At 29.5% G+C, this 72089-nt stretch overlaps 4 protein-coding genes, 1 long non-coding RNA gene and 2 other non-coding genes across 10 annotated transcripts in view; 5 read left to right on the top strand and 2 right to left on the bottom strand.

Moving 5' to 3' along the window:
• LOC132949899 (uncharacterized) overlaps positions 1 to 2124 on the top strand; it is a 2356-nt gene extending 232 nt beyond the window's left edge. Inside the window, exons 2-3 of the long non-coding RNA XR_009665151.1 lie at positions 1880 to 2023; positions 2106 to 2124. This is a non-coding gene — a long non-coding RNA (uncharacterized LOC132949899). The remainder of the gene's footprint in view (positions 1 to 1879; positions 2024 to 2105) is intronic.
• Positions 2125 to 13164: 11040 nt separating this feature from the next.
• LOC132951165 (filaggrin-2-like) lies at positions 13165 to 25489 on the top strand. The gene is made up of 3 exons (XM_061022912.1): positions 13165 to 13544; positions 20995 to 21362; positions 23676 to 25489. The coding sequence occupies exons 1-3, from the start codon at positions 13322 to 13324 to the stop codon at positions 24348 to 24350; spliced, it is 1266 nt and encodes a 421-aa protein (XP_060878895.1). The 5' UTR covers positions 13165 to 13321; the 3' UTR covers positions 24351 to 25489.
• A 2607-nt stretch (positions 25490 to 28096) lies between these two features.
• Positions 28097 to 28170, top strand: Trnai-aau (transfer RNA isoleucine (anticodon AAU)). The gene has a single exon. It is a non-coding gene; the product is annotated as a tRNA-Ile (tRNA).
• Positions 28171 to 29403: 1233 nt separating this feature from the next.
• On the bottom strand, positions 29404 to 29477 carry Trnai-aau (transfer RNA isoleucine (anticodon AAU)). The gene has a single exon. It is a non-coding gene; the product is annotated as a tRNA-Ile (tRNA).
• A 10744-nt stretch (positions 29478 to 40221) lies between these two features.
• Positions 40222 to 43917, top strand: LOC132950159 (uncharacterized). Of its 3 annotated transcripts, none has more exons than XM_061021409.1 (8): positions 40222 to 40702; positions 40812 to 40978; positions 41070 to 41093; positions 41282 to 41350; positions 41439 to 41540; positions 41629 to 41730; positions 41819 to 41908; positions 41996 to 43917. In XM_061021409.1, the coding sequence occupies exons 1-8, from the start codon at positions 40638 to 40640 to the stop codon at positions 42481 to 42483; spliced, it is 1107 nt and encodes a 368-aa protein (XP_060877392.1). In that variant the 5' UTR covers positions 40222 to 40637; the 3' UTR covers positions 42484 to 43917. The 3 variants fall into 3 exon arrangements, with proteins under 3 accessions (XP_060877392.1, XP_060877393.1, XP_060877391.1); XM_061021408.1 differs by having other exon boundaries at positions 40224 to 40702; positions 41070 to 41153; positions 41261 to 41350; XM_061021410.1 differs by lacking the exon at positions 41282 to 41350 and having other exon boundaries at positions 40223 to 40702; positions 41070 to 41153.
• Positions 43918 to 44524: 607 nt separating this feature from the next.
• On the top strand, positions 44525 to 47609 carry LOC132950160 (nuclear speckle splicing regulatory protein 1). Of its 2 annotated transcripts, none has more exons than XM_061021412.1 (4): positions 44525 to 44849; positions 45264 to 45372; positions 46549 to 46701; positions 46780 to 47609. In XM_061021412.1, exons 1-4 carry the CDS (start codon positions 44827 to 44829, stop codon positions 47530 to 47532), a joined length of 1038 nt encoding a protein of 345 aa, XP_060877395.1. In that variant the 5' UTR covers positions 44525 to 44826; the 3' UTR covers positions 47533 to 47609. The 2 variants fall into 2 exon arrangements, with proteins under 2 accessions (XP_060877395.1, XP_060877394.1); XM_061021411.1 differs by lacking the exon at positions 44525 to 44849 and adding an exon at positions 44914 to 45060.
• Positions 47593 to 52167, bottom strand: LOC132950158 (testin). The gene is made up of 6 exons (XM_061021407.1): positions 51348 to 52167; positions 50045 to 50255; positions 49053 to 49975; positions 48884 to 48988; positions 48656 to 48814; positions 47593 to 48577 (listed from the first exon to the last, which is right to left on the bottom strand). The coding sequence occupies exons 1-6, from the start codon at positions 51423 to 51425 to the stop codon at positions 48371 to 48373; spliced, it is 1683 nt and encodes a 560-aa protein (XP_060877390.1). The 5' UTR covers positions 51426 to 52167; the 3' UTR covers positions 47593 to 48370.
• Positions 52168 to 72089: the final 19922 nt, after the last annotated feature.

Genomic DNA, 72089 nt, shown 5'->3' with positions numbered 1-72089 from the left:
ACTATACTATAACAGTAGATGAGGTACATCACGATGAGTTTAATAAGTCAACTCGAATCGCGTACATATTTAAACGTACTTTTAACGCGAATTCGTTTCGAATATTCCAAAACTATTGCACGTGTTTACCTCACATTATTTTAATGTATTTCAGTCATATACTGTATAATATAATATGTACTTAGTTTCGTATTTATAATTATTATTATTATTATTAATACCCGTGCATTTGGATTCGTCAAATTCTATAAACTGATGAAACTGATTTCTTTTTTATTACATCCCTATATTCCATATAATATAAAATCGTTTTCAATAACCCCGGTAGGTATTTCGTTTGTAGTTCGGTACTTTATTTTATACACGAAATCGATAATTTTCTGTTTACGTTTCACCTTTCAAGTAAATTAATTGAAAACGAAATCTCAATAGGTATATCTAAGTGTATTATACATTTTAATATTTCAATTATTGAGTTTCATTTTTTTTTATACCAATATAAGGCCCATGTTTAATAATGTATAAGTAGGTATCTGCTTATTTCAATATAATTTCGTTAAAATTAAAAAAAAAAATACAAAAAAACTACCTAGGTACAAAGATATATTCCATGTATACACTATATATAAACATAGGTACTGAGAAGAAGTGAAGATATAAAAACTTATCAATTGATAAAACTATAACCTTAGGTATACTTAGTACTCTAACTTCTATGAAACGCATCCTCAGAATCTCAAGCTTCTAACAAAAATAGATACTTTTATTAATAACCTATAGGCTATAATAATATTATGAATTTCTTTTTTAATTAAATTCAATAGAAAGAATAATAATAATTGATTTTTAAATATATTACCTGTTAAATTATTTTCAATTATAAAACAGCGGGTAAATGGATGTCTCTCTGCTGTACAGTATGTTACAAGTGGGTCACTGTAATGAAATTTTATCGTTATTCTTGATTGTTTAATATGTAATTTCGTCCAAATTTTAACGTAAAATAACTATAAAAATTTTTTTAGATTTTTTGGTTATAGTATATTATCTTAAATCGTGGATTAAATGCACGACGGCCCATATTGGATCACAGCGCTGAGCGGCGCCGAATGTTCTTATCAATTCTGACAAAAAGTCGCGTTTTACTAGCGCCCTCTACAACCACTACTAGGATACGTGAACCAAACCTGGTTACCTAGCCACTGTGGAGCGCTAGTATGACTCGACTTTTTTTGTATTAATATAATATTATGTAACTTGATTAGAACATTTGGCGCCGTTATATTATTGCTCGTTGTGCAACCGTTGTAGTATCTATATCCGTGGTAATAGCTGCTTGCTAACTAATAACATTATTAGTTATTGTTCTGTGGCTCTCTGCTGATAGTTAATATTTTGATTTTGTTATTCCCCTTTTACTGTATTAAAAATGATCTTATTGATTTTAATTGTAGTTTTAAACATCATGTCAATATGTCGTACAAACATTTTATGAAACTATGGTGGATTTCAGACCGATAATACAACTAATAAAACCAAAGACAACATCTGGAAACAAATAACAAACTGTTACAATATAGAACAGACAACTGGTATTAGGACTACGACTCAATTAAAAACTGTATATGATACCGTAAAATGATTAACTAGAAAGAACAAAACTGATAGAAACGTAATTATAAAGGTCAAAACATATATATGGATTTCCAAAAGCTAAGTTTGGGAACTCTTTCTCTCAGGGTGATAAAAATGTTTTGGTTGACAAAATTATGTCATATAAGTCCACTTAAGATGATAAAGAATGAATACACATTTCATATTACTGACTATTTGATTATATTTATCAAGAATAACTTTCCGTTACCTACTATTTCTTCAGATAAATGCAGAATTAAGAAAACTCGCATGGCAGGAGATATGCGTTTTTTATAGTTCCCAAATTACAAATCCAAAAACTACCAAAGAGATATGCAAATGAGATATAATAATTGGGAAACTATTATCAAAAGTTTTGGTGATAGTGGTAAGTATAAAATATTTGAATTAGCAATTAAAATTTTTTAAATATTTTGTTATATTGTCTTATAAAAAATTATATTTTTCAGTTGTAGAATTAGGAATAGAACAAGTAAATATGAATCAGAAATACTAATTTGTAAGATTCAAAGTCATAAAATATGAATAGATGATTTTTTTAGTTGATTCAAAAGAACCTATTATACCTGGATACATAAATTCATATGATAATAAAATAAGTGAGTTATTTAATTTTGTTATTAACCTATTTAACCTCAGTTAACCTATTGTTGCTGATGTTCTGAATGATTATTTTGCAAATTACAGTAATAATATGTCTAGTCAAATAAATTCTGAAATATATGTTAAATTAAACTGGATAAGTAAACCAATTTTTATTAAACCTATACCCTGTTCAAAAAGAGACGACACCAGGCAGAAAAAGACCCTGGTTTCTTCTCATACAGTAGTATGATTAAGAAAGGTTAAACTTTGGTTGGACTATTCTGGTTTAATGGTAAACTTTAAAAATCAAAATGTATTCATTAACAAAACCACTACTGTTGATGATGTAAGCATGGTACATTTGAATAAATGTTATTATACTACTAACCATTTGTAGTGTGATGTTGAGTGATTATTCATAAAACAGCTAGTATTATGTTTTGATGAACATTTGAAATGGAATAATCATATTGATTATTCTTCCTCATTTACTCGATTGATTTTTAAAATTTAAATCATTAAGATATATTTTGGATATTAACAATCTTAAGAAGGTTTACTTTGTGTTAGCACAATCCGTTTTATCTTAATATCCAATTTTTGTATGGAATGAAATGAACAAAACTGATTTGCATAAATTAGAAATTGTGATGAACACTTCAATTAAAATCATATTTAGTAAAGATCAATTTCACTGAACATTAACTGTATAACAATTTTGATGTTCTAAAGATTAATGTACTTTATTTAAAAAATATTTTATTCCTATTACTAAAAATGGACATCAGCGTCTATACTATACAGCATTTACACAATATTAGATCTAAAATTCTAAACAATTATTATCCAATTTAAATTAAAATAAGTTTAAACTGGCTTTGATCAGAACAGTGTAATTTTTGTTGTTACAGCTGTGTACAACAAATTTAACATAATTTTGAGTTTTAACACTAAAAATAAAACAATTAAATATTTACATACACTCTTTAGATCCAAATAATATATTGTGCATCTGATAATCTTTATACTTATATTATATTGTATTGTTTTTATCTGTTTAGTTGATTCGTTTATTTAAGTAGACATTATATAATGTTTATGCATGCTAATGCATTAATTCTGCTGTAGTTTTTAGTTACTATATTATATTATAGATTATGAACTCACTATCCACTATCACAAGCTTTTTTTTTTGTAGTATTAATGTACCTATATATTTTACTGTTGTTATTGACGAATGAAAATTATTATATTGATATATTTATAAACATAATACCTAAATGTTTTTTATTGAACATTATTCTTCAAATGCAATTGCTTTCCCAAAACAAAACAAAAAAACTAAAGTCTAATAATCCAGTTGCAGTTCCTAAAAGCAATGTCCATGAAGGTTTAAATTAATTAATTAGAAAACGCTCATCGATGAAAGACAGTAAAGTACAAGAATACAATATATGATTTACAAATAAAAAAGGTAGAATTAAAAACTGCTATAATTGATAAAGAAGTGGCTGAGAATAAGCGTTTGAGTTCAATTTCTGAAGAGCAACAAAACAATTATAAGGGAGAAAATTTTAAAATGGAACTAGAACTACAAAAAAAGTTATTACAAAAGTAAAATGTAAATATTATAACAAAAATAATAAAAATTCTTAATTTAGTCATTATTGGAAAATATAGTATTAATTAAATGTGTCCTGAATACATTTCCAGTATGTCTTGCTGGTAAAACAGGTTATTTTATAGCCATAGTGGTTGTCAATTTCGTCCTTATACCCAAGCAGGGAATCGTCTTTTTAAAATACCAAAAACTCTTTTAATTATATTTCTTGTGCACATTTGAAATTTCTAAAAAAAAATGTAATATTTGTATTTTTAAATTAATTATAAAACAATTTTCTATACATTTTTTTAAAATTTACTTGGTATTTTTTTTCTGATGCTGTTACATGATTTAATAGAGAGGTCTTAAATATCTCCTGCATGGGTAACCTACATCATCTCCAAGAATATAACAATCCCCAAACTCATTGTTTTCTAATTTGGCACGAAACAAACTGTTATCAAAAATAGTGCTATCGTGCAATGAACCAGGCCATCTAAATCAGATATAAAACCAATCATGTTGTTACATTATATTATTTATTATTTTAATAGAACCCAAAAATACTTGGTACAATTGTATCATAATATTATTACCTTACAACAAAATTGGTTATTTCTAGATTACTGTTACATACAGCCGGCACATTAAAGCTAAAGTAACCCTTTCTATTACGGTATTGTTCTCCAATATCTCGACAAGAAGACTGAATTCTTATACGGGTACAATCTATAACTCCAATCACTTGAGGAAATTTGCACATTTTATAAAACTTTCGTTTGTTGTATTTCTTCAATGGTTGATGGCATTTTAATATAATTTCTTCAAAGTTTAGCAATTTTATTACACGCTAGTTTAATGACGATTTATAAACGTTTACCAAGTCACCTATTACTGCCTAAAAATAATTAAATTATAATTGCCATTAATTTATATTATTGTAATAACTACCTAATAAGTTTTTACATAACTATTTATATACCTGCCTAAAATTTGTGACTTTTTCATGGTGTATTTATAATGGCACTTGTAATTTTTGGTATTAGGGGTTAAGTTTGGTTAACATAGGCAGAGCTTGATAAATTTAGTTGGTGGGTGGAGGCTCAAGCCCCATATCACTATATGAAAATAACTATGATACATAAATGTTTTCTTAAACTATACATGTACTTATACAATTTAAAAAAAAGCGGGTAGGTGGATATCGAAATATGAATACATATTAATAATACAAAAATATAATCTATACTATTACTTTATTATATAAATAAATATTATTTTAAAAAAGAGGGGGAATTAATCAAACACTGTATAAATATTATTTTATTTAAAACTTAAAACGGTCAACCATTTGAAGTGGCACTGAGATCTAAAGAACATATCCAACTGGTCGGTATATGGCCACCTTGTGAGGTGAAAAACACTATCCCCCAGCAAATTCTAAATTTTATTTATCTACTGTATAAATGAGACGAGATCTTAAATAAATCTAAGCTTCAATCAAAGTAGCTCTCAATTATTATTATTTTAGCTATATGTATAATGCCAATGACTTTGTATAAAGTGCTCTCAAATTGAATTATGTGAATGTATTTATTTTGAAAACTTGTGAACGTTAACATTTGAATAACTGCTGGCTAATTTAAAATGTTGTTGGAGTTCAAATAACCATTTCATGTGTTTATTTAAACTACGGCTAAGCACTCACTTTTAAACTTTTACGAGAAATGAACTTAGTCGGGGAGCTACTACTAGAGTGGACATTATTGCAGAATTTCTCAACCTCCCCGATTTCTATCTACGACTATAATTGTCAAATGTTGATAAATTCTAATTGTTTTCACTTGGATTTCATGAATAGTGAAAAAGTCACTAATAATAGTTAGACCAGAAAAACATTGTAGTAGGTATTTTTTTTTTAATTATAACATTATTCCATATGATTCTACATATAATTAATATGTTTAATATATATCACTAATATATGTAATGAAATATTATAAATTATAATGTATAATACATAAAAAAAACCATAACTGATTAGTGGTGTTTAATACAATGTTTAAACATTTGTATGTAGAATATCTGACATTAAATACTGCACGGTAGTTGTAACAAGATCCACAAAATAAAAATTAATTAATAATAAAATAATATACTTATTACTATAGGGTTCGGGACTTCTTGCATTTGCATGGTTTTTTATAGTACTCCTAGATTATTCCAATAATTTGTTCTTAATATTACCTACCTATACAGTTTTTCTGCAGACTTCCCTAATTCTTTCCCTATTTGTCAAAACATTATTAGTTATAAATACAATTATAGTGTATTGCTTTGTTTTAAAATTTAAATTACGTTTAGAAACCAATAATTTAGCACTCTTACTAAATGAGCTTTCCTAACTTGGTTTTTAATACGCATTTTAAGTCGACATTTGAAAGAAATTAGATATTCAAACGGAGAATACAAACTTTAGTTATTTTGTTGTAAATTATTTTAAAATACTGTTCATACTGTAACCAAAAAATCTAAAAAATATAAGCTATAGCATTAATAACATAATATTATTAATCTGTACTGGGAATGCTTGTATCATCACTGCATTGGTACTGGGTCACTGAGATTGAAAAAATCAGTATATGAGTCTATTCAAATGTCCCGCCACCATTTCGTTCCATCACGTTGGAGCCGCCGTCGTTGCAACCGACTCGCCATCTGCTGGTGATCGTTTTGTTCGTCGTACGCCACGGCCACGACCTACCCACACCACACGCGGCGTCTACAGTGATCGCCCCTGTCGGCCGACCTGATTGCGACTCGTCAGAAAATCGGTTGCGATCGGTCGGTGATCGGTGGGACCTACTCGCGCGTCACTTTAATGGACGTGCCGTTTATCGGACCATCCACCAACACCCAGCTTGGTGACTTGGGTCACCTACAGGTCACGGGACTGACGTTGGGCCGAAATCTTCTCGCTTGTAACGTTCACTCTCCGAGTGCTATGTATATATACCGCCGACGGACCAGACATCGATGGGAGTGGTGTGTCCAGTGATGGCATGCTGAACATCGATCCCTGAGTGAAGTTAGGCCGATCTGCTCATGCGTGTTCATCACGTGTCCCGGTGTATCACGGTTGGAGGACACTCCTGATGCCCTAGTGTCGCCCGGTCGCAGTGTCCCGTCACAATCCTATGACGCGCAATGGGATTCTTCCGTACAGAGAGGCACTTGTTGTTCCCGTATGCATTCCGAACCCGCGCGTGAGTCCCACATGTCCCATAAACGGCCCTGCTGTCGCAGGTTGCCATTTTTTTTGTGTTTTTTTTTTTTGAAAAATTATAAATTAAGTTTCCATGATAATTTATTGTCAATATTTTTTATCATATTCGAGCGAGCAAATTGCCAAAAAATTCTACCTCGGTTCACTTAATGCACTCGTTGGCCGTTGTATTTTATCATGATCATATTAATTGTACAAAGTGTATTATATAATATATTATACGGACAAAATAATTTATATACCAATCGGACCATGGCCGTTGTTGAGTTTGTCCGAGTTTGCATGTTATGAACCGTGGGTGAATGAATTATTATTATTTACTCACGAAAAAAAAATTAATCTTAAGCACACCTGCTATACACACCATATACTTCAAATTGCAATTTGCTTTAATACTGTAGATATAAACAATTTTGTAAACTTTTCACGAGTATTTTTTTATTCACTAATCGCTTTGTCATAAAAATGTGTTATTTGGGACCTTAATTTTGATTATGGTGTGCAAGGTTTTTTTCGATGTGTTGTCAATATTATTACTGTTTATTGAGTTTAATATTTATTGAATATTTAATATTAAATTGAGTTTATCACGCGAATTTTCGAAAACAATATGCCTAACGCCCATGTGCTAATTCTTTCAAAGAGGAAGGTCTGCAACAGGTTATTATCATTTTTTTTATGTTGATTTTTCATTTCAGGAGCGTATGTTTTCTAAACTAATGTGTATCAAATTGCAATTGTTCGTGATAAACCGAAAAATATATTATATCATATAAACAAACATCAAGGATCTATTTACGTTGGAAGGACGAGTACTATAATGTAGTAGGTATGTAGTAATAACGGAGTATCTAGAATACTCCTTTGTCAACGTGTAGGTACCGTTTAGCGACGTCATGTGGACCGTGCATAATGGGACGTCTTAAATAACAATTTAAAATTCGAACTAGACGGTTTCTTCTTAAAACCTTGAGGTAATAATAATTCTTTTGTACTTTATTAAAACACACAAACCCTTAGTGAATCATTGTTAGCCGTTAAGTACCATTTCAAACGACGTATGTTATGTATACATATGTATATATATAAATGATATACACTTCACCTACCTACCTCTAGTCTCTACCTAAATAAAAAAAATTATATTTGTAACGTGTACCAGTCATAAAGTTCACATAAACGGTGTACCAATATATGATAGCATATTATTTATCCGCACACGCCATGAATATAGGTACCATAATTGACGGTTTCTTGGTTTTGAAACCTAAATGACGATTGTTCGTTATTAAGGAGTTTCCATGACTTAAGTTCCACCTGCAATAGGTTAACGTTACATGATATCCTGGCACGAGGCCAGATGAAAACGTTCATCAAAGAAATCGCCAACCGGTGGCCAACGAATGAGGGTGTATGTGTCTGTGTGTAGGGAGGAGAGTAAGTTCATTTTTCGACACTATGCGAGCCAAATTTTACGCATCGCCTAACTCGTCATCATTTCCTTCGGTTAATGGTTTCGTCTTTTATATTTTTTCTCGCACATTCACATTAAATAATGTTACTATATGTCTATATGTGACATTTATTTTGACATCCCACCATCATCGTCAAAATTATTTCTGATTTTATTACTTTATAGTTTATACTCAACCGTCAGGGACCAACTAATATAACTAGTCAAATGTATACTTATTTCCAATACCCTATTTTTTTTATAATTTAATTTCCGAATTTTACATCGTGACCCATCAACCCATGCATATAATTTAATATAATACTAAGTAAGTACAGTATTATAAATACTATAATATTAAGTGGACAATGGACATAGTATGATTTTTAATTTTTAACATTTCTGCGATTTCTGCAAGATATTTAGATAATATTAAATGTTTTTTTTTATTACTATGTAGGTACCTACTCGCGTAATATTTGTTGGAAAAAATTTTAGTTATTTTAATGAATATACTTTATAATAATTATTTAATTCGATTCTTTTATACTTTATAATCATTTTATTTAAAAGCACGATTAAACTTGTATCATTAAACTCTGCAACAAAGTTATTTTTAATTTTATTTTTTCACTTAAATTTAGTAATATTTCAACACTGAATAGGATTGCCTATATACCTCTAAATGTATTTCATTTTATACCATAACACAACAACAAACAAAAACCCATCATATTGATTAATTATAAATACCTTGTACCTACACAAACATTATAATGATTTTTAAAATTAAACGTAAAACTAAGTGTCCAATTTAAAATTCGCTTATTGAATATTATCTGTCTCATGGGTTCCGAGGTTTTGACTGTTGTTAATACATAAGCTATGTAAGTGCCTGCCCACCCTTGATGTAATCATAAATATAATGGAAATGGGAATTATCATAATATATTAAATTACTATCATCATGTTTTAACTTAAAAGTGAACATTTTCTGAAAATTATGTTCAATTTTAGTTTTTTATTTATTTTAGGAGTATATACTAGTATTCTATAGTTTTAATACAATAAATATTAATTGAAAGTCGACAGTCGTTTATTGGGTTTAAAAACAATATATTTAAAAAAAAAACTGTTTCGTTGATTAATTAAATGATGCCATAAACATAAATTTCAAGAGGAAAATCGAAAATGATGCATTGAACAAACATTAGTTGCAAATAATTGCCTATATAAATTTAAAATTACGTTACATCCAAAAACGTTTAATATTCATGCCGTATTTGTTGATTATGGAGTTAATATTAAGTATTAAATAATTTTCACTGTGAGATATATTTATCGAGTTCACCAAGACACAAAATCATACGATAGAGAAAATAAATTCGTATGATAATACACAACACTTGCAACAGGTTTTAAAATTTAAAGTGACCAAAATAAAAATGCCCATAAACATTTTTTTGTTCATTACTATTACTACATTTTGTAAAATAAAAGTGCACAGCTTATATTTTTTATAAATATTAAATTTAGTGTGCCAGTTTAAACTTTTATAAATTAGATAACATATTGATTTAAAATTTTTTTTAACTAATTTCATATAATACTTATTTACAAATCAATATTAGAACAATTATTATTTAACCTATTAGTATTTTTTTAAAACCACTTATTAAAAAAATAAAAAATATATTGACCAAATTATTTATTATAAAACCAAAATTACTAATAAATATTATTTGAAATAACAAACTGTAAGCCAATTTGTTGACGAAATCTAAACGATCGGATGATTATATTACACAACAAAATTAGTAGTGATCGATAACGTATAATATTGTACACCCTGCAGGGAGTGAACGTTATATTTTATTCGTTGTTGGGTATTAAGTCGGATGGTGCGGTGTATGTTCGACGTTATATTATATACTATATAGATACATTATTTTACTCGTAACTCGTATATGGCGTATCCGACGGTAATAAGTTGATTGAACACATTATAAAGTGTATAATATAAAATATTATATATCTATACATAGTACCTATGTATACCTAACATAATAATAATAATATAATGAATAACAATCGCGAAGAAAACAATTTATGCTATACGAATGTGTTGAAAATGTATGACAATATTAACCAATTTGGTATGAAAAAAAAGAGAGACCATTATTATTTGTTAATCTGGTGTTGGCATTGGTAATAAATAATTGGTAAATAATACGCAAGGCGACGTGTAATACATATAGCGGCGAGTGTTTCGTATTATATATTGAAAATGTGTGTACACTATATGTATATACATTTATAAATATCAATCAATGTGTCCGATACTTATCAACGCGATATACTCGAACATTTTACTAAGGTGCCGTTTCTATGGGCCTCGTACCATTTCATTATTGTATATAGGTAATAGGTATACCGCGGTAATGCCGTCTCAAAGACTCTATAACAGATATTTTACTACATTTGACCTGGGGTTGGTGACTGCTTTAATGGATTTGCAGTGAGATCGACCTCCGAGTTTTCGGCGATTTAATAAATTACCAAAATAAAAAAAAGATAATCATTTATTTGTTTATTAAAAATTATTATTAAAGACGAAAGGGAGTCGAATAGACCTGCTGAGGCCACCACTAATATTTACCTATAGTAATTTTAGATCTGGTATGAATGTTTTGGCTTTACATTATAATGATGTGTTTGTTTGGTTTTTTTTTGTGTGTCTTTAATCTCATTTTGGAGCCGCAAAAATAGCTCAAGCTTTAACTTTTGAGAGTGTGGTTCCTGGTATTAAATTGGATCTAGTTGGTACTTTGGAGGGGGGAAATTCGCAGAACTTTTCAAATAATGGGGAAAAAAAACTATAACAACACCAGTTTTTGACAAATTGATTTTTTCTTTCGTTATAAGTCAAAAACAAATATAGCCGTAGGATCTTGATATTTTTACTAAATATATTTTGTATAAGTAATAATTATTTCATATTTAAATTTATTTATTTATTTAATTTTAATTCTTTTTGTGCTATTTAACATAGATTTTTGATATGTTCGAATTTATTAGATAAACGATGATAAAAAATTACACGCTTAGTAAAAATGTTTGAAATTTAATACATGTAAATGGGTTTCACAAAAATTGTACTTCTAACAGAAATTAAAAAAATATATTAAAAATACATGTCTACAATTTTTTTTTATTAACATTTGAAGTTCTAATTCTGACAAAATTGGATGTACAAATGATGATAGTTATTTCAGTTAATACCTATTGTGTAATTTCATCATGGAGTTTTATTATTATTTTCTATGCACAGTGAAATTTTCAAAATAATTTTGACTACTTTTAAGCCACTTATAATACCACGAACCTTTTCAAACCGTTCTACGGTACGGGGTATTTACTATTTACCTATACATTATAGTAACAGTATAATATATGTTATGTTTTTGACCCACATATTTTGATCAACATGCCTAATCGAAAAATAAATATTACGGATAGTTATATTATACTAAATAAAATAATAAGTTATAAAATAATAAATATCCTTCCGAAGCGGAGGCTGTGGTCACCGTCTCCGCTCAGAATCGTTTTTCGTATTCATCAATATTTATCATTGAATTCTAGTTCTAACACGACCATTAAAACAGTAACCTATTTTCAGTTACGAGGTACACTCGAGCGATTTGCCAGGTTTTCAACCGAACTCGTATAAAATATAAATATTATCAACAGTCATAATATAGTTGACAATAATTTTTTGACCGAAATTAAACTTGTGAAAATTATATAAGTACCTCTAATCTCTATATATGGCTCTATAATATGATAGAAAAAATTCATTAGTTTCCCACGCTTGATCTGAATTTGAATATACAGAATTTACGCTGTTATTAGCATTTATTATTCTTGTTATTATTCATCTATTTGCAATAATAATATGTAATTGGTTTAATTTCTGTGTACGCCGTTCGCGTTTCTCAAGATAATGACGTATTCATGTATTATTGAACTATCAAACTGGAGTTAGATATACTTGCAAATGCGATTAGAAACTAAATCGGTAACCGAACAACACGTCAACACATATAGGTACCTATACGTAACACTTGAAGCATACGTTCCTGTGGTATGCGTATAACACGTCATAACCAATATATTAACCTATCGGACTAGATAGATAATACCAATAACGTTCGGATTTTTGGACCGTTGCAAATTCAAGGACTCGTTGTCACTATCGTCGCCGCGGTCCAATTTATAGTTCGTACCTATACAATGTTATAGTAAATGGAATCTTCGGATTACGAAAGAACAACGAAAACCCTCATTGTGTTTACATATTGTTATTTTTTTTCTACCACACCCACGCACACACACACACACACACGCGCGGTGGCCATCCGTTTCAGTGGTCCTCAAGTAGGTATCTGTACTTACCTGTTGATCTGTCAGTCATAACTCCAAGGACTATCACGGCACGCCCCACCCTCGTAGTCCGTAACCAGAAAAGAGGAGAGAGGGTTGGATGTCGATCGCTTTATATATGCTCGCCCGGTCCACCATCAGCAACACATGGATAATATTGTTGTCATATCGCTGAACATCGATAAATAACAATAATTTATAAAACATAATAATTAATATTAAAACAAAAAAAACTGTTAACGGTTTGAAAGTTTATAAACACGTATAGAACGTCTGCTTATTTCGTATTAAAATGAATCTTTTTGTTGTACCGGTCGTGTATGCGACTGCGGTGTTTTTAACAGTGATGGTGTGCGGTGAACAAACTAGAGAAGTGTACATGGAGAAACACGGTAAAGTTCAAGACCTAGAAACCTCAGCTTCCGGATACATATACAGGACAGATGGGCAGAACCCTCCGATATTCATTAAACTCGGAGAAGGCAACAATGAAAACTTCAATGCCATATTGGAAGGTAAGGAAAAACTTTGAAGCTTTTACACGAATTAAAACATTATGATAAATATAAACAATTTAATACCTATAGGTATGTAGTATTAAACGACATTGAATTGAATTACTCAAACAAAATACAAAAACATTTTTTTTCATTTGAAACGTCTCAGATTTTCTTTAACAAATTATTCGTGGAGTTGTTTTTATATGGACTACTGGGTAGTATGTATAATATTATATTATAATCTATTGTTATATCTATAGGTAATAAAATAATAATGTAATTATTTTAAAAGATACGACTTCATGTTATTGATGAAACGTTATTATAACAACTGTTGTATTTTGGAAAACATGAATAATGTGATGGACAATCTCATCAATCGACAAAATAAAAAGATTTGAATATATATACACGTGAAATGCATGCATTAAATTTACCAGGTTCCACATACAAATTCAAAGTTTAATAGACACTTTTCAAGTAATATATTCAAAATCAAAAACACCAAAACTTTCAATAATCATTTGCCTTTTTGCTACAATATTATGCAAGCCGTTCCCCGTGTACCGAAAATTGTATCAAATACACCTACTGAACACCATACTTTTATCGTCGGTTATATGAGGATTTTATTGCACAAGTTTTAGTTGAATCAGAAATAATTTGAAAACTTTGTGTTGTAAGCCCTTCAAGTAAAAAATTCAAATCACAGACCACCGCGTGCAAAACTTCAGGAAACCTAATCATTAATAGTCATACGCATTACGCCTGTTACCAAAATCTCAAGTAAATGTGTCTAAATATTTCTCCTCAAAATGCGAGGGGAAAGAATAACAACGTATTAACACCAACCTGCAGTAGGTATTTCTAACGCATTTTATAACGACATAATCGTGTTCAGAATTGATTGATTATATATACGAACTCGACAAAAAAGATGTTTTAGTTTATTGTTTTATTTAATGCGTTTCAATATTGTAATTCTATAATACGTATTATAAACGTAAAATATTATAGCGCTCAACATTAATACAAATTAAAAAATGCAATTCGCTGATTCTTACCAAAAGCTCGACAAGACGATATTTTTATCAACAATTCGTCATTATTGTGTGTTAAATGAAAAACAAATTTTTACTTTGAATTTTGAAATATTAAATGTAATGAGTAAAATGTAGGTATGCACACAGGCGGAATTAAATTTAGTTTCACTGAAAGTATTCGAGCATTTATGTAAATATAGCTAAAGGTCTTTATAATTTAAAAACTATATTGCAGATTAAATTCAAGGAATAAAAAGTTAAATTTTTTATTGAATACCATTCATTGTATAGTACATTTCTATTGAAATATTTTTAGTTTAAAATTAAAAATTATCTTATTATTTGAAGTTGTTATTTTGAACCTTACTATTACCTCATTTTTATTACTACAAATATTGAAATTTTAAAGTCGTACGTATTTTGGCAATAATAATCATTCAACAATGTTTTAAATCTGTACATAGAACGATGTCAAGATTGAAAAATGTAAGATTTAAAATTATTTATTTAAACTGCGACAAGAATACATTCTCTAAGAAATATGCCTCGTGAATAATGCATATCATTTATTACACAACTTAAAGTATTATTTCCAAATTTTTTTTTAAAAAAACGTAAACAGTAATAACGTAAATATATTATATAGTTTTATTTTATTTATTTTTTCCATGGGCCCAAAAAATATAATTTGTTACGTTAGATATTACTCGGTTAATTGGCTCGCATTTTATCCATTCGCTGCGATTTCTGTGAAATATTAAAATTATTACGAAAATGACCATCAATAACAATGTCAATAGTCACATCTGAGACTACTTTGGAGTTTAGATAAATTATCATTAATTCCATCGATTAAAACTGATTGGTATGAAAATGATTATTTTACTGGCGAACTTCTATGATTTATTGCTCGGTTGTTTTAAAATAACATAAATCGGTGCGATTTTCCAAACGGCATAAAGTTAATCATAATATTTGTTTGGTTAAAATACCAGCAGGTATACAACAACGACCTACATTATCGTATTAGCATTCGAGCTTAGAATATCTGGTTACAATTTTGTATTATTATTTATTAAAAATATAACAACGTAATGTGTAACACGGTATTGATTATGTAATAAATAATTATTGGTCCACGTCAAGGATTATAATTTTCGAAAAAAAAACCAACTGTTCGTAATTTTTATTTTATGATGTAAATTATTTTGGATGTAACATTATTCTCATTATTGTATATTATAACATTTATGACCTACATACATGTACCCAAATCCATCGGTATAGTCCAGTAGCGTGGATGGATATAAACAATAGATGCGTCCTAAAAATATAACAAATTTTGATCAGGTTATATTAATATTTGTCACGCAGGTAATTCGCGACTCGGGATTTCGAACGAATTATTAGTTACTTACCTACTGATATAATTTTTATGGAATATAATATTATAATCGAATAAAAAAAATTAATATTTCATCATTTTAAATATTAGTCGAGATAAATAACTATTTGCTGTAAACTTTCAATATGCATATTTTGTGGCGTCAAAATAATGATTTATTTATAATAATAATTTATACGATAGGCGGTGTAATAACAATATGAAACAATAACTAATCATACAATATAACTAATAACAAATTGTCCATGTAATAAGTACGGAAAAATTGAGTTCTTGTGTAAAATTCAACCGAATAAGTAATAATATTGGTAAGTCGTGCTACAATATTTAAATTTAAATTTAAAATAACGTATGTTATTTCAAGTATACCTATATTTGTGAGGACAAATAAACAGATAAATAATAATAACAATTCGATTTTTAATGATAATTGTGATGAATTATTTTTAATGCGGAACGCAAGTGAGTACTTAAATATGCAGCCATGTTGGACGCAACTATAGTCTACACCTATTTTGGAGACGAAACTCATCAATAAAAAGTAATACGGGACACAATGGTAGTATAATATTTCGCATTGTTATGGGTGCCGTGTTAATCGTTATAACATTTTGTTTGCAATAAATATTAATTGTTGTTGTTGTTGTTGTTGTTATACTATGCAGCAATTTAAAATATTGTAATAGGTATGTTCCTTATAAGTAACTGTTTAGCAGGCTTGTCTTATTTTTGAACTGTAGGTACTTACTTTTGGTTCCATAAAATATATCAAATACCTATTGCTCTTTTATTATATTTTTATTCCTGATAACAATTTTTGGAGCAGTATAAACAGAAAAGCATTCAAAAGGAATTATCGTCTAGGTATAAAAATATATGTAACACAACCCTCTTGACATGATCCCAATTAATTAGTAGTTATGAGTATATGAGACGATCATTCCAAACAGGAAATGCGAAATAAATGTTCGTATGCTAACGCCTGTTTTTACCAAAATTTTTTTTTTAGTTAAGAATTTAAATTATTTATTGTACTATCCAATCCGTTAATCATTATACATTGTATTTATAATTAGTTTAATATTTGACAAGGCTGGGCATTAATGAGTTAAAAATTAAATTTTATTTTAACTTTATAACTTTACTAGTTACTTTTGGATTTTTATTAACCTACCCATTAACTTACTACATTTCTTTTTTAATTAACGTGAAATTAACGAATTAATTTTTCATTTTAATAATTAAGTTAAGTTAATTTATTTTGTTTTTGTTTTTATTACATTTCACTATCTCAATCTATTTTTTCATGCCAAAAAATATTTACCGTGAATATTGTTTAAAGTTGAAAAATATTAATTTTTCCATGTAACCATTATTCTGTTTTTAGAAACGAAAAACTTCAATAAAATATAGTATTATGTATGAAAATACTGTGTAAAGTAAACATTATATAGTCTACAATTTAGTTTTGGGATGATAAAAAATTAAGTAGGTAGGCTAGCGTTGTATAAAAAAAAATGTGTCATTAATTAGCTTGATAAAAGATTTTAAAAAAGTGTGTACTAACTTTTAACTAAACTTTGTTAACCAAAAATGAAATTGGCTTTTATAACTTTTAACTTTTTTTTTTTGATTCATATTAACTTAACTGTGTTAAAAGAAAAATCATTAACTTGCCCAGCCCTAATATTGGGTAGATCAGTTAACTATTCCCTTCATAATTATATAATGTTACCGCTATATATACGTCGTGTATTATGAATTAATCTTAACGGGTAGGTACGCATCATTTTCTTGTATAAGGTAGACGAGGTCGTTTTTTTTCCACCCCACTCTGAAAACTATCTTATGTTAGCTTTTCGGTGTACGCATAATATACCGTAGCATCCCTGGAAAATGGAACTATCCGATCTTGTTTAAGACAAAGTCGTGTTAACCGATATTACTGGCGATGATTATAGTCACCGACGCGTAGATGAGTCGTCCGGACCTTAATTAATGAGTCGTAAGGGAGAGAGAAGGGATCGGCGAAATGAATGCGTAATGATAATACATGGCATGTATCGTTGATTTCATGTCAACGCGGTGATGATAATTAGCCGCCAGTTGACGTGTTTTTCCGGAAGATCGTCGCCGCCGATATAGGGTTTTCTTCGTGTCACGGTTTTACATATTATGTATTATACTATTACATTTCCGGTGTCGCGTGTTTTATTATTCGACCGACTGGCGGGCCACCTGCAGGGTGCAGTAAAGGGTTACTCCACCTCGACGAGAGTTAAACGCGTTAAAATAAAAAAAGTACCTGTTGGCGAACTGGTGATAATAATATTATATAATAGTTACATAAATTATTATATTTTTTTTTTTTGTTGAATGTCGTTCGCGTGCCTCGTTTGTCGTTCGCTCGTGCGGGGTAGCACGCGGCGCCACTTTTCATTATCGTGTATTATTATTTATTTATTATATACATATTATATTATATACCTATATAGTATAGGTAATAAGTCATCGTCGTCACTCTGTGTAGTAGCCGGTTGAACTTGAATACTTCGCAGTTCGCGGATCGACAATCGTCGTGCCCTTGACGAAATAAATGACGACGATATTTTGTCGGCTCACGAGTTTCGCCGCGGTACAGGTGACCCGAATCGATTATTATAAATTGTCGTCGAAACAACCGCGCACAAGGGGCCCTTTTGTGTTCGTTTTTTTCCCATTTCCATTGTAGGTATTTTTTCGTTCTGTTTTCATTGATATAATTGTTTATTTTTTTTTTCAATTAGGTACATTTTAATTAATTACCTACGCGATGCCGCAATGAAATCTGCGACAAAGGTCACTCGCAACTCGCGCTGTAGTGTCGTAGGTCCTACGCAGTTATTGTCGCAACGACAACGCTTAGTCCTCTGCAGTTTTACGAGTACCACGTGTTTGTTGCAAACCATTTGAATTCGCAGTAAAATAGTATAAAATTACTTTTTGATGCGGCGGGTCAATACTATATTAATAATAGAAAATAAATTAAATATATTTTCCTGGCTCGTCGCCTCATAAAATACTGCAGTCGCCGAACAACGTTTAAATTTCAACTAAAACGGATCATATAATGATGTAATTCGAAACGTCCTATTAGGCATATGCTGTACCTATAACTCTAATCCCGACTTATTATATTACGCGTAATACGTATATTGTAACTATATTATGATGACGTAACGAAAATTATACTAAACACATATTAGTACAATATTATGAAGACTTCGACACTGTATAATGTGTCACACTTTTAGGTATATTAGTCGTGTCAGTATTTAGCGGTGTACAAATTGATAGTCGTGAATATCGGCTATTGCAGAATAAATTGCCATTATACGAGTCACGCAGTCGATATTTATATCGATTCCGTATTATTGCAATAAGCATAAAGAGATATATCCGTAGTCTGGTCCGTGTCGCAAATGTTCGATTTTCGTAAATTATTTTGTCTCGCTTTACACCAATCAATCTCGTCTTATTAGCACCTGTCTGTCGGCGATTCGTGATAGTAATTTTTGTTAAAGCGTTAAATTATCGTCCGAATAAAACTGATCGAAATGTAATTGAAAGATTATGCGTACAACATTGTATCCGGAAAACCCCAGCTCGTACCTATGCATTTTCAAGAAAATATTGATTTTCAACCTTTACAATCGCTGCAAACCTAATCCAATGGAATTTCAATGCCGCCTCAAAATATATCCAACTTTATAGTATATCATTGTTTATACATATATATATATATATAATATATTTATCTCATATATTATATTGTTAGTCTACTGTTACAGTTTGTTGTGTAACTGTTCCTACTGAATTAAACTTCAAATAAAATTATTCTTTCCTGACAATCTTTAGTGTTCATAATACTATATATAATATAATAGTGGCGTGCGAAGACAGTAACGTCAAAATTGAAAATTTCTTAGCATCGTAAATAAAGTCTTACGGTTTGTTTGAACGTTGGTTTAAGTCGGTTTTCAAGACAAAAAAGTCGTATAACAAACTTTTATGCTGCTACCGTGAAGATAACAGCGCAAAAATTAAAAAAATTCTTGCGTCAGAAGTAAAATCTAACAAACTTTGAAAGTTGTCTAACAATGTCGTGAAAAGCGTGGTTTGAGTCCAAAAAAAGTTCTGATAAAATGTTGTGATGCTTTATATATATAATTGCTACCGTGTAATTCGTGTAAATAGCGACGCAACATTTTCAAAAATGTTCAATCGTCGAATATTATATTATAATAAAGTTGTCAAACAATTTGCTAACAAATTAGTCCGATTGTTGTAAAATATATTGACTGCTATTAAAATAATAATATATATTAAAATAAATAATATATTATAAGTCTTCGAGGGTCTTAATACATAAATGCAGGGTTATTCACCAAGCATGATAAACCTATTTTTTCTTTAATAATCAATTATTCAAAATCTGATTTTTGTAAATTTTAAATATACTTTAAGACCATATTTTTAAATTCTTGAGATTTGTTGTATTATTAAAAATATAAGTGTCCTGTGGGGATACAAACTTCTGTTTTTCAAATGAGAACACCCCTTTTTAACTTCAAGCTATACAGTGGATAATTAATAATAACAAGGGGGGTTCTCGTTTGAAAAACAGAACTCAGAACGTATCACCACAGGACACTCCTTAGTCCTTCAGCAGTACAAAAAATTTCAATAATTTAAAAATACAGTCTTTGAGTTTATTTAAAAAATCGAAAAATCAGAATTTGATCAATTGCATTAATAACAAGGAAAACACGGGGGTGAGCATGGTCGGTGAATCATCATGCTGTATGTGCTCGTACACTTCAATATTATTTTTAACGTTTAAAGAATACTCGTCGCCTTCAAAATTATTATTAATCTGTATAGGTCTATAATTTTATTATTGTATATCAATATCGTCAACTCAGCGTAATTCGGTGGTTGTCACTGTCGATAATTATATTATATTATTATTATATAGATTTCAAAAAGGAAAATGGCTTTCACGGGATGCCTGTGGTCAGTGGTAAGCGCACGTCGCCATACCACATACCGGTCGTCGGCGAGGAGAGGGATGTGCACTACAACAGCGGTCGCAGCATCGACGGCGGTGGTTACAACCAACCGAGTTCTCGTTTCGGAGACCCGACGGCGGACGACTTTTACGGAGGAAAGTACGGGCTGGACTACGCGGACGACTCGGCGGCGCCAATTTCGGACGTCGGCGGCTATAATTTCGATCACGACGATCTCGGCGACGCATTCGACTTCGGCCCGTCCCCTTTCAAGTACCATCGTGACGTGTCCACCGACGGCCTAAAAGGCGACGCGCACGGACTCGACGATCAGGTCAGTGTGCGCATCATAATGATATTATTATTTATTTATTTCTCAAGCAATAATCTATTCACAAATACCTAAAAATACCTACACTTAATCAACTAGCAAAATTATATATTACTTTAAATTTCATACTAACTTAAACTCTCCCAGTAACACGTATTACCTAATCAAACAACTATATCCTACATTTCACTTTCCGGTAAAGTACGCGTAGAAGACTCAAAATACGGTGGCCTAGAGACCTACCTACTAAACTAAAAGTAAAAAACAATAGGTAATACCATCGACCCTTAAACTTACTATAGCTTATAGGTCTATGGCAATACCTAAAAAGTGCCTGGCCGGGTGGCACTTCTGAGTGCCTGCCCAAAAAAGCAAACTCCTTTTAAACCTAACCATTTATCAAATTTATATTGTATGGACTGTAAATAATTTTTAATAAAATTAAAAAAAAAATACAATTATATTTTTAATCTTTGCCCGTTTTCAAACTAAAAAAAAATATATTATACAAATTAAATACCAATAGCCAACATGCATAATTGAACATTTTCCGATTTGGAGTTTGGGCACATTAATTTTTCAGTATTCGTTTTATACTTTTTGTTATTTCTAATATTACATATTTAATTATTCAATAAATATAATATAATTTCAATTGTATACTATTTATACAGACTAAAAACCGGACAGGATCTTATCATTATTATTTTTGAAACATACTTATAATATTGTATTGCATACGTAATATACTTTTTAGAGCTCATATTTGCTAAGTAAATAGTAAATAATATTTGAAAGCACTTCATTAGATTAGGCTTTTAAAAAATAATATTAATTCGCGCTGGATAAAAAATAAATCGATATTTAATAACACTATGCCTTTTGAATGAATACAAAACGGTGAACGAATGAAAGATTTCAAAGTGATTACATTTGAATGCAATTCGAAACCGTCTCACATGTTAACCCGGACAGACATTTTAAACATTGTTATGATTTATGACTTCTATTTTTCTTCGTCTTATACATATTTTAACGCTTTTGCATTTTTATCCCATTTGTTTTTCCTCCGCCCATAGTTTCGTTTTTCCAAAGGTTCGAAGGCCAAAAGTTTACCTAACGAAATGTATATGCAAACAGCTGTGATTTATGCACGTCGACCATTCTTCATATATAGGTACCTAAAACATGAATTCCAGGTGCTGGAATTTTGTTTTTTACAACACCTAGATGAATAAATTGGTGAAATATATAATATGATGCGTACGATCGTTTAAACTAAGTAGTTTTATTGAAATCCATTGTTTAAGAACCGAACGTTATGTAGCCGTGTGATTAAATATAATTATGACGAAAATAATATAATATCTATATACTCTATAATATTATTTGCATACTAATGTATAATTCGTTTCAATTCCTTTTAAACTAAATTTAATTTTAACATTTTACCCAAGCTTTATATAGGTAGGTAGGCACTTAATTAATATTAAAATTCATAATCTAATATTTATCTTATTCCGAAATTCCGATGGCTCTAGAAATTGATAGAAATATTGAAATCTGTATGAATAGATTTTAATATAACTATACGTAGTATAAAAGTAAGTTAATAGAAAATGTTCAGTGTTGATTATTCCTTATATACGTTTGAAAAAAATTAACTAAAATATTCATTATCACCAAACTGCAAAATGTCGGTACTTGAGGATTTTTTAAACTCTTTTATATAATAAATTAATATATTATTTATTACAATGGAATAGAACATATTATATTGGATAAATAATACATTCATATAATATAACAATAATTGTACAGGGTAACGTCGAAGGTGATAAATTCCTGAGACGTAATAATAAAATATTTGTGTTTAATGTTTACTTAGGAAAAATCATATCGCAAAGTAATTCAAAATCAATAAATTTGACGCATCTCTGTATTAATTATAACACTCATATAGTCATATGTACAACCAAAACGTACTACACTTGTACCAGTTGTGCATTATCACATTATACATTCAGTCTCAATGGCCGATCCAGTGCTTAATAATTTGAGGGGGGCGCAAAGTGCAAAACAATTTACTACATCAATGCTACAGACATAAACTACAACTGCACTACAGTGGAAAACACGGGCTAAGACATAGGGAAACTGCGGTACTTGGGAGGCGGGAAAATACCACTTTCCCCTCCCCCGGATCCACCCCTGTATACAATATTACACTAAGTACCTACCTCCATAACAAATTCTGCGGTAGCGACTGTGACATCATATTGTTTTCGTCTGACGATTTTATGCGGACCTTTTCAGAATTATTTCGGTTCGCCTTACACCCACAACGAGTACAAGTCGCCGAGCAAACACTCAAAGGCTGGCGGTTCGTACCAAAAGGCCGGCCATTACTTCTCGCAGGGCACGCTGGGCGACAGCGGCTACAAGAACCAGCATGACTTTGACAAGGGCCACGCCGGCAAGTACGGCAAGGACGACCTGAAGAGCCACTACAAGAAGGCGTCCGGCCACAGCAACGGTCACAAGAACGAAGCAGATCACTACGGCAAGCACAAGAGCGGCACTCACGGCGTCAAGGGCCACAAGTTCGGCGAAACCGAGCACCACAAGAAGGGGCACAAGACGACCGGGTTCCACAACGTGTACCACAAGGACGAGTACAACAAGGAACAGAAGTTCTACGACGACGCGCACAAGCACGGTAAGTTCGACAAGTACGGTGGCAAGCACAAGGACTTCTCGCAGAAGAACGGCGGCCACAAGCACGGCTCGCACCACGAGTCAGGCTACGACGAGGCGCACAAGGGCGCGGCTGGCCAGTTCGAGAAGGGCAGCTACCACGACGGCCACAAGGGTCACAGTGGCGAGTCCGGCCACAAGTCGCACCACGACCACAAGGCTGAGTACGACACCCTGTCCGACAACAAGAAGTACGGTGAACACGAGGCTGCGGGTGGCGACGACTTCTATTGAGCGATGACGATACTTCCAAGTCTATAATATTATATTCGCGCGTGTATCGTAATGCGCACGTATACTTGACGGAAGCGACCGCTTCGACAGACTTCAGTGACTTGCCTAGGAGGGGGAGGGGGAGGTATATCTTATATTCCCTCCCTCCATCGTCCCACAAATCCTCTTAGATTTTTTTTGTCTTTGATATTACCACCACGATTCATTTAAATGTATTATTACTTATAACTCCCCCCTCCCGTTCATTGAAAATTCCAGGGCACTTCACTGACAGACTTACTATTATATATTATTATTTACCTCTAAGTATGTTATTTATATATCTATATAATATAATCATGTTCAGTATGATCATGTTTCAGGTTAACACTACATTTCTAGGACGGATTACGTTGAATTGAATCGGTACTTTTTTCAAAACCTATAATGGAGACGTACCTAAACGCACATTAATATTGTAGCTTGAACGTTTCAAGTTTATTGATTCTCTCCCACTCGTATTTTTATAATTACCAATATCTATATATTTTTGAAATCATATTTAGGTAGGTCTTAGTTATAGGTTAGATAATAATAATAATAAATACTTTTTTCATATTTGTTAAGATGATTAAATTCGTTCATGATAAATAGTTTTTTTTTTATTTACTAAAATGTACTAAATATTATAGTGTTTTACTTAATTAGTATTAAATATTTTATTAAAATATTAATATTACAAATATTGATTATAATATTTGAACTAGACATGTTACGAATTGTTCTATAGTCATTATTTTAATCATTCAAAAAAATACAAAAAACGAATTTAAGTTTAAATTTTAAATAGCTCTCATATTAAGTCAAGTTTTATATTAGAATCATAGTTAGAAATTAAATATTACTTCAAAAAATAGGCCTACCTAAATATATGATATTAAAAATATATATTATATTATATAATATATTAGAGATATTGGCATATTGCATGTGCGTTTTGGAGGGTTGACAATTTAACGTAAAATCGGCCGAAAATTAAGTGTTGTGTACCTGAAAAAACGATCATTCTGTTTATTATGTTATAATATATTATGTTTATATACCTTTATACGAGTTAAGTCTTTAATTAATTTCTAAATATACGCATGTACATATTATTATTTTTGTGCATTCATCTATTCAAAAAAAAAAAAAAAATATTATCCTATAATCAACATTCATTATAATATACATAATATATTAAATTAAATTATCAGAAACAGAACGAATGTGAATTTCAGCGGTAAACGGTGTGCTCATAGGTACAATTAAATATAAATAAATATTCCTATCTAAATTATATTATGATAACGAATGCAATTGAACCCGTGAAAAGGATCGTTGTACAAAAAAACAAAAAACCCAAGGCCTCGTTATTTGACCGCTCTCTGTTTATATTTTATACCCAATTATTAAACGACAGTTTATAAAGCCGTGATTTAAAATCCTATTATCGAGATTCTCGATTGTGTAGTAAAAAAAAATATATATATAAAAATACGATTCCATACGCTATATTATTATACCTATATATTATATATACCTATATATACCTACGAGATATACATTTATACACGCACAGTCCTCTCCTTATATTTTATTGAAAAAAAAAAATAATGTGTATTCGGTTTGTATGGTTCAGATTTTGTATTGCCGTATAGGTAATTCATATACATATATATTATTATGTAGGTAGGTATATGAGATACCTATTATACCGATATGGACTATATCCAACGTATAATAGGTATGCGGTTTAATAATGATAATAATAATAATAATAATTTGAAATAGTTCACACACGCGCTGTAGTGTAGTATCTATACCGCATATATACCCTGGTAATGACGACGAGGACGGGGTGGTTTCTGTTTCATCTTTATAATAAGTGTTTCATATGTGTACATTTGTATTTTTTTTTTATTTGTTAGGATTATTATTGATTAACCCATTCGATATTAATGGGCAGTTTATTTTTATATTTTACTTATTTCCAAGGCTGGGCATTAACGAGTTAAAAAGTTAAAGTTAAGTTAAAAAGTTAATTTTATTCGAACTTTTTAACTTGACTAGTTACTTTTGGCTTTTCATTAACTTAACTGTTAACTTACTAAATTTCTTTCCTAATTAACGTGAAATTAACGAGTTCATTTTTCATATTAAGAAGTAATAGTTAAGTTAATTTATTTTGTTTTGAATTTTATTATATTTCACTATTTTAGTCTATTTCGTTTTCATGTCAAAAAAAATGTATCGTAAATTGTTAAAGGTTAAAAATTAAAATCATTCGAATCTAACTTATATGGAAATACTGTATGAATTGTATAAACACTATATCCTATAATTTAGTTTTGGGTTGGAAAAAATTAAGTACGCTAGCGTTTAATAAACAAATTAACTTTTCTTTAACTTAATAAAAAGTTAACAAAAAGTGTGTATTAACTTTTAACTTAACTGAGTTAACCTATAGTTAAATTAACTTTTAACTTTTTGTTATTCGTGCATATTAATTTAACTTAACTGAGTTTAAAAAAATCATTAACTTGCCCAGCCTTGCTTATTTCTATATACCTAACCCCTTACAATAGCTGCTGGCAGTGGTGTATTTTCAACTTTTTCTGGGGGGGAGGATATAAATTATAGGTGCTGTTATTAGAAAATAGTTATTAATTATGAATATATATTATATGAATAGAAAATTGTTAGGCATAGATATTAAAACCAGCCTGACCTAACTTAACCAGCCGCTGCAGGTTTTAATATCTAACAATATTCTCAATTCACATAGTCTATATTTAAGTGGATTCCATACCGACTGTTTTTAAGGAGTTGAGTATAGGCAATTTTTAGACAACCTGTATAGTACGTGCGTGCATGTGTGTGTGTGTGTGTAGTAAATGATCATTAGTGTGAGTGACTTCCCGGCAAGCTATAGGTAAGCGTTGCGCACTCGCACTCGCATGCACATGTCACATTATGCCCAACAACAAATTTACTTCATGGCGAAATGTTCTAAATCATAGACCTAAACGAATTCCAACATACCAACTTGAGTTTTACACCGATAATAATTTTGAAAACAAATTTTGTTTTGTTGTTCAATCAAATTTGGATCCTTCGAGCCACATTTTAAATTTATTATTCTTAAAAAGAAAAAACCTCACTTGAAATTTAGAAAAAAAACTTGTATTCTTAAAAATGTTATTGGTCATAAATAGTTTTAAAATTTTTTTTTATTATTCTGAATCGAAGGATTAAAAATAGACTTCATAATAAATTAAAATATGTTTTCAAAATTACTATAGGAGTAAAACTCAAGTTATTACGTTGGAACGCGTATAGGTCTATTTTACTCTAAAAAGTGGCAGTGTGGAATCCCCTTAATAACTATTTTCTAATATCAATACCAATAATTTGTTATTCCCAACCCCAAAAATATACGCCACTGGCTGCAGGTAATACGTACGGATTTTGTCTTGTTTTTACATTGTTGTAATATCATATTATTATAATAAATTACTAAGGCTCTAAGCATATGCACAGATATCATGTATTTTTTAATTATATGCAAAAAACATATAAATACGTTTTTTAATTTTAATAAATATAGCGACTTGAGATCGTTCTATTGTCAATTCTGTGATTGTACGGTAAAAATTGTAGATATTGGATAAGTTTATTATTTTCGTCTTCGTCAACTCAGCGAAAATCGCAGGGGCATGTCGTCTGGCCCATTAGCTCAGTTGGTTAGAGCGTCGTGCTAATAACGCGAAGGTCGTGGGTTCGATCCCCCCATGGGCCATCAAAGTTTTTTTTTATACATCAATTTAGATTCAACCAATATTAAATTAACTACTAATATAATAATATTATTGTCTACCAGATTAATTTACATTTCGTATACTTCACAAAAAATGATAAATAATATATTATTACGTATTATTATTTTTAAACCGTTTAATTTATTTTACATTGTGGCAATCGTCCAAAATGAACAATTAATATAATATGAGCTCTCTTCAGTATTGGTAAGTACTCGATTCGTATTTATTTTTTAAATCCAAATGCAATATTATCACGTCAGTTTCACACAATCTCCACTAAAAATTATTTCATAAAAAAAAGCCCAGACAAGATATACTTATTGGCGGTTATAATAGCAGTTCAAAAATACATAGATACAATATATTCACGATTTTTTTATAATCATTTCAAATTAAAATTTTTACGAAATTCGTTTGCAAAATTATTTTGTAGTTAAAAATGTGTTATAAGTTATAACCGATATTATAGCTAATGATAAAAATTTAAAACATTTTTTCTCATAAGAAATTCGTACTGTAACCAAAATATTTTAAAAATAATATTACACTGTTTTTTTTTTTATATATATAGATATTTTAAGTTCAAATTTAGACAAAATTAGATGTTTAAACGAAGAAATAAAAATAACTAAATAATTGTAGTTATTTTGTCGTAATTTAAATATATTTATTATTCGTGCAGGGTACCTCGAAAGTATATTATTATATTTTATACTCACAATGACATTTTCAAATACTCTGTTTTGGGCTAAAAATAATTCAACCTAATTTATAGTAAAATAAATTATCATATCTAAATAGCAATAATATCAAAAAATATACTTAGTGATATGGCCATAGGATAGACCGTCTTCGCTCTGAATCATTTTTTCATTTTTTCGTCTAAGACGATTTTACATCATTGAATTCAAATTTAACTCACACATTACGCAATAACCCACGTGACCTCTAATGTATAGCAGAGCGATATCTTTTTTATTGTTTATCGATATAGTTTTTCTTTACGTTTTAAAAACATAATAATATTAAGAAATCAAATTAATACGACCCATCCGAGTGTCAAGATAGATTTACAACAGATAAATAAGGTTACTTCTGAACGTTAAAAGCACTCACTGTACCCAAATGTGTAGAAAAAAGTATATAATTTAAAATAATTAATGTAATATCATAACCACATTTTTAATTCAAATAAAAAATAAAAAAAATGTTGGCCCATGGGGGGATCGAACCCACGACCTTCGCGTTATTAGCACGACGCTCTAACCAACTGAGCTAATGGGCCCGAGTGGAGGGGAATCGATATTGCATAGCAAATAGAACAAAAATATTGTATACCTAGCTAACTGAATTAACGGAAAACAAAATGTATAGCATGCTATACTTGATATTATATTTCCTCTGCTAGAAAAATGAAGGAATCATGGATATGTGTTTGGATAGTGAAAAAGTATCTATAGTAGCATACTGCTACAGTGCTACTACATTTTGTTAGGAATTGAGTTATTATTTTTATTTGTTTTTATTGTTGATTTGCGTTTCTAAGACAATAATAGCAAAGCATCACGAAAATCGGTCAGTAAATAAAAGTTGAACATATTTTCTATGTCAGAAGAAAATACTAATAATTATTATTGACAAATAAATAAGATGGTTTTAATATCATAAATTACTAATTTGATGTAAAGAATCAAATAATAATATTATGATTATTATATTCCGTTGTATTGTAAAATATGTAATAAGTATTGTATTAAATATTAAATGTGTTTAATATAATATGCCTACCTGTATATTACGTTCAGTAGCGTATGCAGGATTTTAGTTCGGTTAGGGTTTTATCTGAGGAAATAATTTGCATTATTTTTTTGTAACAGTTTTAAAATAACAAATTATAGTTAGTCTCAAATTTAGTCTACATTTACGGTGTTTAACCGGGTCATCTGTAGAGCCTCCTCGGACCGTAATAAACGTGGTAATAATTGATGGACGATGATACACCATCGATTAGGGCAGACGTTTTTTAGCAATGTTCTAAATCAGCTAAAAAAAAACAGAAACTATGATTATCGACGTTTTTGTCATGTTCAACAATTTATTTTATATCTATTGTAAATGACCAAAAATTTATTGATCTGTGGGTATCAAAATGGTGTTAGATAAGATTTTTTGTAAAAAAAAGAAATTTCATTGGGGGGGGGGACCTAGAAATCTAGAATTCTAGAATCTAGAACCCTATAGAACCCTAGAACCCTACCCCTGCTTACGCCACTGATTACATTAATACTGTCAATTATATAAATATTATGACAATTTTATTGGTAAACATTATATTATAATCACTTATTTCACTTCTATTCTATCTAGTATCTACCTATTAGGAACGAATTTAGGGCCGGCCGGTTAAAGGTGGCAGAAGCTAGAAAGCGCACATCCCCCGGATGTAAGTTTTTTTTAAAAACTGGAAAATTATACCTGTATAACAGTAGGAGTAGGTTTACCTATTATAGGTATACCTACTTCAAATAGGTATACTACCTATTATACTATAATTGTAGTATAATATTTTATCCAATTATATAAATCACCGGTAATAACCTAATACCTATTACCTATTACCTCACCGGAATGAACCAAAATATTTATTTTGTACTAGATATAATAAGTACTTATATGAGTGGGGAAATCCTAAACGTACTATTGCCAAAATTGACAAAATGGAATTAGACATCGATTCTTATGAAGAAAAACATCGATAAATTGGCGTCGTCAGAATAGAAATATTCTGGTCGAATCAGATAAAATCCGCTAAAAAAAATCAATATTTTCTCAGTAGTAGGTATACGTTTTGATTTTTGGACTTCCACCCGTCATATCGCGTTTCCAAATCAATACCAAATCGTTCATATTAAAAATGTATTATTATAGCCTATAGGTATAAATATTAAGTGTATATATCTGTATATTAATAATTAGGTAGTCATTATAGAATATTAGATAGGTAGGTATTTACTAGTTAGTAGTTACTACTATATAGCCATATAATATAGGTCCTTAATTATTTTTAGTTGAAATTTACTATATAAGTATTTATAGTAATATTAGGTAAGTACTTACCTTATCTTCTATTGGCGTATACAAGATTTTAAAGGGGTGGGGGGGGGGGGGGGGGGGTGAGTCGGGGCGATCATATTAAAAGAAAAAATACTTATTATTATATCTATACATTAATTGTATGTTCAACCCCCTCCCTCCTCCCATGTATACTCCACTAATCAGTAATCACTATACACAATAATTACCATATTATATAGAGGTACCTATAATATACGTATTTATAACTGTGGATATAGTTTATAATATTATACTGTACGTAGGTAGTATATAATATATACCTACATTATCATTTATATATTAAAGGCGAGAAAAATACCTACCCCGGAAAAATGTCTGGATTCGGCCTCGAGCACAATTATGTATAGCATTCTCAACATAATACTACATTGTTTTGGCTGGTACCATTATATTGTATAGTGGTGCTTGGTACTTGGTAGTATTGAAAAAAAAGAAAAATAATCTTTTGGTGCACCGAAACAGTATATTTATAGTATAATAAATAACATTACAACATAAAATTGTTACATTTATAAAACTTATAGCGGAAAAAAATGAACAAAACAATTCCCGACTTAGTATTATGTACCTATAGGCTGTAGATAAAACACTGAACACACAAGCACGCCAGAAACAACAAATAAATCTGTGTCTGAAAAGGCTGATTTCACTTTTCGCCGACTTTTGACAATTAAGAATTTTATTGTTTTTATTTTTAAGCTATTTCGCGCTGGCAAAAGTTTTATTTTTCAATATATCAATTGTCGCGCTCTTGTGCGCCTTGAGTTATGATGTCCAGTGCAAGAAAAACCGTAAGTATAGAACTTTGGAATATGTCATGCTGTATGCCTTTACAACTCGAATTTTCCGAAAAGTCATATTGGCCATATTACAGTCACATAATTTGTTATTGTTTCGGATTTCTTCGGACCGCATAAAAAATAAAAAAAAAATGAGCATTGTGCCAAATTCATGACGTATAGTGTTTTATATTTATTATTTATATGAATTATTGCTTACTGTATTCAATACAGTGTATTGTATGAATAATCAACCTAACAACACAATAATATTACAATGACTTTATTGTTATTAAATCAATTAATATCAGTTAAGTAGAACAATGCGAGAATGTAAGCACATAACAGAAAATCAGCAACAGCCATAATGCCATAATGTTTAAAATAGTTGTATGAATTGCACACGACACGACAATCACTGCACACAACACGACAATATATCATCCTACTTTACAATGTTGCTCTAGGAATAAAAAACTATTAAATTAATTGCCGCTATATAACAACTTCAACAAATTTTACCATCGAGAACGAAACTTCCACAATTGGTTCACACAACCATAAGGCTGCCATCCAAATAGAAATCGGGAGTATGCGTTTGCACTGTGGTATAAATGTATACTCACTAGTCACTACCCTTAAGCCTTTTCGGGACACACTCACACACTACAATTAATATGATTCTGGAGAATATATATTGTTTTCGTCTGTCCTGTCGAAAGTACGAATCAACGCTCTCGTGATATACCTACCTACTAAGTAGGTACTCTGTAAAAAGTAAGGAGAACTTAAGAGGACGTCGTCGTACCCGCACAATTCCTGCACAATATTATGTATGTCATTGTCATACTAACGCATAATAATAATAATATCAAACCAAATCGTACGTTTAGAATAATCCAATTAACCCTGTTATTTTTAATGTTAGAGTAAATTGATTTTTTATCGATTTAAATTTGAGAATATTATCTAGGGCCCCAAGTAGGTATGTTTATGTTTCAATTTTACAGCGAGTTATGAGCATTTTATTTTAATATTTCCAAAAAGTTCTCAATCTTAAATGTTAACCATTTCTTCAAAATTAAAATATAAAAATCCAAGTGGGGACTTAGACAATATTCTAAAATTAAAATTTGATTTAAATGAATCCGTCCTAATATTAAAAATAATTGAGTTAATTTGATTATTTTGCATTAGTAATAACTAAACCGGAGACAACACATGGCGGGTACGGCGTCCTTTTAATACTTTATTATATTTATTTAAATATAAAATATTATACAAATGTTTATATTACGTACATTATTATAAAATTTACTTTTCAATTATTTTTATTTTTATTTTAAGTGATATTCAATATTATAAAAGTTATAGTTATTGACTTATTGTAGAATTTTTTTTATTTCTAAGTCGATTAACATTGGGTTCTATCTCTGGGTTAATTAAATTGTAGATTAAATAACGAAGAAAACTACCACCATCAGTTATAAAGGCTTAGGTAATTACTAATATTGTAAATTTGTTTTTAATTTATAATAATATGCATTTACATAAAAAGAAAATTTAACTCGATTTTTGCTCAATAAAATGTTTAAGTATCTAAATTGTTTGCTTTGTTCAAGTTTTCTCTGATTATGTCATCATAAATAGTCAATAGGCAATACATTTTTATTTGAATACACCATTGTCACCATTATTTAGGTACACAATTATAGTATTATTTACTAATAACTTGATTCTAATGGTTAATCGTAGGTATCCACAATTTGCATTTGTCGTTGGCCTCGGGGGAAATTAAAATGAAGTAGATTTGAAATTACAAAATAGCCGCCAATAGAAATAATGTACATTATAATCATATTCTTCCGATATTCGAGTATAAAATACAATAAGTAATAATTTATTGTTTACCTGCAGTGTTGTATGTTTCCTTTTTAAAATATCTAGATAAATATAAGAGATAATTGGTAAAATAATGAGGTAGATATAAAGACAAAAGATAAATTATAATTTAACTATCTAGATAATAAAACAAAATATAAACAATCCGCACATTTTTATCTCGATATTTTTTTTTTTTTTCATTACTTTCTGAGGACTTGATGCTAAAAGTCTATCAGATAATAATATTATAATACATCTATTTTTGCAAGCACCTTAGTGCACGTCTTATGAATAAAGGCTGAGCATACACAAAAGGATTTCGAACTATGTATATACGACTTTTTGCGCATCATCAGTTACTTAAATTACTTCATTAACTAATAGAAAGACGACGTCACTTTATATGACGGGCACATACGCGGCCTTAATGACGCTAAATACTCATAGGAAGTACCTATAATGTCCCCTGTTACTTGGGTATGCCTATTAGAGGGAGGAACGTACCAAGGTGTCTCTTATTAGATACGTAATTTTATACGCTGTCTTTCCTGTTTACATTTTTGTTTTGATTTTATTAAATCAAATTACACCTTTCTTATAGCAATAAAGATTATAATGATGTTCACGGGAAATTTTTTCGAATACAGTGAAAAACGGTTTCACAACGGGGAAATTATTTGGTGCCAAAATAAGTGACTATATTCTATCAATGTTTATCACATGATACTGCACAGTGGCTAACAAAAATATAAATAAAATAGGTATCATTAAAAATCGCTAAAAGATATTACATCGTTTAGTTTGGTATGGTAAAATATTTTTAAAATCAAATTCGCATTAAACTTCGCTGCAGAGTTGTAGTGAATCGTCAGGAAAACTATAATATGCGGTTGAACTCTGAGGGGACACGACTGCTCTAACCAATTTCGACAGAGTCAATTAAAATGTCGCGCTAATGTATATATTATTATTATATTATACGTGAAGGACAAAAGTCGTAAGTTCGATCGATTCCCTGCAATGAGCCGGAAAATATAAACCTCTATACATCGGTTTAAAAAAAAAAAACAAAAACAATAAAAAAAATTAACATATTCAATTTGTTCCTTCGCTGTAATTGGCTATAAAACACTTGGAAAAAACCGGCCCGGGCAACAGACAATTGGTTCTTTTTGTGTATAACGGTCGTTAAATCAAGGTATGTACGATATGTACCTATCTATATATCTGGTACCGCCTCTCACGCTATACAGCTATATTATCGGTCTCACGCATGCATAGATTCCTATCCCCCGTTTAGTTCGTTGCGCCTGCAAACGATGATATTCCCGTGGGATAAATTTATACTTTTCCCAATTGTCAGCGATATTTATAGGTAGTATAATAGTTATAAGGCAACAACTACGCAACACTGCACAGTCTGTACAATGTACACGCAATACGCAGACGCAGTAATAATTGTGCCTTCCCAATTATAATAATATTCCTATGATACTACCTATATAATGATACAAAAAAGTGGAATCGTTTGGAATCAAATTTATTTAGTATTATTATGCTATTCTTGATCATGTGCTAGTTTTTCAATAAAAACTGGTTCGTTTTAGTATTTTACGTTTAAATATCATTATCTCTAATTAAAATCGAAATTTTAATAAGCTTCCCGGTGAAAAATAATTAAATATTATTGTGATTTTAATACTCTCTGAAATTAAATTTTAATTAATTCAGAGAATTTATAAATTCGTTGTTGAAACTGTGTGGGGAGATCGAAATTACTTAAAGCAACATAAAAATGAATTTTGTTATTACTATTATTTTTTTTTTAATATTCTAACGTTGTTATTCGTCTTGCACGTACACCTTATAACTTTCTCGGGTATTATATTTGCGCTAAGTTAAACTTGTATTTTAATGTGCTAAGCATTTTTAAATGAATGTATTAAATTTGTTTTTACGACGTTATAAATTTAACTTTTTTTACATCACAATGGATTTTTTAAATTATATAATGTAGTCTTCCATGTGATTTTGTTGAATGTACCCGTGAATATAATTTGTTTCATTCATACAATCTGTAAGTACTCATGCTACGTACAATATAAGTAAATTAAATTCTGTATATAAAGTCACGTTGGGTGAATGGGTGATGGGAAATATTGTTTTTACATTTTGCATTATAGTTTACATAACTGCCAATGGTATCAGTAATATCAGCTACCTATAATTATAAAAAAATTTTATATAGAGACAATTCTGTATTTTTTTCTTATATACGTATTATACGCAATATAATTTAATCTATATAAAATCTATCTTATTATTCTTATTTTGCATATACAGCCAGGCCCTCTACAAGGGGAGGGCTGTTGGACCTGGAGTACAAGGGCCCAGCTATTATAGGAGACCGTTTAAGTGAAGTTTGAAATTTTGTTAAGAATACTTAATTTATATTAAATAATATTTTATAGGGCCTTCGAAAACATTTAGTACAGTGTCCCAACATTTTATGTGGGGGCCTGTATAAAGCATACAAATAGGTTTACAATTACAATATAATATTTAATACATAGGTATTAAGTGCATGATTATATTCTTTAAATCCTGTAATGTCTCCTCTTTTTTAGGTCGATACGAACTATATGAAGTCATAAATTATTATTTTATGAGAATTCGACGTGGTATTGAAGTTGTTCAGCCACTATAGCTGGGCAATCCACTGGTTAATATTATCTTATACAACATGGGCGGCCATCTTGCGGTTCGTGTCATATTCGCATCAAGTGGTCCACGTCTTGTTTACAAAAACAAAAATGTCTTTATCAAATTAATTAATATAGGTGTATAATAAATAAATAAACATTTCTATGTAGGTACGTAAAGCTAAATAGTTTTGCATTGATGAATTATTTTTGTGTATTGTAGTTTTTTTGAGGTACTCGAAATCTAGTTGCATTGATGTAAGAGCGGTTAAGAGTGATTCTATGTGCTGACCATCAGTTAAATTTTAACGATGTTTCAGCTTAATTATTTTCATTGTTGATATAGCCATATAGGTATTATATATTATATATTATTAAATATACAATATCATTAATAATTATTCAACTATACACATATTATATTTATCATTTATTAATACTTAACTTAATACTAATTAGTAATTACATTACTATATCTTTACTGAATTGACTCTTCCTTCTAGTCCCTAACTGCCTCTTCCAGTCTTTCGGCACTCGACCAACTGCACTTCCGATTCTCGAGACTGTATCTTCAATAATTACTACTTCTCCTCTACTACTATCTAAGTCTATATAACTAGTCACTATAATCCAATTTCCCGTGGCTATCATTAAACTCCTCCATTAATTACTAGACGTCATCGCATTAAACTATATTGTCACCGCAGCTATATTAAACACGTGCACGTGTACCCTGCCATAAAAGATAAAACACGTAACAGTTACAATACATGCTTTTACTGAACATATAATATGAAATTAAAATTAAAACAAAGACTGTATCTATTCTATACGCATTTGATAATTGTTTATATATATCGCTCGTTATTATTTTTTGTCCTCGACACTCCTCTAGTTTATGCCCGTTATATTCTCTGTAAATAAATAATCGAAAAATGTTTTCGTTATATATAGGTATATATTTGTTACTATGATAATATTAGCATTCGTATTTTTTTTTAAGTTTTAACCAAGCACCATTATCACAATATTCACATTTTCACGTCTGTCTTTTTATCTAAGATCAAATATGTGTGTATACACATTTGATCATGTATGTATATCCACGCCAGCCACGCAGTATGTTTCTGTACAAGGATTCGACAAGATAATAATACATAATTCACGGTAAATATACGCATAGACTTTAGCAGTCATACACTGTGATACACGTGCTAATAAAATTGGACAAAATTGTATAACGAATGTCTTTCCACCTTTTGGCGTCATATATTTGTAAATGATTTAATGCTTACATGATGGTTAACGACACCCAAGAGCCTCATGCAAACAGTTACATGATTGGCTAATATTATATATAATAATATACCTATATATTATATGGACTATAATACACACACCTAGCTACGTACAAATACATATGGTGCAATACATTATTGCGTGAGACCGCGACACGTGTGTAAACTTTCGCTGTACCTCTGTCACGAGGGAATAGGGTTGACAAGACTGCAGTGCATATTCAAAAGATATTACAATGAGTTGATATACCAACAGTGTTAATTCAGCAATGTATTTCAAGTATAGGTATACTCTTATTAATGGTAATTCAGTATATTTTATATATATAAAACATTACAATTAGTGGGTACCTACCTAGGTATACTATAGTAGGTACCTATACCAGCTACGGCTATCTACGCAGTACACAGCTCATGTACAATATACATTGTAACTACTGCATACCTTTTAAAAGGCATATAATTAAGTATATCGTATACGGCATACCTATTAAATATGTATATTTGAAATAAAAATGTGGACCGCAATGGTTACAGAGATAGCTGCAGATATGGGTGGATGGGTCCGAAAAAAATCCTTTTGTGACACCATTTAATTCAGACTTCTGCGCCACTGATTCTACTTACATAATAGTATAATACATTTAAATATATTATAACCTTTATCAGCGGATCCCAAATGTGCAAGCCCATTCCATAAGGCACCCACCCCGGCACACACGAAAGTACAAATATATTGTTAACAATTTAAATAAATTGTTGGTTTCAATTTTAATTAGGAAAGTATAAACAAATAATTTATTTCTATTAATAATTAATGTATTAATAACAGCAATAATAATTGTGTGTAGGTAACAGACTATAATACAATATTCATCTGGAATTGTTGTCCAACTATTTTTAATATTTAACAAATTCACTTCCGTACCTATATATAAATTATAAGTATATTCTTCGATATTATTATACACACGACTTCCCCGCAGGATTGGCTCCGTCAGTTTTATCAATTTTCGTATACTTCACTGTAATTTTTTACCAATATGAACGAGCTTTAAATTGGTTATCGATGAGAATTAGTGATAATTTATTTATTTTCCTCTTGGCTCTTATAGTATTCACGGTGGTGTGCCATAGCTGAATTTTATCTAAAAGATCATTAGGTTAATTACAGCAGCTAATTTGGATGGGATTCTAGTGAAATTTTAAATTTACCTATATAGGCTATTTAGCATTTACTTTTTACAATAATTTTCAGTGATTTAATATTACTATTATTGGATTTTTTTCAATTATTTTCTTAATCACAAATCCCTATTTTTCGCGTTTTTATACAATTTTCAAAGCCTAGCCAAAAATATTATAATAAATAGAGACGTCTACCCCTTCTAATGTACTTGGCTAATTTTTTTGTGGTTTTATATTTTATTTATATATTCTTGCTTTAATGATCGTATGATTTGAATATTAGAATATCCGTGAAATACCTAATAATATATAAGTTATGTGCTGCCATCTATGAAGTTTATTTCTAATTAGTAAATTTATTTTTATTTATGGATAGGTCATAGCATATACCTATAGTTAATAGGTCTATGGGTCATAGAGTAATATTACTATTGTTACTCTATGGGATAGGTACCATAATAATAATTGTAAACATAATATCATTGATCATAATAATTACATTGTATTGTATTGAATTCCGGTTCGTATGAAAAAGCGGTTCAGTGATATTAATTAGGGTATTAATATAATAATTTGTACATTAATTGGTTTGCATTAAACCTATATTATTGTTTAATATTTTTACTTTTAATTTTTTTGTTCTGGAGGGGGGTGGGAGACAGGGGGAAACGTTCTAGATTCATAAATTTATAGACCCAAGGCTTATACTCTAATGCTAATAGCTACAAAAACCAAAATATTCTACTTATTCTAGCTAGCCTTTGTGCAACGATAAAAGATACTATATATTATAATATTATCTTGTTAATCGTGCTAATAGCTTATAAGTTATAAGTTATAATAATTGAATAGACTGATCAAAGTATTAGTTCTCGCGGTAAGCTAGGGCTTACCGCACACGCGGCTGTTCTATAGTCCGCACACGGGCAACGTTATAGATAACATATCTTCTATAATATTATAGATTAATTTATAGTATTAGATTATAGAAGATATAGGTATCACCAGTCACCACGGACCACGGTCTTAGAAGATCTTCTAAGACCGTGCCACGGACTAAGATATATCTTAGTCCGTTTTTCTGCGCAATTGCATAGATAATAAAATACATAATGATATTATTATCAATTGATATTCTTATCATAACAAATTAATTAATTTCATCAAATGGAGCCAACTGCCAAGTTGTATTGATACATATATCACAGACACGAACTAAGATCTATCTTATATAGATCGTGATCACAGAATAGCATATTATATCGATACACCTTGGATGGACCTATATTATAATAATATTGTTCTGTGATTTAACAAAGTACGATGTCAATAACGATATTATTTATTTATTTCACGAATAAAAAAACGTTTTAAAATTTTTACTTTACAATACCGTCAGTCTGCTATTGTCTATGGTTTAAATTTATCCGTTCTCATTATACCTTTTATATTAATAGCAATGACAAGGAAATGTGTTGTTTGTAATAAATTGTACATTAAGGGTTCAGATGAAACATTTCATTCGTAAGTACAATACCTATCTTATATTATAATTTATATGTTATGTTAGGTTACAAAGAACATTATATTGCTGAATGTGTATTACAAAGTGTTTAATGTTATATTATTTTAGCTTTCCTAAAGATGAAATTAGAAAAAAAATGTGGTTAAAAGCTTGTAAGATAAAATTGTGTTTGCCATCAAACAAAATATGTGGGGATCATTTTTTACCGGAACACTACTTACTAAGTGGATACCTCTCAAAGGACGCTGTTCCATTCTTAGCTGCTACGAGTACAGGTGTGTATCAATATATATATGATCCAACATAATTAGCATATATCACATCTTAATTCTAATAAATTGTATAAATTAAATTATTTTATTTTAGATATCAAACCTGTGGATTATCAAAGTACTTGTCCAATTCCTATGAAAATCTCATGTACCGAATCCATAGCTTCTACAAGTACAGGTGTGTATAGTGATACATATTATATATGTATGTATTTATCATCCAAATTTTGTATACTTAACATCTCAATCAAATTTTATAAATTAAATCAAATTATTTAATTTTAGATAAACCTTTGGAGTATCAAGGTACTTCTAGGCCTTGTCCAATTCCTATGAAACTCTCATGTATCAAACCCATAGCTTCTACAAGTACAGGTATGTATCAATATATTTACCATCCAAAATTTGTATACTTAACATCTCAATCAAATTTTATAAATTAAATTAAATTATTTAATTTTAGATAAACCTTTGGAGTATCAAGGTACTTCTAGGCCTTGTCCTAGGCCTTGTCCAATTCCTATGAAACTCTCATTTATCGAACACATAGATTTTACAAGTATAGGTATGTATCAATATATTTATCATCCAAAATTTGTATACTTAACATCTTAATCAAATTTTATAAATTAAATTAAATTATTTAATATTAGATAAACCTTTGGATTATCAAGGTACTTCTAGGCCTTGTCCAAAGCCTTGTCCAATTCCTATGAAAATCTCATGTATCGAACCCATAACTTCTACAAGTACAGGTATGTATCAATATATTTATCATCCAAAATTTGTATACTTAACATCTCAATCAAATTTTATAAATTAAATTAAATTATTTAATTTTAGATAAACCTTTGAACGATCAATGTACCTCTAGCCATTGTCCAATACCTATGAAAAGTTCACGTGTCAAACCCATAGCTTTTACAAGTACAGGTATGTATCAATATATTTATCATTCAAAATTTGTATACATGACATCTCAATCAAATTTTATAAATTTAATTTAATTTTTCATTTTAGATATTGAACTTTTGGACCATCCCATAGTGAATTGTTCTTTAACAGACTGTCCTGAAAGTCGAAAACGTAAGATATTAAATGCCAGCACAATAGGACAATTATCACCAAGTCATTTTAGTTCTCCAAGAAAGGCAAAGACACATTTGGACATGGTGAAGAACAAATTTAAAGAGAAACAAGTTCAAAATAGTAATCTGAAAAAACAAATCTACAGACTGAAAAAAAAAATTGAAAAAGATGGTGAATATATACAATCTTTAAATAGACTACTAAAAGAAAAAGAACGTGAAGAGATATTAAATGCTAACATAATAGGAGTCTTATCACCAAGTCAATTAATTTCTGCGAAAAAAGCAAAGATACGTTTGGACACGAAGAAGTACAAATTTAAAGAGAGGCAAATACAAAATGAAAATCTGAAAAACCAAATTCAAAGACCGAAAAATTATACAGTTCAACAAGATCATGATTATACAATTTTTAAATAGACTATATAGTCAGGAGAACAGAAAGTATTCACTGATGTACAAAATCCTAGTGGTAAATTTCTGTAATTGTACCGCCAAATTATTAAACAAAGAGTGCATATTTTGAATTATTATAATATCTAATGCATATTAGGTAAAAACAATTGCCGAAAGTCAAAATTGCCAATTGGTAATTAAACCAAGAACAAAGGCAAAAGGAAAATAAAAAAAAAACATAAAAGCAAAGGCTGCACATGGTGTTGGTTGATTGCGCACCGCCTTGGTTGGAGAACCCTTGTGTATAGAAAAAAAGATGTTGCTTGCATATTATGTGCAAACAGCCGCTTTTTGTTATCATGACAATAACACCGTCTTTAGATGAAGTAACGAGTTATATTGCTGGGATTTTAGTGACAAAAACAAAAATATATGTAATATACCTATAATATATGTCACACAATTTGGATTGACTGTCCATATCACAAGAAAAAACTAAGTCATAATGTTGTGGACAAATGACAGGAAGCAGAAAAAGTATTGCGATCTTCCAATTTTTGCCAAATATTAAACGCAAAATGTTTAATGAAATAAAAAATAAAATATACCAAAAACAAAATATTTTTAAATTAGAAAGAAGAACAATTAAATTACCATTATAAAAACTATGAGGTATTTAATACACATCATAATAAGAATAAGGACACATAATAAGTATGGCTATTCTTGTTTACTTAAATATTGGTTTTCACCATGCTGTTGGGTCAACAGAAAAAAAATTGTAATTCTATGAGGAAAACATTTACTAAAATGATTTTATTACTTAAAGTTTATTATGTTTACAAAGTTAATGTTGAAGCATTAGACCTATACTATTACTATTTTGAATATTTTTTTATCGACAATATGTACAATGTGTCAATTTTTTTTATAAAGTATGCATTTTAATTTTTAATTACAATATGTATTTGAAACATTGTATCATTGATTATAATATTTATAATCAATTATTGTACTTATAAATTACACTTTCATACAGCAAAACTTGTCTCTACACTATACATTATTGATGAACAAAAAGTCACACCTTTCAAAATCATAATATAAACTATTGAGTATTGAACTTACACCTTATGGCTTATAGTTATATAGTTAATTTTATAACTATTGTATTTGGATTTTAAAATTTTATTGGAACATTATTTCGTACTAGGGAATCTTGACTTCACTTGCACCAAACCGCACCACCCACCCAGATGGTCTGTCTATTTGACAAGTTACAAACTTTATAGATTTAATTTCATCTATTTTGTGATACTAGTACACCACGGCGTAGAGAAGATTCTCTAATATTATCATTTTTAATCACATGTTCAGTTAATGTATGAAAAAAATTAATAGAATACTATTTATTTTGTTATAATATTAATATTTACGCACTATTGGGAAGACGCCTATCGTACTGATCATAGACCTATTAACTAAAGTTAATAAAAAGTTAACTTTAGTTAATAGGTCTATGGTACTGATGGTTAGGGGGGTTCTCCCCTACGCGGAGTCGGGAGATTGTATGTATTTTCCCTACATTTCGCATATATTTTCCTTTAAGTGTATTGTATTTGAATGTATTTGATAATATCAGTAGAAATTGTACTTACCAACGTATACAGTTAGCTATAAAAGCGTATAAAGTTTCGATACCAAAATTCATTTATTATAAAAAGTAAAATAACCAATATAAAACTATATCTATACATCCCGCCGAATCGGAAGGTACAAATTGTTTCCACCAGAGCGCGTTTTGTTAATCTGTTTCCCCGATTCAAAATACAAATTTATATGTAATATAAATTAGTAATTATTTATGTAATATTTTTTTTTTAGTACAATTTTATTGTATTATAATAATATCACAACTGTCTATCGCATTGAAATGTCTCAGTCTTAGATCATATACTGTATATCATGACAAATTAAATTTGTATAATATGCCTCTATATGATCTAAGGTCTCAGTGATGCTATTATCACGATTTAAGATATATCTTAATATGGCTATTAATATGTGGCTATTATCTATGGGTGCTACGCGCTCTTTTGTAGTTTTATCATAAAATCATAATAATATTGTTATCATATTTATCATAATATTATAATCGTAAAAAATACAAATCCGTTGTCGAAAACAATAATTATTATAATATATTATCCACTAAACAATAAATTTAATTTAATTTGTCATGATCCACTAATGTACTAACGTGTGTTACAGTAGTTTTGTTGCCCTCAATAATGAATAAAATCAACACGGAACTCTAAAGTACCTACCTATCATCAACACAAATTGGAACATCAATCGTGCGCCATCATGGAATCCTCCAGTAGTAAAAAGTGAGCGAGATAGTTACGCTGTTGTTTGTCAATATAGAACGGTACGGTGTTAAAAAAAAATGTACGGCCGTGCAATACTTTAAATGAATAACAATTTTGTGCTTTTACCATTTAAATTAAATATGGGTGTGCACACGGCATGTCTTTGCTGTGTGTTTTATACACTTTTAGGCAAATATAACAGAGAAATTTGTTTATTCTCACTCGCAAGGTATGTTCCGTACAATAAAGAAAATATATTAAACAAGAGTTAAAAGAGATGCAAAAGATGTTGCGGTTAACAATATTATCGGTTATGTTAGCCATCAGAATTTTGTATTTTGTTTGGCCAGTTGACATCTTATCTCGAGGAATACCAAGACCTATACTTAAAATATTGAATGAATAAATAACTAATCGTTGTGTTCTTTTTAGGTATGGATTAATCGTTCCTAAAAAACTGTCAGACCTACCGAAGAAGATTACTAATGTGTTTGGCGATGATAGTGATTCTGAAAATGAAACATCAAAAAAACGCATTCAAGTATTTATTGATATCAGTTATAATAATTAACTATACACAAAACAAAATATGTTCTGGGCCATTATATCAATGCAAAATTTCAGTTGTGTTTCTTTTTTGACGCACAAAAATCATAACTGAAGTTTTATTTAACCGAATATGTTGCATATTATGAAAGTTTACCAGCACTCACTTCCTACTATAACTTACATATAAATATAGTTACAACTACGGTTATGAGATTATTTTATATTAAACAACTGTAGTTAAAACATACTAATCTAAAATTTAAAATATATATATTGTGGCTGATCCCGTGCACTTTGATGCCCGTTAAATTTGTTATTTAATATTCGGTGTATGGTGTTCAAAACTTATCTTAACTTTTCTGTTTCCCGGAATAAAATTCTGGTTTGCAGCAGTAAGATATTATCAGGTAGGCAATCACCTATGGTAGATCTCGCACCCCGTGCTGTTTGTACGTAAGTTTATGATTTAACTCTAGAGTATCAAAGTTATACTAAGTTTGTCATTTTTACTTAATTCCACCTACGGTGGATTAATATAATCAATTAATACAAAATCCTAACCTAATGATACTAAAATCCAACAAATAAAAAAAAACCAAATTTAACCCTTTTTAAATTAGCCTATCTATATAAATAAAAATGTAGCGTGAAAAATGTATGTTACCTCATCAATCGAGAACGGCTGTTTTTATATATTGACATAAAACCAATATAATATAATACACTATTATTATTTTAATCTGCAATAATACATTTTTTATTATTTAGTTTATTTTTCTCTGGACAGATAGCGCCACTATTGTATTTTGGACATCCCGATTTCCTGCTATGCTGGTAAATTTTTCTAAAATTTTCTTTCGTAAAAACCTTCTCCTGACAATTATAAGCATCTTAAAAAAAATTTGAGCCAAATCAAACGCGCCATTCTCGATTGATGAGGTAACGTACATTTTTCACCCCCCATTTATTATTTTATAAATAGATTGTTATTAATTGTACACATATAAAAAACAACAATTTCTTCAATTCATTATTGGTTAATGCCTAAAGATATGTAATATTATACATTTTTCTTATTTAAATCAAAATTCAAAACCATGTTGCTGTATTGATACATAATGTTTTTGTTGATTATGTTAAGAATTTAATTTATTTCATACATGTTTAGACTAACAACCAAACTAAAGCTCAGCAAAGAAGTGCAAAATTATCTATTGACAAGGCGCTGAAAGAAGATGCAACAGTTTTTCAGTACGATGAAGTTTATGATGAAATGGAGAAAAAAAAAGAACATACCAATGAAAAGAAGAAAAATGTTAAGGTATGAGCAATACAAAATTATTAGTATTTTTTAAACATGTACGATGTACCTATTAAATTGATTGTTTTTACGTTTTAGCCACGATATATACAAAATTTATTAGTCCAAGCTGAGAAACGTAAGGTCGAATATGAACGCAGAAATGAAAGGTTAATTCAAAAAGAAAGAGAAGCCGAAGGAGACGAATTTAAAGACAAAGAAGCGTTTGTCACTGCTTCATACAAGGCGAAACTGGAAGAGTTAAGAAAACTGGATGAAGAAGATTTAAAGTTTTCCATGATTGAAGACATTAATGATGTAACAAAACAGAAAGACATGGGTAGTTTTTATAGACATTTGTTTAAAGAAGAATTGTGCAAGAATGAAAATGATAAAACTGATGAAGTGAAAAAGTCAACAAAGAAATCTGATGCAAGTCGCCAATATAGAAAGCGTGCTTCTTCAAACACTTCAGATGACGATAACGCTAATGATGATAAAGATACTGATCTATCGGAATCTGATTCATCAGTGGATTCCAAGCGTAGAAAAATTGAAATTCGTGACGATAAGAAATCTGTTGGGGAAAATGTAGATGAGCCCGAAGTAAAATTAAAAGAAACAATAGAAATAGCTAAGGTAAAGGATACAGCACCAAATGAAGAACCTAAATCACCAATAGAAGAAACTAAAGAGATACCTAAGGACAAAAAAATTGAGAAAAATGAGAGTAAACCGAAAGAAATTAAACCCAAAATAAATATTTGGTTAAAAAGGACAATTGGTAATGTTTTTGAAGAAGCACGTCAAAGATATTTCCAAAGACAAATGATTAATTTACCATGTGTTTAGGATTTAGACATTATTTGTTTGTCATTAATAAGAATATGCATAAGATAAATAATATAAATATATTTCTTATTTATAAATGTTTTTTTTCCTTTGAATTATAAAATAATTTAACACACAAAAATATAATTTTAAACAAAAATATATTGTTAAAAGTACAATAATAAATGGCAGATGTATAATATCACAGTAGTTTTGAAATTATGGCAAATTAATAAAAATTACCCTGTTAAATGATATTTATAATCCACAATAGAATTTTGCGATAATAAAATTGTATTTATAATATAAAATTCAAAAAAAAATATTTAAATAGGAACATTATTGGAATGCTAAAATAATTTTACTTGAGAATATATGAAGCAATAATAAATAATTTAATAAGTATTTTGATAAATAAAATAGAAGACAATACATAATTTTAAATTAAAAAAATGGTAATGAAGTGTCATTTTAAACTATTCATTTTCTTCTCTGTATATATAAAAATGAAGACTATGAAAGTATAATATAATAATATATAAATATTTAATTAAAATGTTTTCTTATTGTAAAAATACTTTTTTTATCTATTATAATAGTAAAAATAATATTTGTGATAAGAAAATTAAATTATATTTTAAGTAATAAATATATGTGTATCACAGACATTAGTTTGATTTAAATTTGTATTGTCTTCTTAATTTAGTAAAAATATTAATATTTAAATGTACACAAGATGATTCATTAAGCATAATGGTTATTTAGTGGTAGGATAATATAGTTATCACTATTCCACCACTAAAGATCAGAAGTACTTGATGAATCCCCTTGTAATTACAAAAATTGATATAACACAATATTAAAGTTCTGTAGAATTGTTAAAAGCTATTACACATTCTCTGCTACACAAGGGTCGCTTTTCTTTTTTTACCGTGAACTTTTTACCTAAAAGCGATGTGTAGCACTGATAACATTTAAAACATGCCGGAGACTCATGCCAGCTCAACTCTTGCCAACCAATCCTATTATCACCAGCCACTATAATATTTTGACAGGTTTCGCATTTCTAAACAAAATTATAGATACTCATTTATAAAATATATATACTGCATTTTAAAAGTATTTTAATGACTAATGTACATACTTTTCCATATTTTATTTGATAACAATCCAAACACGCAGGTTGTTTTTCAATCGACACATATTCTAATCCAGCTAATGGTTTGTCACACTCAAAACAACAAAAATGTCGAACATGATAGGTATGTTCCTCGGCAATTGTATACTCTTTCAAAAATATCAACTAGAAAAAAATATATAATTCAATGATAACTATGGTATCAAAATGTAAATTATAATAGTGCTATCTCACCTCATCACAAGCATTACATCGTGGTATATTTAAGATTTCAGCATAATGTCTACCACAATAAACATTCCCACTATAGTAAAAGTATACTAGATCAACTAATAGTTCCTATATAAAAAAAATATGATTGTTACAATATTAGGATATTAATCTCGTATTTTATGAAACTTACTTCGCAAGTAGCACAAACAAAACACGGTGGATGCCAAAATACTTCTTTACCAGTGCGTTCAGCCATGACAGCAACTTGACCTGGTATAACATTCTTATTACATTGCTTACAACGCAACTCTTGTCCGTCCGGTAATATACATATATCAGCATTAGATGTTGGGAATTCGTTTGAACCTTCCCAGGGTGGATTTTTTAATGATTCACCAATATCCTTATCATGCAGCATAGGTGTGTAATTATCATTCTGAATATTTGAGGAGAAATTTGTCTGTTGTTGGGGTAAAGTTTCTGATACAGCAATGTTTGAAGTTGGCCATTGTGAAGTAATAACTTGTGTGTCACATTCAGCTGGATTGTTGTTGACAGTGTCTAAAATATTGACAGCTGGTTTGTTACTTCCAGAAAAGTTTTTGTTCCCAATAAATGTGCTTGGTGTCTTCAATTCAGAGTTAGACAACGGATACAAAAGTTCCGGAGGAGGAGGTGGAAATTCTTCTTCTTCAAACTGTTGGTTATACGTTTTTTTAAATGGTTTGGGTGTTAAATTCATATTTTTAAACAGTGGAATTGGATTGTTAGTGTTATCAGTAAGTTTTTTGACCAAGCCTTGACCAACAGCATTCTCTTTTAAATTTTTCAAATAAGAACCCATAGCATCAGCTTCTTCGATGGTAAGATTATGACAAACGTTTGCATTAAAATCATGTAAAGGAACTTGTTTTTCAAGCTGCTTGCGTCTGTAAAAAGCACCTTCACTACCACTAATAGGTAATTTGTCAGATGGTAACAACTGCATGTATTCTGAAGCCAGATCTTTATGAACATTTGGTGGGACCCAATCAAATTTAAATTCATTTTGATTTTGATCAGTTTCTCGTTTTTTGACTAACTGGTCATCAGGTTTAATAATCATATTCAACACTGAAACACAAATATTAAGCCAATTAATTAACACACATACATGAACCTATTTATTTTACAATACTTTACCTGCTTTTATTGGTTGGTAATTTGATTTTGAATCATTGAATAAAATATCTAACTGTTTATACTGATCTTCATCTACAATATTATGTTCTTCTTTTTTACATTTACAATTCCTACACACCTTTCTCCAAAAATGTAAATCCAAGCCAGGGCAAGCATCTCCACATTTTAAACAACTCGAACCAGATCCAACTTCATGAGCTAATTTATGAAACTGAAAAATAATATAATTAACTATATAATAATATATAAATATAAACTAAATATTGTTATTAGACACCTAAATCCATTGATTAAATATACTTTCAATGAATTTTATCAATGATAATACCTCGGATAATACCTATGTGTACCTATGCCAGGTAATTTTTCCTGTTAATTGATGAATTATAAAAATTAAAAATATCCCGGAAAATACTAATAAAACCTAAAAAAAACCTAATTTGATAATTATGTATACCCATATATTTAAGAATTTTTTACAACATATGTAAGTCTGGTACCAAACTTTATATACAGAATAAAATGGGGGGGGGGGGGGGGGGTTATAAATCATAATCAACATAAATAACAAATTAAATACTTTAAAATAATTTAAAAAAATATTCCATCCAATATTATAGCTGTTAAACCACCAGTGTATAAAAGTCTAATAGACAGTAATATAGGTATTACAAAATCATTAAAATTCACCGAACAAAAACATAATATGTTACAAAAATTATTTGAATACCTTGATATCATAAATTATTATATTATTTCAAAAATTACTTAATATCTAGTTATTAATTAAGGTGGAGTACCTCTACCTATAAAATAAAAAATATATAGGTAACTAATTAAAATTTTTTTTAACAGATGTTACGTGGGTTACCTACCTCAGGCGTCACTAAATAGCGGACTGAGGGCCACATGTGTTCCGTGGACAAATTTTATCCAGACCGCAGATAAGAAAAAAAAGTAAAACCGGTTAATTATACGTTCTAGTGTTGTAATTTATCATTTTTGTTTATTGGTTTAACCAACGTCTGCAATTTTAATGGCCCCTGAACAGTTTCGAAATGTCTAAAGTGGCCTTTCAAAAACATTAATTGGTGACCCCCAAGTCCTAACTTATATGAAAAAATATCATCAAGTCGAGGTGGTTCAGTACTCGGGTTAGTATTACTGTATAGGTTGGTATAGAAAATATGGAATTCACATTAAACTTGGGTAAACGATTCTTGTACAGAACAAGTTATATTATTATTTCGTTGATTAAAATAGTAGAATAGTAGAAAACAACAAAATTATTGTATTTGCGTACTTTTTTGTGTTTATTCTCCAACCTCGAAACCCATTCGGGCGTCTTAAAGTGTTCTTCCGGTTCCAAAGCCATTGTCATTTGTCCGACGTGAAATTTCTTGTAAGCGGCTTATGATTTTCGTAAGGTTTATGAGTGTTGGATCTGCGTGTGCAAAAAAAAACTGATTGGTCTGCTCGTTGGAAATATTGATGTACTATTGGCGTAACAGAAGAGTGCGAATTTTAACAGCTACGTGCGGAGCAAACGGAAGCTGAGTGTCGAAACGATGAATCATCGTCATAGCAGATTGAGCAGTTTATCGAAATAACGAGTGGAAGAAAAAACGAACGAACGAACGGTTAGCAATTATGAATATTAAAAAATATATATTGTATAGTGTATCGATACTGTACAAAGCATAAGTTGTTTGCTCACCTCCCGTCCGGGGATGACGTCAACGACAAAGAATTTCAATGAGACTGAACAGTACCGACTACAACAGAGCAATGTGACTGTGTGAGTACCGACGACAGGCGAGTCGTGGTCGGGGACACGATAAGCAGAAGGGGAGAGAGCAGAGAGACACGAATGCGGAATGACGATTGAAAACCGCCTCACTGCTAGGCGCTAACCTATTGCCTGGTGCCTTCTTGTGGTGGCTATAGTGTCAAAGCCAAAGTGCGAACTGGCGAACTACTATTTACCACGATGTAGAGAAGATATTAATATAACTTATATTTTCTACATCGTGCTGTATACGTTATTGCGTCTATAGAGTGTCTCTATCAAATTAGTAATTTCCGTAATTATTATTATTGTCAATTTGTCGCAGCCCGTGTATTTTATAGTCGAGGAGACCAGTCACTGGCGAGTGGCGACCGGTTTGGCGGCCGATAAGGAAATAATTATTAAATGATAAATTTGATAACGTTCAGTCAATCATTCCACGAACATAATATAATAGTAACGCTCGTTTGATCGTTTGATGACTGTCATCGCGGATATAGAATATCTATACAATATTATTATTCTGTGCTGTTCATAGTTCAGATCACGAATGGAGATTATATACCATCGTCTTAATATGTGGTTTAGACCATACCTTAAATATACTTTATTACATTTTTTTCCCGGAATCATCGAAAATACATAGTCACAATATTTTTTTATAAGCGTTGTTAGGTTAGAAATTCATAAGAATTGTTATTTTTATATCTTAGATTTAAAAAATAAATACAAGATTCTTCATTCTTGACATTGGATATTCACCCTTAAATTAACTATTTCTCCTCAATCGATTTTTAATATTTTGATGTAATTCAACAAAGGGGCCGTGGCCGTGGTAGGGTCCACGCTATTGGCTATTATACGTATATGTATATGTTACCGGCAAAGTCGCAAAGGCGAACATTTAGGATATTTCCGATCAAATTAGCCAGTATACCTGTATACGATATTGACAAGGAAATAAGTAATAACGATAATTGCCATTACTTTCAGCCAATGATGCATCATATAGTCATAGAAATATTTCCTTGGTACCTATATAATGACGATAAATCCGTGTTTTTTCAGAAATATTTGATAAAAATGTTAAATCAATTCAAATCAAAAATCTAAAATCTATTGTAAGCTGATCGTTAGATGAACTCTAATTTTATTTAGGTACTTATCATTTATTATAAGTTGTTAATAGCTATGCATGTTCTAATTTTAATTAGAAACGGCCTTGCGTTGTAAAGTCGATTTATCTATAACCACGGTACTAATAAGTACTAACAATAACGTACTTTCCGGCTCTAATACTATGTCGATGGTGGTACACCTAATGGTGCATTTTAAGTAAAAGATCTATCGGATACAATATTATGTCATCTATATAGTAGGTATAAAATATAAATCACGATAACTTACTTTTTATAATAATTAATTAATACTTATATTAATTAAATTATAATATAATATTTGTACGCACGCATGTCTACTAGCACAATGCATAACATGTATCTATCTATACTATAAAAAAAAAGGTTAGGTTAGGTTATAGTATAATACACTATAGTAGTATAGTACTAACCTTCAAAGTGTCATATTATAGTACGTCTGTACATCAAATTGTCAAAATAAATTGTTCAATTTTTTTATTTTATTCATGTCATATTAAGTATAATATTTATCAGTTATCTACTGTACATTTATAACTATGTATTATTAAATTTCTGAACCAATTTAAATATTTATAACAAAAATATTATCAACGTTGTCTATCATCAGTATTAGACATTTAGGTAATTTCCTAGTCATAGTTGAAAATGTGTTAACAAAAATACATTTAGATTTTTCAGCCTTGCCTATGTTGTCAGTTAATGCCTAGGGCCTAGGCATTAACGATATCGATTACTATTTACTATATTATAGTAGTCATACACTCATACTAGTACATTAGCTAATGTTAGGAATTTATGATGTTAGCTAGGCATTTACGTTATTACCTAATTTACACCATTGACGGTAACATTACATTTTATTCATAATAAACGTAGGTCGTAGTCACTAGTCGTGGGTACACATATAATATATTATATCATAGAATATGTTTAAGAGACCGTCACAGTAGAAAAAAATCGACCGCAAAACACGCTTTTTTGTCCAATAGACAATAGTACTCATACGAGTCCCGGAGTCATATACACCTCTGGTCATAGAAACATGGTTTTGGAATAAAAATTTAAAATAAACACAAGAAGTTGTACTAAAAATTCTTGCAACAGAATTTTTAAATATATTTTCTAAACAATTTTATTTGCATTTGAACTTTGAAGTTTGTAACAAATGTTCATATTTCTAAAAACCCATATAAAATCGTCAAATTAAGATATCGAAAATCTAATCTAAATTTTTTTAGTACAAAGCTGTTATTTTTGATACCAACATCATGTTTCTAAGATCAACGACGCCTGAGAACTATTAGACGTATATAATCGTACATGAATGTATATATAACGTATATTAATATGAATTGTAGATATTCTTAAACTGACCGTTTTCGCTCAGAATCGTTTTTCTTATACAATGATATTATATCATTGAATTCAAATTTAACACCATCCATTAGTGACCCACTTGTAACCTGCTGTACAGCAGAGCGACATCCACTTATCCACCTTTTTTTGGTTGAGATAATATATTATGAACTTGTACATAAGCAAGGCGGTTATCACCCGTTTTCTTATTATACCCATTAAAGGCACGATTTAAGATATAGGTACTTAAGATATTTAAGGTATATCTTAAATCGTGATTAAAGGTAAGAAAATAAAACTGGCGGAGCTTATATTAGACCTTTTCATCAACAGATAATATAGATTCTATTTATCTAACAGGTATTCTTGGCTCTTGCGGAGTTTAGAAACGCTCATATAATATATAACCTATTTAAAAACGACTATAATATTACAAGTAAAGGCGTAAGCCTACAAGTATAAAATTGGAACATGTTATTGTGCATTTTGTGCACAAACAGAAAAAAACCCATTTTAGTTGGATAGATTATAGGTAGGATGATAATAGATTATTACAGCGACATAACTCATAATATCGTTATGATCCATCATGATATTCTCAAATAGACGATTATAATATGCGATACCTATATCAAGTTAAATGACTATACATATACATGTAATACAAATTATTGCAATACCTTCTTGATAGAAATTTAAAGAAATTTAAAATTAACAATTTGATAAACATAATATCAACAGAATGAAATTTAAAATACGATAAACTTATATGCTGTTAAGACGGGCAATCGGTCAAAATATCGGATATCCAAGACATAATATCCAAACCAAAATATCCAAATTTATCCGTTAAGAGAACGTAGCACCAATGTTGTCTCCGTTTTACACACGTTACACGTACGGCATAGCAAAAACGTTTTGGCGCGGAAAGGAACCGAGAAGGCTACAGTCATAACTAAGAAACGAAATTTTCACCACATATAAAGGAGAACTTTGGCTGTGCAATATCGTTTTTATTATTTTGATATCACTTATCCGAAAAAAGTTCTTATTGTTTCAAAATCCATTATTATTTGTGTTTTTCAAATTTTAATAACTTTTTTTGAACTTCCGATAACGAAAAAATTAAAAAGATATTGCACAGCCAAAGTTCTCCTTTTTATGTGGTGAAAATTTTGTTTTTTAGTTATGACTGTAGCGTTCTCGGTTCATTCCCGCGCAAAACAGTTTTTGCTATGAAGTACATTTGTAAGAAGGAGAGACACATGCGGGTACAACGTCCTCTAAATGTAAACACTAAACAATAAGATACGTATATTATGGTATGGCGACTATGGCGTCTCGTGAAATTTCCAGGTTGAAATACAATTATTATTATATATTATTATTTATTGCATTTTAGTGATTTTACCTTTGTCGTAGGTGCGTGTATGTAGGTATACAATGCGTCGATCCATGAGCGGAGCTTGGTAATCTTTGATAATCTATATACATATTACATATAGGAGACCGCCCCGATTCACTCATCAACGCCCAGACCAAACCGCTGGGTCTAGAGACTTGAAATTTTCTACAGAGGTTCCTTAAGCAATGTAAGAGCGCACTAGGAAAGGATTTTTCAAAATTCGATCTTTAAGAAGGTAAAAGGGGGGTTGAAAGAATACAATAGTGGCGCCATCTATCAAGCGATATTTAGTTTGAATATACAATATTGGTTTTAGAATAGAAAACGTACGTAGGTACTTGATATTTGGAATAGTGGTTCCTTTATTGATCTAGATCAGTGGCGTCATTTGGGGGGGGGGCAAGGTGGGCATTTGCCCCTGTCTGATTTTAAAAGCAGCCCTATGGGCCGGTGTCCAGTTGTTGCCGTTTTACCATTATTATATTTTATTAGTGCAAAAACGTGCCTATAATAATGTTATAATAATATTTTTAGTCAAACATTTGCTGTCTGGGAATTTTATAATATTTTCAGAAAATATTATAGTATGTACTAAGAAATTATTGTCACAATGATACATTTTTACTAATTGATAGTTCGAATATATTTAGACGTATGCGGGGACGTACACATTGTATGTATGTATTTATGTATGTTTGTTTGTGTGAGTGTGTTTTGTGAAGGAAAATGAACAGTTAGTATCATAATCTCGTATAGTTTAATTTCTAAAATCTAAAATGATTACAAATTCTAAAAACAACAACCGATTGACGCTCTTATTATTTATCATTGATCACGGACTTCATAACTTGCGACAGTCGTGTATGATTCAACTATTCTGCGTATTGTGTTAATTTAGTTGAGTACCTAAATTAAAATTAATTTTTTTCGTGACGCATGTTTACATTAATCTTTTAATTTGGGAAAAATATGATCTAAAAAAAATAGATGGGTGGTTAAGGGGTGCGACTAAAAATATAAAATTACCGCAAACTGCTCGAAAAGTATCGAAAATAATTTCTAGCATGTTAATAAACAGACAAAACTTGAGCCGGTAAGCAAGCAATAAAAAAAAAATATATTATAATTTAAGATAATATTAATTTGTAAATATATCATATACTTATATAAGATATATATATATTATATAATATATACTTATATACTTATAATGAATCAGGTAAAATTGATTTATAGATAATGCTGTTAATAGATTTTCAAAAATAAAAAAAAGAAGATATCTTAATAAACTATTAATATTTTTGCGGTTTTTTTTTTTACCCATTCGGGCCGGTCTAAACCTTTGCCCCCCTCTATTGAAAACTGAAATGACGCCACTGATCTAGATGTGCAATAATAAAGGATTTTCTGATATTCATATTTTGAAGAGGTGGTCAAACAGGGATCTTAAGATTCACGGTGGAAATTGAAAATTTTTTTTTGTTTACTAATGGTTACTTTTGGTTGCAGGTTATATATACGATTACGTTTATGCCGATTTGTCCGTAAAAATTAAATGAAATAAATTAAAATAAAATAACCCCCAAAATATATTAAATGCCCTTAAAAATTTGGGATGATAAACTATGACTTCAATACTATTTTAGGTACTTACACTGTATAAGCATTTTTTTGAACTAAATACATATACTAATATTATAGTAATATAGGTTTTATTTTATCACCCACCTCGCTGTGTCCGCAATCTACCGCAGTTAGATTGCCTACCTTATAATATACTGTTAACTGTTGACTGTTCACATAACCATAAGCGAGTCAGGATTCTCACGGGCAACGCCACGCTGGATGGCTAAAAATTAAAATATAATATGATTTGGCTTCCATATGCACAGCAAATTATACCCAAAAGGAGTTAATTAATCAAAAAATGTTCCAGGGCAACGCCGGGTTATTCAGCTATTTTAAATATAAAAATCTATAGGATAGTATTTATCTCGATTAAGGCCCTAATATTGTTTTATTGCAATAATTGTCAAAAAAAAGTTATAGAATTTTCCAGAAATATCCACAATGTCCAATGCCACAACTACGCCAATTTGGGCCCGTGTGTAAATAAAATGAATGCCCCTCCCCTTACTTTTGAAAATTCAAAAATTAACCTATCCACTATTGTAAAATTAATTTTTCTAAATTTAAAAACATACTTTGGAATTTTAAGTTTTTACTCATACAAAATAAGGTTAACATAATTAAATCACGTAGGTACCTATGTATTTACAAATAAATAAATATAATAATTTGTAGCCTTTTTTGTTCATTTTAAATATAAATAATTATCAAATAACAAATAAATTTAACATACCATACATTAACAGTCAATTAGAAACTCAAAAATAAATACTGTACTCACTTTAAAATATTATGGCAATCATTTATTTTTTATTTATTAGTTTATAAATTTAATTATTCAAATAAATATCGCAACTAAGTTTTCACATACGTTATCAAAATGGATAGCATATTGGCCGACTACAAGACACCGACCGTAGAAGATCCCACCTTTTGAACGTGCAATATAAAAGCGAGTCCGGTCTCGTTTTTTCCCGCATAACAAAAATAGACACCAATAATTGAAACGCGTAAACATCACTCACACTAAACCGGTAAAAATGCGCGTTCCTTCGCATGACGCACTTTAATCAATTGCAACCAAACTATTTTTAATTTCGGTTATACAGGCCGCAAAAGAAACGTTGATGTAGGATAATGTTGTGTACAAAACAAAATCGATCTATTGTTCAATCTTGTTCAATCTTTATTAATAATTATTGTTATAGCAAAATGGTTTTCTTTTTTTCTTTTTATATATTTTTAAATTTTTATCATTTCCCCCCCCCCCACCCATTATGGGTTGGGGCCCTGGGCCCGTGTGTTTGACACACACAACACAGTACACACCCGCTTATTGCGGCACTGGTAAAACGCGCAATATAATATGAACTACTGTACTACTATACTCATCCGTTATCTATTTTATGCCTACAGGCGCGGACTGGCTGGGATGCTGGGATGCTACAGCATCCCTTGCCCTAAAATATATTTGCCTAATATTATTTATTATATATTTAAAGACTCTAGACACCTAATGAACAACAGATTGTCACCAACTTACGATTACTAGTAATCTATAATATTGTACAACTTTGATTGAAAGTTTTTTGTAACTTGGTACTTATTTACGTGTTTAACGTATATTCAATATTTTTTCAAAACAAAATAAAATATATTAATATTTTATAAATAATCTACATGTATTAAATTCGCCCCAACAATTTATGTTATTTGCCCTTTAAATTGTGTAGCATCCCGTGCCCTATTTTACCAGTCCGCGCCTGAACTGGTCCGTAAGTTTATAGACATTCTAATACATTCTCCCGGCAGTGTCAATAGACACAGTGTTTGAGAAGTTATATTTTTTTGGTACCTAATTAATTTACAATATGAATTATTATAAGTTACCTATGTAGGTACTTGTCCAAAACTCTACTACCGGGAAGCCATTGGTATTTATGGTACAGCCTTACGAAATTCACGATTTTCGGTGTTTTACGCACCCGTACAGTGGCGTATACATAACTTTTGTATGGGGGGGGATCAGTTGCAAACAAATTATTATGGAACAAAAATACCTAAACCTAGGTATGTGCACATTTAAATACCTAATAAATGATAAAACATATATATATTCAATACATTTTATTTTAAATTCTACAAGTAGTTATAAGTAGTTATGACTTGTTCGTACAACTGACATAATATTTGTGGTTGATTTTTGTTTTTAGATAATAGTATTTATTATTTAAGCTATTTTTAGCTATTTTTATATTTCTTTTTCTAATGTATAGGAAAATGTATTATTATACGCACGGACATGCGGGCATCGTCTCCGCCGCGTTGATATCGGTGACGGTGGCGACTGGCGACGGCCTGTGGCTGGTCTGCCACATATTATTATCTTATAATAATTTATTATACTTGTATATATAATATACATATTATCAAATATCACATAATACGATTATATGAATATGAAATAAATATATGATTACTGATTAATATTAAGTAAATTATTTTTAATTAATTGTTGAATGTGTTAAAATAAAAATTTACAAAAAATCCTTGCCATTTTTTTTCCTTGTAATTTCCTTACATTAAGTCATTAAGAACACTATTTTATAAAATTTAAAAAAAGGCCTATTGGGGGGGATCTGACCCCCACATCCCCCCCCCCCCCTTGTATACGCCCCTGCACCCGTACAATGCTTAAAGTTTACCGAGCTTAAGTATAACAAATTAATTTTTTTTTTATCTAGGTAAATCAACGTTTTAAAATTGATGATGCAAAAATAATTCTGACACCCACCCATGGTGGCAGAGGCGTACTGAGGGGTGTTCGGCCCAGTGGGAAATCACGGTCACCGGCCCAAATAGAGGTGTCCTGAAGGGTGATTAGCCCCCAAAAAAATAAACACCCCCCACCCCCCCCCCAAAAAAAAAAATCTTAAATAAATATAATTAATTGTTATAAGGTACCTATAAATAGCATGTACAATTTAATTTAATTAGGTCAAATACGTACTCTGGTGTGTGTTATGTTACATACTGATACTATGGGTCTAGTTTCAACATTAAAAAACATGATAATCAACAATTAGACTCAAAAGAATTTTTTTCATATAATATAATTCATAGATAGAGATAGGTGGCAAAGTTTAGTAATGTCAGCAAAATTTCTTAGAGAGTAGTCATGCCAGAGAATGAAGAAGAAGAATCATAATCCATACAAATTAATGCATTATTATTTATTATAGTTAAGAAAATACTTAAATTATATAAAACAAAACTGAAATGACAATTTTATATTGAAAACATTTTAGTCATTACTGTAAAACTAGCTTTTAAATATTCAATGATATTTGAAATTTCAATTTCATTGAGTAATTGTTTTTCAACACTCATAATTAAGAGTGCTTCTAAATTATCTTGACTTATATTGGCTCTGAGTCTTGTTTTAACAAGCTTAAGTTTGCTGAATATCCTTTCGCAGTTGACTTCGGTGACTGACAAAGTAAGAAAAAACTCATATGAAGCACATAGTTGAGTATAAGCCAAGACATGCATGTTTAAATTGTATACAAGTTTGTATACACATTGTAAACAATTGCTACATATAAATGTCATGTCATAATAAGTTATGACATGATTGGGCAGCAATTTGTAATTTGATTTTTTTTTTTTTCACGTTCTTTGGCAGCTCCTCCTTTTTGTTTTTTAGAATTCATATTTATAAATTAAAATGCACAGTATCAATATGACAATATGTAATAAAACATTAATAAACGACAAACTGAACGGGTGCACTGTACTAAAAATGATGCTCTTATGGCTAAATTATTAGTTTGAATATGGGCAATATGTGCTTATAGTTAGAATTGTTTACAGATTAGCAGTCGGCAATTGCGCACGTTCGTAAAAACAATATTGTTATTTTTGGATCAAATAACTCACTCACATTAATATGAATTTACATAGCTACATAGTCGACCACCACCCAGCCTATGTATTTCAATGAAAATACGAAATTATCCTTATTATTTATTAAAAGCTATAAATAGCAATTCCGGGCTGAATTAAATTTATATTGCTTATATTTATATTATTGTTTATTTGTGTCTAGTGACATTGATTTTATAATATACTAATAATATAGTATATTATAAAACCAATGCTAGTGATAACCACATTTATAAAGATTTTAATATCATTATAATTTATTGTATAAGATATGCCTAAATAGATTTATTTTGATAATTATTATTATATTTTGTTTTGTTTTAGTATAAAGTATATAAATTTATACATGATTCAGGCCGGCGGCCTTAGAAAGCCTGCGGCCCAGTAGGACTATTCCCACTGTCCCACCTGGCCAGTCCGCCTCTGCATGGTGGATTTACATAACAAGTCGAGGGATGTTTTTGATTTTAATTGTTCGAGCAAGCGCAGGTGCGAGTGACTACACCGGATATATTATATGAAAATACCAAAAAGTTCAATTAGGTATAATATAACTTAAAAATAAGACTGACCGCCAAATTCAGAATTCTCTGTCGTTTTCAGTTAAAAACTAATGATTTTCGGCAATTAATTTTTGAAATATCGTTCATAATTCGTTGTAACTTGTAATTTATATACCTATTTTAAAAATATTATTCGTGGGTAATTGAAACGTCTAAAATGTATTATTATATACAAATATGATAATAAACAAATAATAATAACTCAAATTAACCGGCTACGGTATTAATAATATTTAATAATATTAATATAAGTATAGTATACAATATCCTAGGCTGTCAAATCGTCTCCACTTGGAATCGTTTTTCGTATACAATGATATTATATCATTGAATTCAAATGTAACACTATCCATAACAGTCACCCACTTGTACCCTACTGTTCAGCAGAGTCACTTCCAAATTTTATTTTTTTTTAATTGACCTCCCTTCTTATTTAAATTCTGACAAACGAGTTTTGGTTAAGTATATACGGCCCTGTCTACGGCCAGTAAAACAATTAGGATTCTTGGGGTCCCGGACAAAGTCAATGTATTGGACCCTGAGGTATATGTATACAACATTTGTTTATACGTTACCTATACAAAAATAAATAATGATGGTGATTTTTTTTTTAAAAACCTAAAAAATTTTATGTGAAGGCCCACTGACCAGTGTATTGTTATTAAAATATAACAATTATTATTATTATTTTAATTTAACACCAATATTTAAATAAGTTTAAACACTGATAATTTTTATGAGGCATAAAAATTAATTTTAGACTGATTGGACTTTATTTTTGGGTCCGTCGTCATATTTCGGAGCAGTAAAAATACCAAGATTTTCAACTTTAATATCTTTTCTAGTTGGTAGTTTGTAGTGTCAAAAAGTAACAAATTCTCCGTACTTGTATTAATAGTTTTAATTAATAAGTAACCAAGTTTTCGACAAAATCTATTCTCTTATTTTTTTTAAATTAAAAAACCAATAACCGTATATCTTGAACTGTTCACCAAAATATGTTTATATTACCAATTTCTATGCATGGAATAATTTTCAAAATATTTTAACTCTTTTTGAGAACTTAAGAAATTTTAAATTTTCGAATTCTTTGTTGTTTTTTCAATAATTGTTGATAAAAAACTTTTGCATTGTCAAAAACATTGAACATTTAATACAAAGTGTAACATTCGTTCTTATTACTGGAAGAAAAAAAAAGTTGAGGGTTCCTCATATGTTTTTTGTGAGTGTTTTAAGTTTTATACAATTATTGTTCATATTTTTTTTAAATTAAGTTCATAATTCATATTCAATGGTATTATTTAATTAATTGGTCATTACAATAAAACAAACATTGACACTGACTATTACAAACACCATGTCATGTTTTGAATTTATTAAAGCTTTTATTTTTGTAAAATAGAAAAATAAGATAAAACAAACTGATAATTTAGTTTTTAGATTCTGAGTGGAACGATGAATGTATTGATTTTAAAATGATGTGTTTTTTTTAAATTTTTTTTTGTCTATGTACACAATAAGTAGTCGAAATAATGCTTCGATTTTCAACTTCAGTATCTTGTTCGATTAGAAAGTGAATATTGTTGGTGGTTAAGCATTTAAAGTTCAAAAATTGACAAAATAATGAAAAATCACGAAAATTAGCAAATTATTTTGAGTTAAGAAAAAACTTAGAATATTTTTTCGGTTATTTTGTTGAGATTGTATAATATTATTCGTGGGTACTTGAAACTTCTAAAGTATACTAATATATTATATCTATGATAGTATCACGGTTTTTTGTTGATGTATAACGCGTTATAAGTACCTAATGGATATTGTGATGTGATTAATTTGGAATTTATTATAGGTCAATTATTTTTTTTAATACTATAGATAAGTACCTATATAATGTCTTAAGCCTAGACTGACATACCGTCTCCGCTCAGAATCGTTTTTCTTACACAATGATATTATATCATTGAATTCAAATTTAATCCCATCCATTATACAGTGATCCACTTGTAACCTACTGTACAGCAGAGCGACATCCACTAGCCCACCTTTTTTATTATTAATACTTCAATGTTGTACTAAATGACAAAAAAAAATGCATGTATAAATAATTTTTTTTGTTAGGTAATTTGTTCAAGGTTTATTCGGTAATTACTAATTACAAATGTAAAGATTATCTAAATGATCTTTAATCTTAATGATATATTATAAAATAATAAATAACTACCTAAACATATTTGGCAGTATTTGTGTATTATTTATGTTTTTATGTAAAAGGTTCATAATAATAATAATAATACTGCTGTATGCATAATACATAATAATAGTATTGGAAACATTCATAAACACAACATATTTGGAAAAATAATAATATTTTATTTGGTTAGATACTAAGTATAAAATGTTTAAGTATATATTATACATTTATACGTTTGTCTATTAGATTTAATAAAGAATTATACAAGTATAGAATAAATATATTGAGTATTAATGTACAAAACTACAAAAGTATATGAGAACATAAAAAATTAATTGACACTATTGGCTTCAGCCAAATTACCAAAACACCAACTAATACTTCATATTCGACTTCATATTATAAATTAACGCACAAAATTGTGTTTCTATAAAAAAAAATATCTATGCATAATTAATTTTAAGATAAAAAAAAATCCTTAAAATTACATAATATAAATAAAATCACAAAATTCAAACTAGAATCAGACATACTGTACTAAATAAAATCACATAACTAAAAAAAAAATTGAAGGAGGGTGTTGGCGCCCGAAGGCAAAAGAATTTTAGAAAATAAAAAAAATTGAAATTAAAAACTTCAAACTAAAATGTCCAGAATCTTAAACAGAAAAAAACTATTCGAAATATTTAGTTCATTAATGATGGATTATTCAAAGTGCACCAGATTTTCAATGTGCAAAAAGTATATACAAAAAATTCAACTAGAGTTACATAACAAAAAAAAAATTGAAGGTGGGTGTGGGCGCCCGCAGGCAAAAGCATTTTAGAAAAAAAAAAAAAAATTTGGAAAAAAATTTAAAAAAAACTATTCAAAATATTAAGTATATTAACGAATGATTACTCATGGGGCACCAAGTTATCAATTTTCAAGTCAATACAAAATATTCAACTAGAGTTACATAACAAAAATAAAAATTGAAAGAGGGTGTTGGCGCCCGCAGGCAAAAGCATTTTAGAAAACAAAAAAAAATTTAAAAAAAAATTTTATTGTAGGAATACACATTACAAAGTCTATACAAAAAATTCAACTAGTCACATAACAAAAAAAAAATTGAAGGTGGGTGTGGGCGCCCGCAGGAAAAAGCATTTTAGAAAAAAAAAAAAATTTGGAAAAAACTATAGAAAAAACTATTCAAAATATTAAGTTCATTAAAGAATGATTATTCATAGGGCACCAAGTTATCAATTTTCAAGTCAATACAAAATATTCAACTAAAGTTACAGTACTAAAAAAAAAAAATTGAAGGGAGTGGTTGGCGCCCGCAGGCAAATAGATTTTACTGTATGAATACTCATTACAAAGTAAAAAGAAAAAAAAAATTGAATTTAAAAACTTCAAACTAAAATGTCCAGAATCTTAAACAGAAAAAAACTATTCAAAATATTTAGTTCATTAATGATGGATTATTCAAAGTGCACCAGATTTTCAATGTGCAAAAAGTATATACAAAAAATTCAACTAGTCACATAACAAAAAAAAAAAATTGAAGGAGGGTGTTGGCGAACGAAGGCAAAATAATTTTAGAAAACAAAAAAAAATTGAAATTGAAAACTTCAAACTAAAATGTCCAGAATCTTAAACAGAAAAAAACTATTCAAAATATTTAGTTCATTAATGATGGATTATTCAAAGTGCACCAGGTTATCAATGTTCAAAAAGTATATACAAAAAATTCAACTAGAGTTACATAACAAAAAAAAAATTGAAAGAGGGTGTTGGCGCCCGCAGGCAAAAGCATTTTAGAAAACAAAAAATAAATTTAAAAAAAAATTTTATTGTAGGAATACACATTACAAAGTCTATACAAAAAATTCAACTAGTCACATAACAAAAAAAAAATTGAAGGTGGGTGTGGGCGCCCGCAGGCAAAAGCATTTTAGAAAACAAAAAAAAAATTTGGAAAAAGATTTAAAAAAAACTATTCAAAATATTAAGTTTATTAACGAATAATTAATATTATAATTATTCATGGGGCACCAAGTCATCAATTTTCAAGTCAATACAAAATATTCAACTAGAGTTACAGTACTAAAAAAAAAAAAATTGAAGGGAGGGGTTGGCGCCCGCAGGCAAATCGTTTTTAGAACACAAAAAAAAAATTTGGAAAAAAATTTAGAAAAAACTATTTAAAATATTTAGTTCATTAAAGAATTATTATTAATGGGGCACCAAGTTATCAATTTTCAAGTCAATACAAAATATTCAACTAGTTACAGTACTAAAAAAAAAAAAATTGAAGGGAGGGGTTGGCGCCCGCAGGCAAATCGTTTTTAGAACACAAAAAAAAAATTTGGAAAAAAATTTAGAGAAAACTATTTAAAATATTTAGTTCATTAAAGAAAGATTATTCATGGGTCACCAAGTTATCAATTTTCAAGTCAATACAAAATATTCAACTAGTTACAGTACTAAAAAAGAAATTGAAGGGAGGTGTTGGCGCCCGCAAGCAAATCGATTTTAGAAAACAAAATTAAAATTAGAAAAAACTATTCAAAATATTTAGTTCATTAAAGAAAGATTATTCATGGGTCACCAAGTTATCAATTTTCAAGTCAATACAAAATATTCAACTAAAGTTACAGTACTAAAAAAAAAAAAAATTGAAGGGAGTGGTTGGCGCCCGCGGGCAAATAGATTTTACTGTATGAATACTCATTACAAAGTACAAACTAAAATGCCCAGAATCTTAAACAGAAAAAACTATTCAAAATATTTAGTTCATTGAAGAATTATTCAAAGGGTAACAGATTGTCAATGTTTAAAAAATTTGGCTAGAGTTAAAATCATAAAAAAAAAAATGAAGGGAGGTGTTGGCGCCCGAAGGCAAAAGAATTTTAGAAAACAAAAAAAAATTGAAATTAAAAACTTCAAACTAAAATGTCCAGAATCTTAAACAGAAAAAAACTATTCAAAATATTTAGTTCATTAATGATGGATTATTCAAAGTGCACCAGATTTTCAATGTGCAAAAAGTATATACAAAAAATTCAACTAGAGTTACATAACAAAAAAAAAATTGAAAGAGGGTGTTGGCGCCTGCAGGCAAATGCATTTTAGAAAAAATAAAAAAATTGAAATTAAATACTTCAAACTAAAAAATCCAGAGTCTTAAACAGAAAAAAACTATTCAAAATATTTAGTTCATTAATGATGGATTATTCAAAGTGCACCAGATTTTCAATGTGCAAAAAGTATATACAAAAAATTCAACTAGAGTTACATAACAAAAAAAAAATTGAAAGAGGGTGTTGGCGCCCGCAGGCAAATGCATTTTAGAAAACATAAAAAAATTGAAATTAAATACTTCAAACTAGAATGTCCAGAATCTTAAACAGAAAAAAACTATTCAAAATATTTAGTTCATTAATGATGGATTATTCAAAGTGCACCAGGTTATCAATGTTCAAAAAGTATATACAAAAAATTCAACTAGTCACATAACAAAAAAAAAAATTGAAAGAGGGTGTTGGCGCCCGCGGGCAAAAGCATTTTAGAAAACAAAAAAAAATTTAAAAAAAAATTTTATTGTAGGAATACACATTACAAAGTCTATACAAAAAATTCAACTAGTCACATAACAAAAAAAAAATTGAAGGTGGGTGTGGGCGCACGCAGGCAAAAGCATTTTAGAAAACAAAAAAAAAATTTGAAAAAGATTTAAAAAAAACTATTCAAAATATTAAGTTTATTAACGAATAATTAATATTATAATTATTCATGGGGCACCAAGTCATCAATTTTCAAGTCAATACAAAATATTCAACTAGAGTTACAGTACTAAAAAAAAAAAAATTGAAGGGAGGGGTTGGCGCCCGCAGGCAAATCGTTTTTAGAACACAAAAAAAAAATTTGGAAAAAAATTTAGAAAAAACTATTTAAAATATTTAGTTCATTAAAGAATTATTATTAATGGGGCACCAAGTTATCAATTTTCAAGTCAATACAAAATATTCAACTAGTTACAGTACTAAAAAAAAAAAATTGAAGGGAGGGGTTGGCGCCCGCAGGCAAATCGTTTTTAGAACACAAAAAAAAAATTTGGAAAAAAATTTAGAGAAAACTATTTAAAATATTTAGTTCATTAAAGAAAGATTATTCATGGGTCACCAAGTTATCAATTTTCAAGTCAATACAAAATATTCAACTAGTTACAGTACTAAAAAAGAAATTGAAGGGAGGTGTTGGCGCCCGCAAGCAAATCGATTTTAGAAAACAAAATTAAAATTAGAAAAAACTATTCAAAATATTTAGTTCATTAAAGAAAGATTATTCATGGGTCACCAAGTTATCAATTTTCAAGTCAATACAAAATATTCAACTAAAGTTACAGTACTAAAAAAAAAAAAATTGAAGGGAGTGGTTGGCGCCCGCAGGCAAATAGATTTTACTGTATGAATACTCATAACAAAGTAAAAAGTAAAAAACTAACTAAAATGCCCAGAATCTTAAACAGAAAAAACTATTCAAAATATTTAGTTCATTGAATAATTATTCAAAGGGTAACAGATTGTCAATGTTTAAAAAATTTGGATAGAGTTAAAATCATAAAAAAAAAAATGAAGGGAGGTGTTGGCGCCCGCAGGCAAATCGATTTTAGAAAACAAAAAAAAAATTTTCAAAAAAATTTAGAAAAAACTATTCAAAATATTTAATTCATTAAAGAATGATTATTCATGGGGCACCAAGTTATCAATTTTCAAGTCAATACAAAATATTCAACTAGAGTTACAGTACTAAAAAAGAAATTGAAGGGAGGTGTTGGCGCCCGCAAGCAAATCGATTTTAGAAAACAAAATTAAAATTAGAAAAAACTATTCAAAATATTTAGTTCATTAAAGAAAGATTATTCATGGGTCACCAAGTTATCAATTTTCAAGTCAATACAAAATATTCAACTAAAGTTACAGTACTAAAAAAAAAAAAATTGAAGGGAGTGGTTGGCGCCCGCAGGCAAATAGATTTTACTGTATGAATACTCATAACAAAGTAAAAAGTAAAAAACTAACTAAAATGCCCAGAATCTTAAACAGAAAAAACTATTCAAAATATTTAGTTCATTAAAGATATACTCAAAGGGTACCAGCTTTTCAATGTTTAAAAAATTTGGCTAGAGTTAAAATCATAAAAAAAAAAATGAAGGGAGGTGTTGGCGCCCGAAGGCAAAAGAATTTTAGAAAACAAAAAAAAATTGAAATTAAAAACTTCAAACTAAAATGTCCAGAATCTTAAACAGAAAAAAACTATTCAAAATATTTAGTTCATTAATGATGGATTATTCAAAGTGCACCAGATTTTCAATGTGCAAAAAGTATATACAAAAAATTCAACTAGAGTTACATAACAAAAAAAAAATTGAAAGAGGGTGTTGGCGCCTGCAGGCAAATGCATTTTAGAAAAAATAAAAAAATTGAAATTAAATACTTCAAACTAAAAAATCCAGAGTCTTAAACAGAAAAAAACTATTCAAAATATTTAGTTCATTAATGATGGATTATTCAAAGTGCACCAGATTTTCAATGTGCAAAAAGTATATACAAAAAATTCAACTAGAGTTACATAACAAAAATAAAAATTGAAAGAGGGTGTTGGCGCCCGCAGGCAAAAGCATTTTAGAAAACAAAAAAAAATTTAAAAAAAAATTTTATTGTAGGAATACACTTTACAAAGTCTATACAAAAAATTCAACTAGTCACATAACAAAAAAAAAAGTGAAGGTGGGTGTGGGCGCCCGCAGGCAAAAGCATTTTAGAAAACAAAAAAAAATTTGGAAAAAAATTTAAAAAAAACTATTCAAAATATTAAGTTTATTAACGAATAATTATTATTATAATTATTCATGGGGCACCAAGTCATCAATTTTCAAGTCAATACAAAATATTCAACTAGAGTTACAGTACTAAAAAAAAAAAAATTGAAGGGAGTGGTTGGCGCCCGCAGGCAAATAGATTTTACTGTATGAATACTCATTTCAAAGTACAAACTAAAATGCCCAGAATCTTAAACAGAAAAAACTATTCAAAATATTTAGTTCATTGAAGAATTATTCAAAGGGTAACAGATTGTCAATGTTTAAAAAATTTGGCTAGAGTTAAAATCATAAAAAAAAAAATGAAGGGAGGTGTTGGCGCCCGCAGGCAAATCGATTTTAGAAAACAAAAAAAAAATTTTCAAAAAAATTTAGAAAAAACTATTCAAAATATTTAATTCATTAAAGAATGATTATTCATGGGGCACCAAGTTATCAATTTTCAAGTCAATACAAAATATTCAACTAGAGTTACAGTACTAAAAAAAAAATAATTGAAGGGAGGGGTTGGCGCCCGCAGGCAAATCGTTTTTAGAACACAAAAAAAAAATTTGGAAAAAAATTTAGAAAAAACTATTTAAAATATTTAGTTCATTAAAGAATTATTATTAATGGGGCACCAAGTTATCAATTTTCAAGTCAATACAAAATATTCAACTAGATTTACAGTACTAAAAAAAAAATTGAAGGGAGGTGTTGGCGCCTGCAGGCAAATTGATTTTAGAAAACAAAAAAAAAATTTGGAAAAAATTTGACTTTAGGAACACGCTTTATGAGTACACGGGTACTCAGCGTACTACCAGGTATAGCCGGTTAATCTTGAAAAATATTTATACAAATTAATTGAAAAAAAAATTGTTTGAGAAATCTGTGTGAAATAACACTAAACAAAAGAATACGCTGGAAGCTAAATACTGCAATACATATTAACTACAATCCAAAAACTAGGTATTGTTTACATTATAATAATACGAACAGTTATTATGATCAGAGGTGTATCACCGTAATATATGTATTAGAAAATGTATAAAAACGAATGTAATTTATAAAGGATGCAAAAAAATTAAATCAGAAAAAGGTCCTGCACGGAAGTTATTATGTGATTGTAATTTATGAAGGACACAAAATAATGTTTAATTTAAAATAATATTGTGTTTGGCTGGGTCTACAGTCAATATTAAATAACAAACTATAAAGTCTAAATGCAAATAAAAACATAGTCAGATATCTGTTTTAGTCTTTGTAAATATGTGCGGAAAAAAATTAGATATAGTACAATGTAAAAAAATGTGGAAAGAAAACCCTGAGAATTCTTTGACAATAGAATAATAAAACACAAAACTATATATTAAATTAAAGCTATTGATTTTATACATTTTCTATTTACAAAAGCTCATAAGTATTGAAAACCTTATAAAATCCTAAAAAAATTATATTTTGTTATATTTTAAAATACATTTTATAATTTGTTGTGTTAAAAAAATCGTTATTTAATGTTGGCTGTATTTAAGTTTTTAATAACTATACTGGTACAACTCTAGCTGACAGTCTTTAAGACCGTGTTAAAAACTATAATAATTAGTTAACGTCTAATTTACTGTCCTATCCTAACCTAACCTAACATAACCAAATTAATAATATATAAATATTTTCTTTCATTGTTATGTTTACAATATCGAATACCTTTAAAGTTAGTAGGAAAACATCATCGCAAAGCTCTCGACTAGTGATTGTAGTCGTCTATCATCATCATAGCTTCAACTAATCTTAGGTTTACCAAACTAGCTTCTTATGACTAATCACATTAGGACACTTTGAATAAAAATTTCCTGAGTTGCAGGTTGCCGAACTTATAAGTGATTGATTATCAAGTTGATCCTTAGATTGTTGACACCTTAGTTCCCCTCGAAGACCGCTGGTAAGACTATTATTATTTTTTTATTATGTCCTATCCATTATGTTATATCTATATTATCTATGATGGAGCCATACCCAGCTCACTCGTGTAAACAATTTGAAGCACATAAAAGCGATTAACGAGTCTCTATCAATGATAATATGAAATCCCAGACCTGTCCCCCATACTCTGATATTAAGAGCCCAGCCCACCTTCATATTCTCTATGCAAAAAGTAAATCTAA

The sequence above is a fragment of the Metopolophium dirhodum genome, chromosome 8 (genome assembly GCF_019925205.1).
Source record: "Metopolophium dirhodum isolate CAU chromosome 8, ASM1992520v1, whole genome shotgun sequence".
Classification (NCBI taxonomy): Eukaryota; Metazoa; Arthropoda; class Insecta; order Hemiptera; family Aphididae; genus Metopolophium; species Metopolophium dirhodum.
Note: the sequence above shows the minus strand (reverse complement) of the source record. Positions and strands in the feature narration are given on the sequence as shown.

Excerpts from the sequence above, each read along its gene's own strand:
- LOC132951165 (XM_061022912.1), top strand. The coding sequence starts at position 13,322 with ATGAATCTTTTTGTTGTACCGGTCGTGTATGCGACTGCGGTGTTTTTA. Across the intron at positions 13,545-20,994 it reads CTTCAATGCCATATTGGAAG|ATTTCAAAAAGGAAAATGGC; the intron begins GTAAGGAAAAAC and ends ATTATTATATAG. Across the intron at positions 21,363-23,675 it reads CGCACGGACTCGACGATCAG|AATTATTTCGGTTCGCCTTA; the intron begins GTCAGTGTGCGC and ends GGACCTTTTCAG.
- LOC132950159 (XM_061021408.1), top strand. The coding sequence starts at position 40,638 with ATGACAAGGAAATGTGTTGTTTGTAATAAATTGTACATTAAGGGTTCA. Across the intron at positions 41,541-41,628 it reads CATAGATTTTACAAGTATAG|ATAAACCTTTGGATTATCAA; the intron begins GTATGTATCAAT and ends ATTTAATATTAG. Across the intron at positions 41,731-41,818 it reads CATAACTTCTACAAGTACAG|ATAAACCTTTGAACGATCAA; the intron begins GTATGTATCAAT and ends ATTTAATTTTAG.
- LOC132950160 (XM_061021411.1), top strand. The coding sequence starts at position 44,933 with ATGAATAACAATTTTGTGCTTTTACCATTTAAATTAAATATGGGTGTG. Across the intron at positions 45,061-45,263 it reads TGTTTATTCTCACTCGCAAG|GTATGGATTAATCGTTCCTA; the intron begins GTATGTTCCGTA and ends TGTTCTTTTTAG. Across the intron at positions 46,702-46,779 it reads AAAAGAAGAAAAATGTTAAG|CCACGATATATACAAAATTT; the intron begins GTATGAGCAATA and ends TTTACGTTTTAG.
- LOC132950158 (XM_061021407.1), bottom strand. The coding sequence starts at position 51,425 with ATGACAATGGCTTTGGAACCGGAAGAACACTTTAAGACGCCCGAATGG. Across the intron at positions 48,989-49,052 it reads TTGTTTGTGCTACTTGCGAA|GAACTATTAGTTGATCTAGT; the intron begins GTAAGTTTCATA and ends TTTTTTATATAG. Across the intron at positions 48,578-48,655 it reads ATCAAATAAAATATGGAAAA|AAATGCGAAACCTGTCAAAA; the intron begins GTATGTACATTA and ends AATTTTGTTTAG.